The 72,089-nt window shown below is 42.9% G+C and overlaps 2 protein-coding genes across 16 annotated transcripts; one reads left to right on the forward strand and one right to left on the reverse strand.

The window, feature by feature from the left end:
• Positions 1-1,162: 1,162 nt before the first annotated feature.
• On the forward strand, positions 1,163-20,288 carry CNR1 (cannabinoid receptor 1). Of its 15 annotated transcripts, XM_042803415.1 has the most exons (6): positions 2,314-2,568; positions 2,665-2,791; positions 4,448-4,578; positions 5,135-5,178; positions 9,117-9,209; positions 14,744-20,288. In XM_042803415.1, exon 6 carries the CDS (start codon positions 14,805-14,807, stop codon positions 16,224-16,226), a length of 1,422 nt encoding a protein of 473 aa, XP_042659349.1. In that variant the 5' UTR covers positions 2,314-2,568; positions 2,665-2,791; positions 4,448-4,578; positions 5,135-5,178; positions 9,117-9,209; positions 14,744-14,804; the 3' UTR covers positions 16,227-20,288. The 15 variants fall into 15 exon arrangements, with proteins under 15 accessions (XP_042659353.1, XP_042659357.1, XP_042659355.1 ...); XM_042803416.1 differs by lacking the exon at positions 4,448-4,578; XM_042803420.1 differs by lacking the exons at positions 4,448-4,578; positions 5,135-5,178 and adding an exon at positions 9,651-9,706.
• A 25,139-nt stretch (positions 20,289-45,427) lies between these two features.
• On the reverse strand, positions 45,428-63,789 carry SPACA1 (sperm acrosome associated 1). Its single transcript, XM_042803437.1, is given in 8 exon segments — positions 45,428-45,521; positions 45,798-45,942; positions 53,022-53,157; positions 53,682-53,788; positions 54,168-54,245; positions 54,898-54,948; positions 58,216-58,272; positions 63,567-63,789. Coding segments are annotated over 8 exon segments (891 nt in total).
• Between the last annotated feature and the right edge of the window lie 8,300 nt (positions 63,790-72,089).

Raw genomic sequence — 72,089 nt, forward strand, 5'->3', positions numbered from 1 at the left:
AAAAATATAGGCAGTAATTATGATCTTGCAGATTCGCTGTGGAACTAGATGCAAGGAAAACACTGGATTGTGAGAATGGGTCTGTGCTCCTTGGCAGACACACTGCCCTGGATGGAGCCTTGAGATTTTGGGTGCTTCAGGCCTTGGGAGCCCAGCTCGAGAAACCTTCAAGATGACTCACTGCCAGACAGCAGGAACATCTCATGCTGGGCACCCCTAAAATATACAGCCACCCAAAATCAACACTCATTTGTCAAGAGTGGGTCTTTTTTCCTGAGAAATAAGAAATATGGCATATTGCTCCTCCACGAGCGGATGTGGTAGATGGACCAGTTAACATCTTTAGACAGTATGTCAAATATTTATGTTTCTGTATTAATATGTGTGGAGGAGAATGCATATTTATGACACCGCAGAGGCACACGGTGCAAAGCCAGCTGGTTATCACAGTCTTTAGGAACTGGCTGTCAAATAAAGCCCGGCTCTCCGTTTTTGCCCATTGCCCGTCAGCCTTTGGAGCTGTTTGGTCCTCAGAGACGAGGGATTCCCCAGCACTTCCGAGAGCCGCCGCGACGGCTGTCCTGCAAGCCCCGAAATACCCAAGGCAGGACTCAAGGATAGTGAGGAAAAGGGAAATAAACGATGGTAAAACTCCGTCGTTTCACAGGAAATCCCGCCGGGGGGGGGGGGGGGGATCAGGCTCGGCCTTGAGGGACGCGCCGCGAGGGCAGCCACGGCCTAAGGCCCAACGGCCGCCAACGCCCCCAGCCCCCCGGGTGCACCAACCCCGAGGCCCCGGGGCGACTGCGGGGGCCTGTCCCCGCTCCCCCCCCCCCCCCCAGCCCCGCGCCGCGCCACGCCACGCCACGCCGCGCCGCGCCACGCCGGCGGGAGGCTGTGGGCGCCAGCCTCGGCCCCGCGGCGTGGCGGAGAGGGTGGGAGGCCGGGCCGGGTCCCCCGGCGGGGAGGCGCCGTCCGCCCCCGCGGGCCGGGGGAGGCGCCGCCTGCCACCCTTGGCCGGGGGGCCCCCGCGCACCGCCTCCCCCCGGCCCGGCTCCCCCGCCGCCGCCGCCGCCGCCGCCACGACGGGGCTCATGGCGATTCCCTCGCGCGGCGCCTCACCGCGGGGCGAACGGCCCCAGCCCGGACGGGGCGGTCGGCGCCCGCTCGTCGCCGCCGCGGTGTGTGTCCGTTCCACCCTTCCCCCCCCCCGCCCCGGCTCGTCCCTCCCCTCCGGGGCGAAGTTTGGCCGCCGCTGCCGCCCGTCTCCCCTGGCGCTGCCCGTGCGTGCGGGGCGCCTCCGCCGGTGCCAGGGCCGGGACAAAAGGCACACTGACACGTGATGGGAGCCGGGCTTCATAAATGGGACCGGAGAGGGGCGGAAGGCGCGGGGTGGGTGGGTGGGTGGGGGGGGGGACGCCGCCGTGTGCCGGAGCCGCGCCGGGCGCCCGGCGGCTCCCGCGCTGCCGAGGCGGCGGCGGGCGGAGGCGGTGGCGGTGGCGGTGGCGGAGGCGGAGGAGGGCCGGGGGCGGTGGCCTGGGGTGGGGTGGGGTGGCGGGGGGCGGCACACGGAGAGGTGGCGGGGCGGCGGTGCCCGGCGCGCCGCCTGAGCCCGGCGAGCGAGGGCGGCGGCGGTGGTCGGAGAGGAGGTGCCGAGGGGAGGGAAGGGAAGAAGGGGAGGCAGCCGGGAGGGGAGGGGGGGGGGGGGGGGGGGGGGGAAGAAGTCTCCCACCTCCTCCTTCCCCTCGCCGGCACCGCCTCCTCGGCGCTCCCCAGTGCCGGGGTGCCCGGGCGGGGCGGCGCTCCCGCTCCCTGCCGGGGGTCGGCGCGGCCGGAGCAGGCGGGGGACGCGGCCGGTGCCGTGCGGAGGGTAAGGACGGCGCGGGGCGGAGGGCGTGGGGGGGGGGGGGGGGGGGCGGCGCGGCGGTAGCCGTACGTCCCCCTCAAAGTTTGTTGGCGGCGTGGGTGGGTGGGTAGGGGGGGTATTCCGGAGGGGGTTGACACCGCATGCCCCGACGGCGGAGCGGCCGGCGGGGAGGCGGCTGCCGGCGGGAGCATCCCCTCCCCGGGAGGGGGGGCCGGGGGGGGGGGGGGGGGGAGCGCGGGTCTCGCCCCGGGCACGGCCCCGGGCGGCCGCCGAGAGTTGGAGGGTGCCCCGGGGGCCACCCGGGAACGGCGTGGGGTCCGAGGTGCGTGGTTGGCATTCGGGAACCCGGGCGGAGGACGAGGGGGGGGGGGGGGGGGAACCCCCGGCTGCCGAGGGGGACCCGGCAGCGGGCGGGGGGGTGCGGGGTGCTGCCGGCGTTACGGTCTATTCTTCTGTGCGCGGAGCTGGCTGCCTCCCCGGTTCCCGCAGGACCTTATCTGACATCGGAGACTTCTCCCCTCGTCCTAGCCCACGGGTGATTTACAGCGGGTGGCGTCCAGCCCCCTTTTCCTGTGCACTTTTCCGCCCCAAACTCAGCCGTTGAGGCTGCAACCGAAATAAAAGGCGGTTCGTGATTTTGTGCGCAGTGATGTTCCGTTAGAAGATGTCACTTAGGCATCCAGCATCTCCAGAATATCCCGGTAGGGTTTTTGGTTGGTTGGTTTGTTTTTGTCTGAAATTCGGAGCTCTGGGGGGAAAACAGCCGAAAAAGAGTGAGCTTTTTAAACTTCACGCAGTGTTTGTCATGTGAAATCTTCGTCTGTTGAGAAATAATTCTGAGTAACCAGATGGGCTTATATTAAATGGGCATCTTTTTGTCTCAAAGACGTCTGCAAATCTCCATTGAGAACACCCCTGGATGAGGTATGTACCAAGCCTTTGGTGGGAGAGAGCTCGTTACTGTGATTTCAGTTTGATTAAGTAAAATGGTGTCGGAAGATGAAGTCCATAGTTTTCCTTCTTTCTCTAAAATTACCATCGGTGTTGTTTTCTGTATCGCAACAAATGCTCATATTAACAGTTTCAGCACATGTTTTCTTCTTTCAGAAGATAAAGGGGCGTATATAACATAGAGTCAGATAGCAAAATACTCCTTCATGAGTATCTACAAGTTTGTTGTTTTGTTTTTTTTTTTTTTTTAAAAAGCGGTGTGGCTTTTTTGACCTGTTAAAGGTGTAGTAATGTTTCTTTCTTTTTTTTCCTCCCCCTTAGATGTATCGTCTTGTTTTCATTGTTATTGTTCACCTTTTCTTAAAGGAATATAGCATTCTCTGCTGGGGGTGGCATTGCTGTTCACATGTACCAAGATCATGCAAAAGATCAGAGTGATATTTAACATGATTTTTAATAACAAAATGTGCAACATTGCAAAAATTACTTGGGTGTGCTTAATTTTTTTCGGATTACTCCCCATATCAACTGCCAGCATAGGTTTTCCCTTCTCGAGAAAGGAGAAAAACCTTGTGACTATAGTAGGAACATTTATTATGCAGGCAGAGTTTATTAAATCAGACGTAAAAGAAATGAACGTAACAGCTTTAAACAGTTTAGAAGATGAATGTGTAATTCCCGATTTGCTTGAGGTTAAAATTAGTTTTGTAGCAACCAGGAACAGCTTTGCTTTATTATCTGTTGGTCTTTGGAATGAGAGGCAGAACCATTTGAATAAAAACATTTTAAAGCAGAATTGATAAAAGCAATAACTGACTGAGCCAGCAGGCATCTATTGCCAGGGGGGGAAATAAAGTTGGCTAGGTAGAGAAATCCACTATTTGCTGGGAATTTAGCTCGTCAACCATTCAGTAACACCTAAACCCACAGTAATCAAATCAAAATACATCTAAAACTCAGGATGAAGGTGGAAGCAGGTTATAGTGTCGTGAGGATGAGCCGGTGTGTGCCTTTGATCCTGGCTGTTGTTCTTTGGTGAATTATGTTAGCTCAGTTGCATAAAGGACCCCATTAAGGGCTTTCATGCTCTGCTGAAGGAATGGCAAGGTCTTAGCCAATGCAAGAGTTTCTTTCCCTTTCTCTATTCACAGGTTTCTGATTGGGCAACGGAAGTTTAGAAATGAAATAACTTTTTTTTTTCTTTTTTTAAGTAATTTCTGACTTCCAGCCTTTAATGTGGCTGTCCCAAAATGCTTGCGGACTGTCATCCCACTGGGAATTTTGGTGCTGAAAGTGTTACGCGCTAGAGAGGGAGAGCTGGGGTGGCTTTCCTTTCTATTGAGTAGAGGTAGGTGAGGAGATTAAGAGGCAAGGGAGAACCCAAACCCATATATTCACTTAGGTAGTACTGCCCAATAATTTTACAAATACATTGCCATTCCTGGTTCTTCAGGACTCGTGTATTTGTCTTTCACTCATCTAGTTTGTCTACTTCTGCACGTTTTAAGAGAAATTCATGTAGCTTCTCTGATGCAAACTTTGTGACCTCTCTCTGGTCATGCCGCTGGCTATGTTGGCACCCACAGAATTAATTTTTCTCAACAGTAATTTCTCTTCATTTCTTCGCAGATGTCTATATTGGCTTTATCCGAGTTTCCTCCTGAAACAGAACATGAGTTTAGATATGTTTTGCTGCAATTTCGCAAATAGGTTAGGCTGTGTAAAATAATGAATACTCTACAAAACTACTCATTGGCCATGTAAGTGAGAATTGGGAGATTTTTCTCTTTCCTAGCAGCAAATTCACACAGTTTGTTGCTGATTTAAAATATGTACTGCGGGCGACCCCAACACTGGGGTTTGGCCAAGTTCAAAGCAGCTGTGCAGATGGACACAGAAGACAGAAGGCAGAGGGAAATAGACCCTTTTAATCATAACAAGGCTGCTCTTGTTTTCCTGTCTATAGTGGAAATGCATGCCAGCCCCTCGTACTTAAAAGCAAGCTTGCAAATGTGCCAGAATAGACAGCAACAGCATTTGTTATTAATGCAAAGTTAAAAATGTGACAACCTGTCTTCTCAGTACTGCTCTTTATGTCTCCATTTCTAAACTGATGTGTACTGTTGCAAAAAGTGCACATCTGATTGCTGTTGGTGGGATAAGAATTTCCCCGCCAGAACTCAGGCTCTTTGAAAGTGCATGGCTTTGTTAATGATTGCTGAAACCAGCCACGACCTGTCCTTTTGAAATGGTTATAATGACTTATAAATCAATTTCTCGTTAGAAAGAACTTTTTTTTTTTTCTTTTTCCCGAAGGTGCCATTGTTGCCCATGAAAAATGATTGGGTTCGCAACATAAGGTTAGAGCACATTTTATTCTGCCGTTTGTGCCTCATGCAGGGGCATTATGGTGGTGCACACACCAAGCCTGGTTCTGCCTCTCTTCAGTAGGAACATCATTTTTTCATCAACGCTACTCACATCCAAATTACAGATAAAATTTCACTACTCCATGTGTTAGTATAGTGTCGCTCCTTATACTTTGGCTGGACTGTTGGTGAAACTGGATGTTTTACACGCTTCAGATATTGTCTTGTTTGTGTAGATCAAGGCTAGATGGACTCAAATAGTACATCATCCTGTATTAAGCTGCTTTATGGCAGTTGTATATTCTTAAGAAAGGTGTGCTTACTCACTACAAAGTACTGAGCAGGAACGGTTCTGTAGGGAACACTGTCAGTTCTCTTTCAGCCCTCACTGGACTAATTTTCATATTTATGCATTTTAGGAAACCTTTCAAAGCTTGTGCTTGGGGGCTTAGGGGGCTCTCACCTTCCCGTTGTGGTGAATATGTGAAACATGCTCTGGGAAACAACTGGTTTTAGTCAGTTCTGCCTCTCTTTTAAACAATGCAGTACTAGAGTCCAGACTATGCATGTGCCTGGAAAATTAGGTGTCACAGGTTTGTAGTGTGTATATAGGTACCTATCTGTGTATATACGTGCAAAATAATTTTTAAGGGATCTCAGTGACAGATATACATGGTTTAGATTCTTGCTTTTCCTCAGGAAGGCTGTGTACAGGGGAATTCAAAAAGATATTCAGCAGTCATCTTGCCTATATTTCTTGTACCTACACTTCTAGCTTGTCTGCTTGTCCTCTGGCACCAGGAATTTGAGTTTACACATGACAAACACTACTGCAGCGTTTGTGAGACTTTAGTTGTTCCTCTAGGCATGTATATGTGTTTGTGTATGTCTATCTGTAAGTTTATGCATAGTAATATATATATATAGATACACACACACAAATAAAAAGTCATAACTCATCCCTCAGTATCTTTTAACTATTTCTCCAAATCTGATATCATATTGGCTGGAGTATCTCCGCAATTTGTTGTTCTGGCTACTTGGATATCAGATTCTACTGTAACTCTTTCTCACTTCTCCTCTTCTCTCTCTCTCTCCTTTTTTTAAAAAAGAAAAGCATCTGCATATTTCGAAGACATGCACCATTGCCAAGCAATCTGGTGTAGTGGCTTAATATGCTGGCAAATAATTTCACAAGTTGTTTGTGTGTGTGAAGGCAGTATATTTGAATATCATTATATTCTGAATGTAGGAATGAAGAGAGTTATCTGAGCTTATTTAAATTTTGTGAAAGGCCAGACAGCTCCAGAAATGAAAGAATGTTTTACATTTTTTAATTGGAGTGCGTATTTTCATCCTTCGCTAATGCTGATGGAGTGGGACATCGCGTTTACGAAAAGTCTTTCTGCCCTAGCTTCTGAGGACTGCCAATAAAATTTTTGGGAGAAGTAGACTCCAGAGGACAGAGGTAGGAGGGATGTTGCTTTGCAATGTGTTGTTGACCTTCCGTGCACTAACTTTCTGTCATTACCGGTAAACACCTCTTCCCTTTCGGTGTTTATGTGCTGTACGGGGCACTCAGTGGCTCCATTTGAGCACTTTCTCTTCCTTTCCACCTCTGAGGTCCATATCCCGTGCTGCATTTTCCTTGAGCAGCTTGATTTTTATTAATGTCCCCAGGCAGATTTGCTCAGCTGATCTTTCCCGAGTGTCCCCAGCTCAGTCCCATGTGTCAGTGCATACAGTGCTGTCCTTTTCTGTGACCTTACCCAGGATGGCTTCTCAGAGCCCTCCGCATCTCCCTTTGCCATTTGAATACAGATCAGAAACGGACTTTCAAAAGAGCAAGTCATTGCCTGCAGAGCAGTGGGTCAGTTCTTTCTTTACAGTGAGATCTGAAAATCCCACTAGCCATATCCTTCAGCTTACAGAGGTGTCTCTGAAGTTCACGTAGCATGGAAGAGGAGGGAGGTTTTCTCTTGCGGGCTTTCTCCTTCACCTGCTCTGCTTTCCCCAAGCTGATCACAAGGGCAATTCATCTTTCCCCTAAAATCTGCATCCCTGACTCCCAGGAGGGGCTCCTTCCATTGGGTCTTCCTCTCTTACCTTTCCCTGGTTTGCTCCCGTCTCACCTGGAGACGTCCTATTCCCTGTGTGAGGACAGTAGTTCTCTCTCCTCCCAGTCCCCTTCTCACCAGTCACTTAACCCGCATTACCTTTGCTCTCAGCATCTCCTTGCTATCTTACAAAGTCTTTGATTAAAACTTCTTACGGGCACAGTTTGTTGCAGGGGGAGTAGGAGGCAGGCATGCACTCTGTGCAGTTTATGAGAGTTCTCCCTCGAGCCTGATGTTTTTGCTACCTTTCTGTCTCTAACTCTTTCAATAAAGTTCACTAATGTTTTCTGCTGCAACAAATTCTTGGCCTTTTCTGTTCTGCTTTGGCCATTACATGGAAGCTGTTTCCTTGGAGTGGTTATCTCTTTTCCTATTATTATTTTATTTTCCCTAATAAATGTGGTTTTCCCTCAGTTTCATCCTCTAGGCGTTACATTCCTCTGGGGACCTTTGGCGTTTAGCATCCAGCGGAGCCTGATTCTTTTATGTCCTGCTCTGCTCTTTCAAACGACTTCTCTCCCTTCAACTACACATTGTGTGCTAAGCTGCTGTCTCTTCTAGGTAATTCCAGGAGACTGAGTGTTCAGCCCCCACCTCTTTTGCACCTGGCTGGGCTTCTCTGTCTCCATTTAACATTTATGTCAGTTCTGCTCAGGAGTAATAAGTGCCTGCACCTTTTGGCATTAGAGAATGGCTGGAAATAAAGCAATTTCTGTTGGAATATTGAAATCAAAGATAAACCCTTTTGTGAAAAAGTTTGAGAGTTCAAAATTGACCAGCTTAATGAGTTCTCTTCCATTTTCTTTAAAATGTAAATACCATAGCATTGTGTCAAAGTTTTTGTATTACCTGTTCGTTCTGCTGTTTTGGGAAACGGGTCCCTAAACTGGAGCTGGTTTTAAGCAAATACCAGGTCACTCTTACTTCGCTGTTTCCCTTTCATCTGAGCTTTTCAACACTTCAGCAATCCTCTTCATCCTCTCCTGAAATTCTGTCTTTAGATGAAATTAAGACATATAAAGTAAACTGTGGAAGATCTTAAAATTCCATGTTGTTTTAAGGTAGCCACCTCTGCCTTCCTTCCTTTCTCCCAAAAGCCTGGCAGACCAGGTAGCTGTAGTTTCCCATTAACGTGACCCTGACTGTCCCCTTGCTGGTTTGCGACTACATTACTTCATCTTGTTTCCAAATTGGTAGGAGATGTGTGTGTAGGGGGTTGTATTTCACAAGCTGAGGGGTTTCTGGTGAACTCAGGAGCCCTGGGGGTTTTTCATGGGCAGATGGGGCAGCTGCCCTTGCTCTTCGCCCTGCGGCTGGGTGGGATGTGGGAGACACATCCTTGGTTTGCGTAATTCAGAGAAAGGATTTTCTAAGCCTCTTGCTTTCCAGGCGTGCAGGCTGCCTGCTGGAATGTCAGTTGGTGCCTTTATATCTGGATGTTAAACTCTTGATCCAATGTGGAACAGCTCAATCAGTTTAGAGACCGGCAGCAGAACGGAGAGGCTGCCAGCAGGCTCACGTGGCTCGCAGGAGAGCAACGTTCGGGTCCTTCACCTGCACCAAACAGAGCAGGACTTCAACCTCGCTCTGATCCTCTCTGATCTTAGACACACACATATGCCCTGGATGTTTGGAAGGTAAGGCACAGCCAGCCCCTTTCTCTCTGTGCCTGCAGGTCACCTGTGCTAAAGCTGATACACACATCTCAACAACAAAACTTTGGAGGGAGGAAACAATGTTATTTCTTTTTAAAACATTATTGTTCACTGATTAATGCTCTGTTTTCCCCCTTGGTTTGTTTTTGTCATTCAGATTGTCAGCTAATGGATGCTTGGGGGTGTCACACAGGGGCAGTTTGCCCCCAGATTAGAACAACCCAGCCGCTATCCTGCTAGTGTGCAAACGGTATGTTAATTAACATAAATAACCATGTGTCTGTGGTTTCTTGCTAATTAGGGTTCAACTTGCCAAGGATCTCACATTACATAAGAACAAAATTTGGTTCAGTACTCGCATGCCCTAGTTTACCCAACAGCTGATAGTGCCTCTCTGTAACTAGAAGATAGCATCCCTCGTTTGCTCCTCTCCTGCTGTCTGTGCTCCTTTCCCATCCCTCACACAGAGAAAATTCCCAGTGAAGTGAATGCAAGTTTTCCTGAATTAGGAGTGACAGCATATTTGCCATTTATAGCCTAGGAGTAGCACAGTGTTGAAGATGGAGTAGTAAAACAGTAAATAGGGTAGGGATAACATTGCTTTCACATTCTTGTCGACGTGTTTTTCCCTTGCTTGGTGTTACTGAGTCTTAGAGTGCCATTTCTCAGACTGCACATTTCTTTCTCCAAGGCTTAGAAACCTTGTTCTGCCCTCGAAGCAGTATTGTTCATCGCCATATGGATAAGGTAATTATTAGCCATATAAATTTTCATTTTATAGGACAGTTCTAATTCCTGGAGGCCAACAGTTACTATGGCAGATCTCATTTCTCTCACACTTTTTCAGCTGACTACACATGAGTATAAATTACTGCTGTTTCTCTTGTGGTAGTACTTTGTGGACCCAGTGTACTGGGCACTATGCAAACTTAGCAGAAGATAAAGCCCTTCTCTGAAGGACTTAAAAGCCTCATAATGTGTAAGCAAGGAGAATTCATTTGCATATTTTTGTGCATTCAAAAACTGTGTTTCAATTATACCTACTTGTCCTTTAGCCTGTTCTTAATTAGCTGTGGGTATCATTGAAGAAATGTATAGACATGGAAATCAAAATATTTTCTAAAATAGAAGCTAGAAAGGTTTGATTGTGGATTTCTCTTTCTTGCTTTAATTCCTTTTCTTGCTACGTCAACATTTTTGCAGTTATCAGTAGCATCATTGTATTGCTCATAATTGCTTTACGAGGAAGAACGCAAATATTCACTGTTTCTATTCAGGCTATTGAAATTGCTCTATCAATCATCCTGGTTTGAAAATTATAGTAAATTCAGCCCTTTTTTTAGACATTAAAAACTTCCCAGCCTTCCCTCTCCCCCAGAACAGCAGGAGAAGATAGGTCATAGCATTTCAATGAAGTCACGTTGTGGTTCCCTGAGTGAGCTGGTCCTGTGGACCAACAAGAAGTCCAGGGGAGGTATAGTTCTCCCTGTTGCCCAAGATGAATTGCCAGCCTTTTATGTATTACATACTTTATATTTTACATTTTACCTAAGGGGTCTTTATGTTCTGGTAGCATCCAAGCTTCCCTTAAGGCTATATGGAACCACACAGTGGAGGGCAGCAGTAAGACTTGCCCCCTGAACTCTTAACTCAGTTTTTAGCTTTGAGGGCAAAGCCTTACAAAGTTGTGTTTTTCAACCTTCAGCTGACGTTTAACACCTCATATGTTTGAGGTAAAGCGGGCTGGAAAAAAAGGCTAGAGGAAGTTGAATCCAGGCCTCTGCAGACAGCTACGCAGCGTGTTTGTAAAAGCCACTCCATCTAGTGGCAGTCACTTTGCACAGCTGGTCTGGCAGTGCCCATCAACAGCCCCCAGTCGATGGGAGTAAAGTCTAAAATGGTGTTCAGCTATGGGTTTTCTGGTTTTCATCTTCAAGGTAAAAGATGCTTGAAATTCTTATCTATTGCTTAATCCCTATCCGTAATCATAATTCATTACTTACTGTGAATCGCTGCATGCAGTCATGGAAATACATCAAAAATTTTGAGTGCTGGCATCAGCACAGGCTCTTCTTCATTGTTAATCAATGTTTCAGTTCTTTTTCAAAGCTGTTTTGAAGTGAGTGAGGTAGCAGAGCTGGTTTAAGGAAGGGGTGAAGCTGGGAGCTCCGGAGGCTCTGTTGGAACGCTGGGTTCGGCAGGGCAGGGAGCCTGTCCCTCAGCAGGGCATGGAAGCTCCCCCTCACTGCCACCCTGCCCCCGAGGGGACCTTGCTGCATCACCCGGCCGTCACCCCAGCCCCATCCTGAGAGGAGGGATCTGTGCGGAGGACCCTTGTCCTGTAGGAAGGCTGTGAGAAGCCACAGAGGCTCCCAGGGTATTTCGTGCAGAGATGGTGGCAGGTCTTGGGCACTGTGGGTTTGGGCTGTGTTGAAGCCAGCTGCAAAGAGCAGTGTGGCCGGGCGGAGTGGGGTGACCCGTTTTTGTGGGCAGCGCCGGCTCGCCATTCCAGGTTTGGACAGAAGAGCTCGGAGCCAAAATTTGTGCGGCACTGGCGCGTGCACCTGACCGAACGAAAGATCGGGAAGCAGAGCACTGCTGCTGCCATTGGCTTTTCAGTCTGTGTGAAACCATGCAACACCTCAGACTGGGACTGGGACTCTTGTGATAACCGCAGTGCTAAAGGTCCAGTCTCATTTTCACTAGACAGCCATGGAAAAACCTCGCTGATCTCTTCAGTGTGTTTCTTATACTGGGACAAGCTAGTATCTAAATGGAAATAAACGAAATTCCACTAAAGCGCTATTCCCGATCAAGCGAATAGCTGTTCTACTGCAACTTTAATAAAAATCAACTGCTACTTGAATAGGTGCATGCACACAAACTGCTAGAAATTTCCAATTATAATATTCCCAGCAGCAAACAAAAACAAGATTAATGTCAGCTGCATCCCCCAAAGCCTAAACTACACCGCTAATGAACTCCCAAGTACTCTCAGAGAAAACTCTCTTTGCAGAGACAATAAGGTGGAAATTACTGTAATAATCTCAATGTAAAAATACAGAGGGAAAAAAATCATTGAAATTCAGAGTAAGACTTGCCTCTCCTGATCCCATTAACCATGTTGTTAACATAGCATATGCATGCATAGTGATATTGTCACATAACTCACTGCCACCTTCAAAAGAGCACGCAGGAATTCGTGTTCTTTCATTTGTATTTCAAACAAAGGTAGGGGTTGCACGGCGGCTTGCACCTTATGCTGAGGAAGTCTGTACTTAACATGACTCCAGCAGGGACCAGCTACCTCATAACAATTTGTTTGTCTGTCTAGCAGAAGTGAGCAGTTGCATACAATTTTTGAAGCTTTACTCAAACATAATCTTCTCGACATGGGGCTGTGGCTTTAATCACTAGAATGGTTGTCTTTTTTCTGTCAGAAATAAGCTGGAATAACAGAGAATACCACAGCCATCTTTACATGTTGATAGGACTACTCGATTTATTTAATACTTTTGGGGTAGTTTTTAAATGAATAACAGATTCTTCACTTCTGGTTTTAAGCTGCTGTTATAATGCCAAATTTAAAGTTGCCAGATTTCACCCAAAGCAGGTTTGTCAGTTGTCAGCAGGGTCATCTTTGCAACATGTAACATCTGCAAGTTCTGCTAGGAACAGCTGTAAAGCACCTTCTGGAAGAAGAGTATCTTACATATTAGATTATTGCTGTTCATGTTTATCGTGTGCTTCAGTGACATTTCCTTCCCTCACTGCTCGCACCCTCAAAGTTTAATTCCTTAATATTGTCTAATAATTATGTTATTTGCTGAGCAAATGATGTCTGCAAAAGTGGACTCAGCCAGTATGTGTTGTGTGTTAGACTAACCCAGTAAGGGTTGTTTATACTCATCCTTGTTTGCAACACTGAAATTGCAGTGTCTTCTGGAGGTCCAGGTTCATATATTCCCTTTAACACTCAGTGTCCAGGCCTGCTGAATCAAATGCAGAACTTTAAAGAACTATGGAAAAGTCTCAAGTGTTCAGATGCTATATGTAAGTGCAGTATAAATACCTCATCAGCCAGATGATCTCTGCTTCTTTTGGAAATGCTCATGATTTCTTCTGGTTTTAAGTACTGGTATTGTTGTAGAGAGGAAACCTCTTCTTCTTTCTTTAAGTTTTCATGGGAAGACTGAGCTGTAGTACCTACTGTGCAGGTCTCCTCTTTAGGAGTTGAGGTGATCAGCACTCTGGGTTTTGGCAGTTAGTTTCTCGTGGCCTTTCTGGCTGTTCATTGTCAGCTGTGTAAAGTGAACAGGTTAAGTCAGTACAAGCCTATATATGGCATCTGGGACATCTGTCACAAATAATTTCCTCCGTTCTAAAAGCGTGAAGAAGCTTGGTTTTGCTCCTGTTGCCGATGTAATCATTGAGATGTCCCACAGCAGATGCAGAATAGCTGTAGCACACCGAAGCAATCATTCTGGCTCTTATTTACATTCACACCACTCTCAGCCACTCTGGCAATGGAAAGGGGCCCTAAAGCAGATGTTCAGTGCATATTCAAGGCAGGTTATATGGGCAAAGTTATATAAAGGAGCACAGCATAAGAAGAGCGGTAAGACCTGTCTTAGCTATTGATGCATATAAGATGCTCAGATGCTGATGAGGGTGCTCTCCCAAGGGTACCCTGGCCAGGAGTTACATCCTGCAATTAATCACCATCCACGAGCAAAGGCTGAGCGTGATGGGACTCAGAGACCACCAGCTACCCAGGGACCTTCAGGTAGGCTCCCCATTTCTGAGGGAACAGAATGCTTTTGAGGGTGTCCCAGTGGGACGAGTTACTTTTCCATGCTTTGCGCAGGAGCAGTGGCTCCTGGTCCCTTTTGCCTGGAGTTTTGGCCAGAGCTGCACTCTGACCCAAACTTGATGCCATGTTTTTCTAGGCAAGGGTGAACTGCCCTGGTTGAGGCTTCTGATCTACACAGAATGGATCACTGATGCACTCACTGACCTAGCAGTGATGGTCAACTTTCCTGAAACTTTGGACAGGGCTGGGTAACAATCCACCTTCCCCCATATAGCCCAAACATCCCAGTTACCTTGGTTTGCATAGCAGAAGGAAGGGATAGAATAATGAAGCTATATCCAGATCCCTATATTTGTAGATTAAATACCTTGCTAATAAATTTGCAATAACAAATTCATGATGTTAGTAGACCTCAGAGTGCTGTAACAGGGTAATGTGAATATATAGGCATACAGGGTGAACTCTGGAACTTAGAGTGCTCTTTACCCGTTCCCTCTCTGTTGTCAGATTTTCAAAATGCTCAGTTCCTTTTAAAAGAAAAGCAGTGAAAGTGATGATTCAGTTTAATGCTGCTCCTGCAGTGGCACATGGTATTATCTAAATGAAGCAAGTCCAAGGAATATTGGTCTGCAAGGTACTTTGCAATCAGAAGCCAAGTTGAGGTCTAGAGAAAAATATCTGTCTGGTGGAGTGACTCGGAAGGTTTTGTTGAGAAATGAAAATTACTTTCCTGTGGAATACTCAATTCCCCATGCCTCCATTTTTTATGTCACTTCTTAGTGTAGTTCAGTTTTAGTGAAATCCAGGTGATTCCTTTCTAAGTGCTCAACTCACCCTGATTCCTGCACGTGGCAAAGACCTACACTGAATACAAGAGGAAGGTCGATTTTGTTTGACACAGTTCAACTAAGTTGTTTGTGGAGTTTGTCTCCCTGTTTATCTTAATGAAGTCTGATCTTTTCCCCTTCTAGGAGTTCCTTGGATGCACTTTTCCCTCCCCTGAGCCTCTCTGAAACCAACAAGACTGGGGTTATGAAGTCAATCCTAGATGGCCTCGCAGATACAACTTTCCGAACAATCACGACAGATCTCCTTTACGTGGGCTCCAACGATATCCAGTACGAAGACATGAAAGGCGACATGGCATCCAAGCTGGGTTACTACCCCCAGAAGTTCCCTCTCTCTTCCTTCAGGGGTGATCCTTTCCAAGAAAAAATGACTGCCGGAGATGATCCCCTGTTGAGCATTATTCCCTCAGATCAGGTCAACATCACAGAGTTTTACAATAAGTCCCTGTCTACATTTAAGGATAATGAAGAGAACATACAGTGTGGGGAGAACTTCATGGATATGGAGTGCTTTATGATCCTGAACCCCAGCCAGCAGCTGGCCATCGCCGTGCTGTCGCTCACCCTGGGCACCTTCACAGTCCTGGAGAACCTCCTCGTCCTGTGTGTCATCCTCCACTCCCGAAGCCTCCGGTGTAGACCCTCCTACCATTTCATCGGCAGCCTGGCTGTGGCTGACCTCCTGGGCAGCGTGATTTTTGTCTACAGTTTTGTGGATTTTCATGTTTTCCACCGGAAGGACAGCCCCAACGTCTTCTTGTTCAAACTGGGTGGAGTTACAGCCTCCTTCACCGCCTCTGTAGGTAGCCTTTTCCTCACGGCAATAGACCGATACATATCTATACACAGGCCACTGGCTTACAAAAGGATTGTTACCCGACCAAAGGCTGTCGTAGCTTTTTGTGTGATGTGGACCATTGCTATTGTAATAGCCGTTCTTCCTCTGCTCGGCTGGAACTGCAAAAAGCTCAATTCCGTTTGTTCGGACATATTCCCTCTCATCGACGAGACATACCTGATGTTCTGGATCGGGGTCACCAGCGTCCTCTTGCTGTTCATTGTCTATGCCTACATGTACATACTGTGGAAGGCTCACAGCCACGCTGTTCGCATGATTCAGCGGGGCACGCAGAAAAGCATCATCATTCAGTCTACTGAGGATGGTAAGGTACAGATCACTAGGCCTGATCAAACTCGTATGGACATCAGGTTAGCCAAAACCTTGGTCCTTATCCTAGTCGTTTTAATCATATGCTGGGGCCCTCTCCTCGCCATCATGGTGTACGATGTCTTTGGGAAAATGAACAAGCTCATCAAGACTGTCTTTGCCTTCTGTAGCATGCTCTGTTTGCTGAATTCAACAGTGAATCCCATCATCTACGCTCTGAGGAGCAAGGACTTGCGACACGCCTTCCGCAGCATGTTCCCCACCTGCGAAGGGACCGCGCAGCCCCTCGATAACAGCATGGAGTCTGACTGCCAGCACAAACACGCCAACAACGCGGGGAACGTGCACAGGGCTGCCGAGAGCTGCATTAAGAGCACAGTTAAGATTGCCAAAGTTACAATGTCTGTCTCCACAGACACGACTGCTGAAGCGTTGTAAGTCAGAGACTTCTCAGCGTTGTGAGAAAAGGAGTTAGTTTAACAAAAAAAAAAAAAAAAAATCAACAACAGAGAAAACCAAACCCGTGGCTTAACGTGTTTGTACCCTCCTGTAATATTTTTTTGGTTTGTCATTGTAAGCTGAGCAATGATTGTGTTAAGAGCATTACCATCAGCCAGTTCTTCAGGTTTTACAATTAGGGATTCAAGCTAAATTTTCAAAAGGTTTTTTTTTCTCAAAAAGTGTTTACTGAATAATGGTAAGTTTCCAGAAAGAGCACAGAGAAAATAACAGGTTAGCAATGGTTCCTTTAGGGGGTGTGAAGAAAAATTGTGAAACCTAATTGAAAACTAATTCATCCTAAACCAATACCATCAAATATGAAAAAAAGCCTTGTAATCATGCTGTTCATTTCAATGTGAAGTGTATTTCATGTCTGTAAGTAATAAGAGTTTTTGATTTTTTTTCCAAAAGCGGCAGTGCTAAGTTTTAGAGGTTTCGTAAAACGTGTCGTGTCCTGTGAATTGTATGCTGTTTTATTATGTGTTATTGATATTTGTCTGATTAAACAAAGTGATAAGGTAGACTTCCGTGGAAATAATGTGAAACGTGATATGTAAACCCCATTGAAAACACTTAACTGTATTTGAAGAATTCCTATGAGCTATTTTGGAAATTTTACACTTTTAGTGGTCTTCTGTGGACTTAGAGGAGAGGCTTTGTGTTCTTCTACTAAAATTATTTCCCCACTACCTTTTATTTTCACATGCATACGAGAGTAACAGCAACAAAGGAATAGAGGAGGAATGTAAGAGAGGAATGCACTGGTTCTGACTTTTAAATACCACTGCGTTTATACAGAAGGATGTTTATGGTTGTACAGACTATTGCCCTGCTCTTGGGCATTGTGTGAATACGAACACTGAAAAGCGAAGGTCCCGGATATTGGCTCCTTTAATGGGCAACTGGTTTTAAGCCACGTGCTGGTGCTGGACCACTGAAGACAGCATGTGTCAGACTCAATGTGCGATGTTATCACTGTGCAGTCAATGTATACTTGAAGTGTGTCGCATTCCTGTATCCCAGGTTTAAGCAGATTCAGAGCCTGAGATGCCAAACTCCCGTCTTCACTAAAAGAGGAGGAAATATTGTCAGACTTAGACATTTTCTTATTGTGTGAGCGTGTATATAAATAAATATCTATGTGTGTGTACGTGTGCGTGTGCGTGTGTGTGTGTAAGTATACTAATCAGTGTGAGTCATGGTAGCATAACTAAGATAGGACACTATGACCAAATGTAAACTGTATTTCTTGTTGCACGCTTTGCACATGAATTCTGTTTCTAAAATTGCGTTCTTCCAACTGATTACTGATGAAAGTACCGTATTAAGAACATCCCGATCTACTCTGAGAGGTGTATCCACGTGCTAGAGAAAGCAACCTTTCAGTTGTACTTGAGAATAAGGGGAAACAAGAGGCTGAGCATGGCATGAGCCCGCACTGACAACTGCAGTGGCTGTTGATGGTGTTCCTGAAAACTGAGAAAGCCAGAAATAAATGATAATTTGCTTTAAGGCCGCCAGTATTCAAATCTGATTCCTTGCAGTGAGGTGAGTCTCACTGTGAAACCAGGATACAGATGACAAGGTTTGACACTATCAGCTTCGAGGAAGAAGTTTTTGAAGGAAAATGGTGACTGTTCCATGGTGGAATTGGTTCTGAAGCCTGGGACTTTCACAAGGAGCATGTTACTGGATAGTCTTTGAGGCATAGATATTGTGTAATTCTGTTCTGATTCAGAAGGTCTGGGGTCCTCTTCTCTGCTCCCTTGCTTTTTTTTTTTTTATTTCAGCCTTCTGGCTGATTTCTGCCAAAATAGCTGCAAAGGCAGCTTAGCCCGTTAGCTGCCTGACGCTTGCCACAAGCGGGGTGACTCCCTCTGTGCCACCGGGCGAGTGGAGCCAAATCCGCGCTGCCCCGCTGCCTGTCCTCGGGGTTTCGGAGGGAGGGAGAGGGGGGTGGCAGCCCTCGGCCTCTGGCCACCGTGGTGTCCCCATGGCATTTCTGATACCTCAGTGCAGTCCAGAGCAGCCGGTAGCACAGAGGGCCCAGCCGATTTCAGCCAGTGGCTCTGCGGAGGCGTAAGTGGCTGCAAGTTCAGGTTTGGTGAGGGGGGGGCACATTTAAAGATTTCATCAGGCAAGGTGCTGAGCAGCAGCTGGAAGACACAGGGGTATTTTCTTCCTCCCCTCCGCTGCAGCTTACCTGGGTGGTAGGACAGGGCACCCTGTTCTCGAGGGGGGTTGCAGCAGTCAGCCGAAACTGGCAGATTACAGATGATCCCTGGGGGAAGTGCGAGTCCTCCTGAAAGATCTTTCTCATATCTAGGTCTAGTCCATCATAAAGCAGTCCTCTTGGAGGAGGCAGGGAAAGCCTGTTTGAAATGTAAAGGTATTTTAAGAGCCATTTTTGAAACACACTTCTTGTGAATTAAATGCAAACTTCGTGGACTTTTGTTGTGCATTCAAGTTCTAAATTTTACATGATAAATCATGGGACAATGGGGCTGTCTTGGCACTTAACTTGGTGCTTACTGATATAATAAGAAATAGCATCCTGTGAAATGTTACTGTCTATTATCAGTATCTTCATTTGCATAATGAGTTTTCCTAAAGCTCTGGGAACTGTGTTGGTTCACTTAGAACCATTTATTAAAGAGGCGGCAACAATTTCCCTACACGTTGTGCACTAAGTAGAATTTATCTTTCATTAGAAAAATCTGCTGCCGTTCCAAGATAAACTGTACTTAAACTTCAGCTTTAGGTATTCCTAATTTTCAGTTGCCTACCTTCACTTAGTGATAGCACAGCCAAACAAACAATACTGTGTTCCACAGCCATCCACACCGTCATCATCAACCAACCAACGATAGTTGCAGTTACGTATGCGTACCGACTCCAAGTGTTGTGTATCTACTGAGAAAACCATCTATGTCACATGCGTGCAGAGTTAGATTCTCAACAGTCTAATTGTATATTTGTATAATATAATCTCCTTGATGCTGTGCAATCACTATCCACATCTTCTTGCACTGGCCTTTCGATGAAAATTTTAGTGTGTCTGTTGTGAGATAGACAGCGCATTTTACCTGCTGTTACTGGGTTGAATGTATGTAAATAAGTGAAAAATAAAAAAGTCATCTGTACAAGCAGTGGCCTAAAAAGCCTGTAATTGTAGACTAGGACAATTGTTGAAGTTGCTGTGACATCTCAAATACTACCTTTGAATAAATTGTTTACAGGGTCTCTTGGGATGCTGTTTCATAGTGAAAGGAAAATCTTTCCTTGTGATAATATGAGGTAAAGAAATTGGATTACCTGAGCTTTTTATTTCCAGTGTTTCAAAGTGGAGAACATAACTCTTTATTGTCTGTAAATCTAACATTATTACTTCCTCTTAGAAGAATATTGTATCATTAGATGTTTGTTTGAGCTGGTAACATCCTTGCAACTGCTGCAATATTTTTCATTAGCAACCTGTATAATAGTTTGTACACAAGTACTGTTCAGATTGTCATGAAAAGTAGCTTTGACCATTTACCTACCAGTAGCAGAATAGTATTTCTGTAAGATTTCCAGTGTATTCCTACCATATCATATTTTATTTCTATAATGTAATTAAACTGTTATTTATTCAAGGAGAAAAAGTATTCCTCTACTTTTTTGTTTTCCAAATTTTGAGTTAACTGAGGAAGCCACGTGATGATGCTGCCTCATCCCACAATCTGGTGCTCTACGTTTTGTTTATAAGTTTGTCTGTCAGATTCTGAAACAACTGCTTAAACAACTTGACAACAGGTTGTCAAGCTTTGTGGGTTTTAATTGTACGTTGATATGTTTGAAGGAGGAGGTAGATTATATGTTTTATATTTGTGTATTCAGTACTATGGAGACAAGAGAGAAATTACATAGTTAAAACTGAATCTCCTGTTTCATTATGTAGGCAATTTCCCCTTTCCTCTGTATTAGCCAAAATGCAATAAATCTCTTTTGCCTTCCTCAGATGCATATGTTTGCACAAAGATGTCACATTAAGACAAACCCATATACTTCAGAAAAACAAAAAGAGCAGAAGAAAGGAATACAAACTAAAATAGTGCTTCCAGGAGCAGCGGTGGCCTAAATAGTTATTGGGGGCTTGTAAACATAATCAAAGACTTGAGATGAACAAAAAGTTAGTCTAATTTTGGGCAATACCAGTGGGGGCAGGGGGTGCTGTTGAAGTGGTCCAATGGGGATGCACAAAAGCTGTGCAGTTCAGCCATGCCACTGCCTACGGGGCACACTAAAGTGCTTCCACCACTGCTCATCCATAACTGAAAGGAAGGGTTGTAATATCTTTGCAGTCCCACACGCCCAATCCAAAGCCCACTAAATGCTGTAGAAAGGTCCCTGCCTGTTTCAGAGGATCAGTTTTCCATATGACTTAATCTCAAATCCATGTTACTTGGGCAATATTCCTTCTCCTCTGAAAACCGTGGAAGTCCTTAGGGAATGAAGTGAGCATGTCCTAGGCATGGTTTTGCCATAGTATTTGTATATTTTAAAATTAGGTCACTGATGAATTGAGAAAGTCTTGGCAAAACAAAAGCAACTAGAAATGAAAGACCAGCTCTTAATCTTTAACTGCATACTACATTTAAATGAAAAAGTCTGAATATTTCTGCTGAAAGCTGTCACTTCCAAGGCAGCTGTGAGACAATTCCTACTGTATTCACATGCTCACTAGAAAGTAAGGGCTATACTGCCACAAACCGACAGTTCCTCTTGATGGTAATGCCTGACTGCATTTGTAAGTCTATTCTAAACAACACAAGGGGAAATAATGACAACTTTCCAAGCAACTGCTTTCCCACACTCTACCAGCTCAGGAAGCGTGCGGGCAAATATACTGTCATCATTTCAGCCTTTCACATTAACATCCATTATTATTTCCACTCTTCTGACAGTTGTTTTAAGAAGTCACAATTTCACAATATCATCATGCACACACATTATCAATAAAACATCTGCATTTTGTTGTTTTGTTTTTAATATGTTTTGTCTTCAGTGAAAGTCCAGCTTTGACTTGATTTAAAACTTAAATCATAATATCTGGGAGCAGATTACAAAGGAAGAGAAATAAATCATTTTGCCTGTGTTTAAGAAAGCATAGGGTAGGAGTTTTTATTTGACAATTTAGAATACATGTCTTCCTCCATTCTGCCTTTGTCCATTGGTCTTTTTAGGATATAAAGAGTTTTCTTTAAATAGCAGCACAATGTATAAAGCACATGATTGCCTTTAACAGTGCTCCTTAATATGAATGGTCACCTAATACTAATCTTTAAAGTCAGTTCAGAGGAAAAATTATAATAAGCCCAAGGTAATCTTAATGACTAGGTATGACATGCCACAGTATTGCTTTCCAATAAATCATCTTTGGTATTCAGAGCAGCACTCAGTTTAATGTTAAAGCATATTAAAGTATGGAATCCTGTCCTCAATAAAGTCACTAAGAATTTTTTATTGACTTCAGCAGAAATGATATCTTACCCCAGATTTTCAAACTATGAGTCTGCATTTGGAAAGTGCAATTTTATATTCCATCGTATTTGCATTTTCGCTGACATTAAAACAAAGTTGAGACAGAATAAATAACAGCCTCTGTATTCACTGGGGGTTTTTTACCTCCGAGATAATCTATTTCAAATTCTGGTGGGTCAATGCAGAATCATAAAGTCTGGCAGTAGTTCAATGAACTTGTCATGGGAGTGAAGCAATTTATTTATCCATATGTGTGCAGATGGGGTAGAGAACATCATGAACAAAACTGCCCTCAGTAATGCTGACAGAGTCACTTCCTGACCACTTGTACTGATGCTGTTTTGACGCTGCTTTCTTTCCTTCTCTCCATATATATTCATATATGTGTGTGCATGGTGAAAACAGGCCACATACATATTCAAAATACTTCCCCAAAACAAAGAAGTATCTCTAAATGTAGTACCAGTAGTAGTAGTAGTAGGAGTAATAGTAATAATGATAATAATAATAAATAATAATAGGAAACAACTTCATAGCCACCGATTTCACAAAGGGGAAACCACTTCTGCCATTTATAGCCATAACTGGGTGGATCAAGCCCTGCCATTCCTAATTTTTTTCCCCATGGATTTTACTGAAAGTCCCTCCAGGGCGCAGCACCGCAGGGATACCCCACTTTCCACTGAGGAGAAGAGAGGGAGAAGGGGAGGGAGCTGGAAATGCCCCACTTCTTGTTTGCAGCAGGCTGATCCCAGAGCCACTGTGTGTGTAATGCCGTGGGGATCTCTGGGGACTCCTCCACGGTGTCCCTGTCCTACCAGACCTGGTGGTTGCTGTAACATGGCTGAGAGTAGAAACCTCATCAAGAGGGTTGAAGAATAATCATCGCTGGTTGAGACTTCGAAAAGAAAGGATTTAAGATGTAGCAGGGTAATGATGCAGAGGTGAGGACCTGCTATGCGTCATTTCTTAGTTACAGAACAAGGATTAGGGGTATCATTTTAATAGAAGGAACACGGGGGATTATACAGGCTATGGATCCATCCAGTAAACACTCCTCCCAAACCTTCACAAGGGTAGTAACAAATCCTGTGAGGCCTTTCAGCAGCAGCCTGGGAAAAAAATATAATTGTCTCTGCGATGCTTAACTTGTAACCTAATTCAAAGTCATTTTTTAAATTATACACCTACCTACTACCAGTGCAGTCTGAGTAGGCAAAATTAGTAACAGGCATGCTCAGTAAATCCAAGGTTTAAAGCTTTAGCGAGAATGTTACTAAGTTGAGTAATACTACCAGTCATGAGAATTACAGTTATCTGCCTCCTTATCTTTTCCTATTTATTTGATGGGGTTTATTTATTCTTACAGCACTAGCAAAATGGGACAGGTCTGGCAGAGGGAGGGACTATCTATATGCATGTGGCTGGTGGTGTTGTTGAGTTGCCTGCAGCAGCGGTGCCAGGGCACCCGGGCGCTGTGAAACACTGGTCTGGACAAGGAGGTGAAGAGAGAGGATTTACCACTTCATAGCAAGCCTGTTAAGAGATGAGAAAAGAGCAAAGCCTTCCAGGGCACAGCTCCCTCCCCAGGCATGTTATACATCCCCTTACAACTTGGAAGGCGCTGGGTGGATGATGCTGCAGTGGGGAGGAAAGCTTCAGGTTCAACTCCCCCACTCCTACATCGGCAGCTGATGATGGGCTCATTGGCAGGGACACTGCCAAAATTGTGGCACCCAAGGGTTAGTGCCCATGGCAAGGCAGTTGCAAAGGGAGATGGCTTGTGCCTGCCTGTGCTTCATCACCCACGAGCATGGATTGTGCACAGCCTGAACATCTGCTTTTTTACCCCAAATCCTTCTTTAAGAAAAGCTTCTGCTTTCAGCTTTGATGCTCTTCACTCAGGATCCTGGAGCTGACCAAAATGTGGCTATGCGCAGATGATACAAAACCCCACACGTCTACAGTCCTTATAGATAGATTACAGAAAGACTATCTTCCCAGCAAAATGTCAAAAAAGACTCAAAGAGGACCACATTATCCACCTACAAATTGGGCATTTAGCCCAAACGGTTTTCTATGCAAGTGCTATATGCAGGTAAACCATTTAACCTCATTTTCCCTGGGAAAGCTGAGGATCTAATTTAGCTTACTTAAAGGACTGAGATGTCTCACTCAGCGGCAATGCAGACAGCGGTTGCACATGGTGCAGGAAAGAACCACTCCTACAGTGACTTGCAGCTGATCTCCTAAAGAGACATCTATCTGAGACCTTTTGGGTGCTCTCATTCAAGAAATTCAGCCCTGACTTGAAGTAACAGTGTCCATCATGTAGTTTCTTTTTAATCCCATTCAAAATACTGCTGGCCCTGCACATGCTTTATTTTATTTCTGCAGACATGATGAAGCTACTGGCTATCATAAGAAAGGACAGAGGGGGCCTTCAAACCCAGTGCCGCTCTATACTTACGCTTTTGCTCTTTGCCCTTTCTTGCTGATTACACCAGGTTTTTAAATAGCTGCTTGGGATCTAATCTTAGCTGCTGTGTCAGCTGGCCCCTGCTGAGGCTTAAATCCTTCTGCTGACTATGAAAGTGTAGACTGAAGTCTCAAAAAGGAACAAGGCATTTTCCTTCTAGAGAGCAGAGTGTAGAGTGGGAATGAATAGGAAAGTGTTTCTTGTAGGAAAGTGAACAATGGCAAAGCACGAGAATATGGGCTGATGTACATTTTCTGTGGTCTCTTGCCCTCTGGCAGTTTGTTCCTTCTCTCTATGCTGGCTCCTCCATAGTGCCAACACAAGCACTTGCATGGCTGATGCATTGCAGTTCAGATCCAGCTGAACTGATCCATCTAAAAAATAACATTTTTTTTTTTTCTTTTTTGGACATGTTATGCCTACCAGATCATTTCCAGACTGTGTGACCTGGGTTTCAGAGCTGGGAACTGGAGCAAGATTTGTCACACAGGCAACTCAACAGCTCCATTAAACAAGGTTCCTGCTATGCCAAGCGTGTAATGGGACTTTCAGGGTCTTGTTCATTACCAGAACAGTATAAAAGTGTTCTGCGCTTCCAAACAGGAGGGCTGAGGGAAACGAGTTTCAGAGCCCACTGAAGCACCAAAACTGCAGGGGCTGTATCTGTGTCCTTCAAAGGCAAAGTCCTCACCAGAGCTAAGAAAACTCTCCCCATTCTCAATGCCAGCAACTTTGCTAGCATGAATACACTTTTTTTTTTTTTTTTTTCAACAACAAAAGTTACCATTGGGTTGGGAAATTCTCTTTGTTTTTTCCTTCTCTTCAAAGATGCCTCTGCTCATGATGAATCATTGGAAATGCCCATGCTCAGCTGGATGGGCAGAACGTGCAAGTCATCCTTCCAGCTACAAGCCACATGGCGGGCACACTTTCCTCCAGGCATGCCATGGTGAACGCCTCTCCGCACCGGTACACAAAGTCCCAGGGCAGGCAGGGCGAGCTTGGTGCTGCAGCAGCCCCCAGGTCGCAGTGTGAGCTTCCCTTGGCTCAGGTGCCCATCACCTCTGGGGCAAACTCCTCTCTCTGCCTGCTTCGTGTTGCCCCTCTGTACTGCTGTATCTGTTTCTGTGTTGTTACTGCTAGGAATCAAAGGGGTAAGTTTCTGGGAAGTGAAGCAGTTAGGCTCTCATCACTGCAGAGAGGCATGGAGATGCTTTGCAGAAGGAGCTGCTGACCCGTTGGTGGGCAGTTGTGGGAGCAAACTACATCTCAGGTACATCTGCAGCATTCAGGCAGCACAACTGCTACAACCTCCTCAGCAGCATGAGAACTCAGTGCCTTTTTGCTTCTCAAATTTTATTTGAATCCCTACCAATGACAACATGAACACTTGGGAAATGTTCACTCTTAGAAAAAGCAACTCAAACTTTGATTTTACAGGCCTGTATTGTTAAAAAAAAATAAACTGTCTAGCTCTGTATCAAAAAAAAATCAATCTCTAGAGGCTAGGTTGGTAAATAAATCAGGAGGAGAAGCTGCTGTAAATGAGAAGAGCTCTACCACATTTGCAAGCAGAGCGATAGAGGCCAGTCATACATCAGTCAGTCACACTACTGAGCTGTGGATGTGTTTACTCCACAAAAGTAATTGCAACCATATTCTTTCACAGTAAGGCAAAGTGCCCCATATTTTCCCCGGGATGCAAAGATGTGCATGGGAAGCTGGTAGTCATCATCATCCCCAGCAGTCCCAACTGTACCTTTCCTCACACTAACATATGTGTGTACCTCGTGCACCCTTAAGCCATCCTAAACTAAACTAGGGACCAAATGAGCCAGGCATTACCAGTAATGTGTAAGCTCTCTGGCCAAAAAGGAGTAGCCTCATAATATTCTCCTTTGCAAGTTGCTGAGTTCATGGCCTGTTTTTACATATATTGCTGTTACACCTGGCAACTCATGTTAATAGAGGTATTAGGAACAGCACAAAAAAAAAAAAAAACAGACTTTATCAAACCGTTCCTATGAGGGAAAAAAAACAGCACTGCATATGTCAAAGGCTACATTATTAGAGTGGTATTTAGTCTGCAGCTAAAAGACCACACAAGACTTTATTTCTAACTGCTAACTCAGGTCTCCTCTAGAGACTTGACTGGGATTTAAAGGCTAAGTATCGTGGAGCCGTCTGCAGAGCAGAGAGCAGTCCCCTTAATGCTGTCTTTTCAGGACATTAGTCTTTCCATTTGTACAGAGACAATTGCTCCAGCTAACCTGCCCATCCTGTACCCTAGGCAACCTGACAAATTAAAACTAACTGCCTAATCCATCAAAAAAATGGTTTGCCCTGGCTCCATCAAAAGTAAATAAATAGCTATCCCCCCTCCCTGAAATATAAAATGTTTCAACATCAAAGAAAGCTTCTTCCCTGCTTCATCCTTCCCTCTCCACACGCCCAAAGGGAGGACCTTACAGCACGGCCATGAGGTCTGCAGAAGACTAAGATCTAAGGCCTATCCATTAGCACAGATATTTTCTCTCTAAAACATCCATGAGCTCAGAGTTCCAGGGGAAACTTGTGAGTGGCACAGAAAACCACATCAACGCCTCTGGTGGGGCTCCAAAATAAAAAACACAGCTTGAGGCTGATGGCTTGTCAGCCAGGGGCAGGTCTTGCAGAGCACTCAGCATTGCCTCTTCCTTCCCTGCTGCCTCCAGCAGCCTGCACACACAGTCTTTCCCAATGCCCCTCACAGTATCTAACTTTGCTTTGAAAGTCTGAATGTATTTACTGCCTTTGATTTCCTGGCTGGGGATGTGTGCTTGGAGCCTGTTAATGAAGCTCAGAGAGCAGAGTCGAAGCACTTTCTCAGTGTTGCCTGGCACAGGTGGAAGGAAACTGCCTGGCACCAGTCGCCTTCCTTGCATGCATGCTAGAAGACAACACCATGAAACACTGCACGGCAAGGACAGGCACAGGGCCGGGGCTGTGCATCCCTGCACAGGCAGCTCCGCCTGATGCCTTCCCTGGCATGCACTGCCACGAGCCATAAGCAGATCTAAATCCCACCATATGCCAACTTCAGGAGCCCTAAGCCTCATTAATTCGGCGTGGATTAGCAGCATCTAATATCTAAACGCACTTAAAGTCTTTAGCAACCACTGTTAGCACCTCTTCTGGAGCATAAACGTTTATATGCACCTAAATAGGAGCACTGGGGCAGCACTCTGGTCCTGGTCTGAATAGGTGGGCAAGGGATGGCTGCCTCAGTCATCACAAGACCCTTCGCCTTAGACTCCAGTCACATCTAACCTCTTGCAGCAGCAGCGCCGGGTTTGGCAGCAGGCACAGCGATGGGTATCGCTAGCTGGCCAGGATTTAATTCAACACAGATGGAACTGAGGCAGCCTGAGCCTGATGCAAAGTGCTTCCAGTCCTCGCTTCTCCTTGGGGTCTGCAAGCCACAAAAACAACAGTGCTTCCCAGTTTGGTCATAAAACATCCCTAAAGCTATTTGTTGTTTGTTTTTTGAAAGTGAAGCTTTGATTATCTAGAAGAGACATTCAGAGACACTCACAGCTACTTATCGCTAATAAAAATAAACATTAGGCCTGGACAGGCTAGGTACATCAGCGCACTTGTTCAATAGCTGTTCCTTCTTTGCCCGAGTACCAGACAGGAATGGCCACTCAAGAACCTCTTCTCTGGAAGTACCATTATTTACAGAGAAGTTGCCAGTTCTTGGGGGAGCAAAACACAATACAGAAGTCCAAAAGACATTCTCCACGGTGGATCCCCGATGGACCATGCCCAGGAAGCCCATCTACCACACCACAGTGTGGTTGCTCATCCATCACTCCATGCCTTGTGCCCCATTACAGGAGGTTTGTTTCAGAAGGAGAGTGGCAGAGACCAGGAGAGTCCGCCGATGTGTACCTGGCTCCTGGAGAGACACACTGCCAGCGCAGCAGGTGTTTTAGCCAGCTCGGCCAAGGGAACACAGGGCAGCATGGCCCTTCTTGCCAACCTTACCGTGAGCTGGGAGGACAGGAGGGAAGATACACATCTGGCTAAAGACTGTGTTACTGTCCTGAGCCTCTTGTCCCGGGAAGGACAAGTCTTAGTTTTCAGGTTGTGCTGAACTGATCGAGAAAGCTCATCACCTCCCACTACTGCACCCGAGCGTTGTGTTTATTGAGTGACCATGTCTTGATGGCACCTGGAGTATATTTTAAATGGACAGAGGAGAAGGCAGCGAAGACAACAGCACTTCCTCCTGCAGATCACAACCGGACACATGAATGTAATTTCTTGTGAAGGAAAATCAGGAAAGACAACAGAAAAAACAGAAATGATTTAATAGCTTGAGAATCCATTTTTCTGTGAGAGACGTAGCTGGTAACATTTGTTTTTTTATCAAAGAGAAGACCGAAAGATGACTCTCTTGTAGCATGTGAAATATTTCCATAGGTGGAAATACCAGCTACTAAAAGGCTCTTTAACCAGTAGAAAAATGCATAACAAGAGCCAGTGTCTGGAAGCTGAATCCAGACAAATTAAAATAGGAAATAAGGCATATATTTTTAAGAGCGGCGGTAATTAACCACTGGAACAAATCCTCAAGGGAGACTGTGGATTCTTATCTCTGGAGGGTTTCAAATCATGGCTGGATGCCTTTCTAGAAGATGTACTTTAGCCAAAGAAGCTATTAGGTTCAATACATGGGTAACTGTGTGAAATGTAATGGCCTGTGATATACAGGAAGTAAGAACAGATGATCTAATGTTTCTTTCTGGCCTTAAACGAAAGAAACTCTTCATCTAGATGGGAGCCCTGTGCCTATAGCTGAGAATTTGAAGTAAGGCCTCTACTGCAACATTTATAAACCTGTGAAAAATGAATGTATACATGAGCCAAAGAGAATAGAATCAAACGATTAGTGAGGAGCTAAAGACAAAGAAACACACATATAAAATAATTAATTTCTATTTTTTTATGACTTATGCTGGAATGTAATGAGCACCTATAGAAACCAGGCAGTAATTTACACTGGAGAATTTAAAATGAAATGGGAAGATACGAGACTATGTTTGGAGACTGTCAGTTTTCTGTGATAAAATTGCGTCAGTAATTAATAATCTCCCAGAAAAGAGAGAGCGAGAGATCATCTGCTACCATGTGTCTATTAGCAGATAAATCCAAAGTGAAAGATATCCCCTCTGGGACTACTTGATGGATTATATTAAATTTAATGGTAATGGAAGGAATACTGTAATTGGAAGATGCTGGAGGGAAAAGATATGGTGGGAGCAAGAGAGGGAGGTGCAGTGATGATATATAAGACCCCATGGTATAGGCATGGGCTCAGCTCCTGACAAACTGCACCAAAAGAGTAGAAGGTGCTCCATTCCCCATAGGCAAGGACCAGAAATTGTACAGGATGATCTTAGCTAATATGGAAGCTATATTATCACCAAGGGAGGTATGTTTGGCAACTGCAGTGTGGAAAATAAATATTAGAAATGCCAGAATTTTTTGAATCTATGAGTACATTTCAGAGGAATAAAATGACAAGTTCAATTAGGTTCCTCGAAGCAGAGGAGAGAAACTGATTAATCAGGCATGGAAGTTCCTAAGTAACCAAAACAACTGTGTGGGCTTTCTCCTCTTGACTCATGTTACAGGAGGAGGGTGTATCTATTTGAAAATGGAATATATTTCCACATGCTCTATAAAGGAATGTCCAAACATATCTAGATAGAAAATGGTCCCTGTTATCTAGGTCTCTCCAGAGCCTCTTGTATGTTGTGTGAAGATCTGGAACATGTACAAGAATTTTAGGGTGTTTTCTTTGAAGATAAAGTGGCTTTTAAAAGAATATGTGGACTCAGTCTTAACATCTCAAAGGAGCAATATAAACTTCATAAGTAAACTTGTATTGAGCAGAAAGATAACTACACCAAATGGCAACCTAGATTAAAATAAAACAGCAGCACACTTATAATGTCTGAAGTCCAAAGGCTTCTTGGAAAAATAGCCGTGTCTGTCAGAAAAGCATGATGTGGAGAACCATATCCCTGTAAATTGCCAACAGAATAGCAAGAGTTACCATCCTCAGCCAGTGAAACATCAAATTATTATTGCATCTGAGCTGGCTCTTTCCCAGAGCATTGGATACTGTCTCAACCAGCCTCGGAAAGCTGCTTTCTGCAGATGGGCTTTTTCAGAGGTGTCATACACCTCACCACTCAGGGGAAGAGACAAACAAAAGCCAGCACATGTGACACAAAACTGAACAGTGCAAATAATTCCATGCAAAAGGATGCGTCCTGATCATAAAACTAAATGATGTCATGCAGAGAAATTCAGTTTTCCAGTAGTGTTCCATTTGCTCACTTTGGCTGAAGGCTGAGGGAGGGGGAAGAGAGCCCCCAGTAGTCTCAGAACCCTGATGTTTTGAAAGGGATATGAGGGGTCGCTTTTTATGTCATTTTTGGTGACAGCTGATCACGACAGTGAGTAGGATGGTGACCAAGGTCGGGCTGTACTCTTTGGTCGTGAGCACGGCAGAGCAGAAAGCCGCTGACACGGCTGCCACGCTCATCTTGGTTTGGGTTTTTCTCCAGCGCCCAGCACCCAGCCCTCCTCTGCGCCGTGCCCCCCGATGCCCCTGCACCCCGGTGCCCCTGACCACCGCTGGAATGGGTGGGTGTGTGGCCTCCTGGCGTCACAACACATTCGTGGGTGTTTGCGGCACGAGCAACTCAAGCAGCATCGCTCATCTGTGTAGCGTTGCCCCTCCTCGATAGCACCAGCCATTCCAACCCAGGGATCGCTAGTTTATTTTTATGGAATATTTTGTTCATGTGGACTCATAGCTGCTTCCCACAGGAGAATGTCTTGGAGTAGGAAATGTTCCAAATAACATATGAGCTGCTACGTACATCCACCGCAGAGAAGTGAGAGCTAATAGATGAAGCACAAAGCTCGGCATCGAACCCTCACAGTGCTTAACCCTGACTCTGCCAGTGACTTGCTGCAAGAAAAGGCATGAGCTATTTAGCTAATGCCTCTCCCTCCTGCCTCTGGCAGTTATTATAAGGATGAATTATTTAATGTGTGTACACAGCCTTGAAGTTGTATGCACCATTTCATATGTATATAAGTGCTAAAGATTATTGGGTGGTTCTGTCATTGCTAGAACACTAAACATGCATTTCTGAGCTTAATTAGGTGTGTAAGAACATCTGTACACAGCCACACTGGAAAATGTGAGTCCTGATGTATAAATAATTGTGAGGCCATGGCAAAATAGATCTCAGCAAGAGAAAGCCCATCTGGATTTAACTTTGGCCAAAGCCTGCTAAAGGGTCTCTAATGGCCTCTAAGATCTTAAGGCATCCAGAGAGGATTGCCCCCTCAGTCCTTTCCTGGTTTGAATGATGTGAGTTTGAGCAGAACAGGATGATTATTTCATTAAAAAGGAATCAAACAAAAACCTGGACAGAAGTCATGAAAGCTTTGCTATAAGCCCAGATCTTGGGCACAGGCTTATCAGAAGTTTTGCAGAGGCTTCTATGTACTCTGGGAGGGAAGGTGGTGGGCCATGAGTTACCCAGCCCAAGTGTGCAACAAGACATCCCAAAGCACATCTTGTGGCTTGCCTGTCCTCTCTACTGCTCTGCTTTATGTGTGATAGGTCGCATCCAAATATGTGCTAGACACAAGCCTTTAGCAGCCCTGGGGAAATGCTCCACTTGCAGACCCAACATATTAATACTGGCAAAACCCTTTATGCAAGTCATAGAATCACAGAATGGTTTGGGTTGGAAGGGACCTTAAAGATCATCTAGTCCATTCCCCCCTGTCGTGGGCAGGGACATAAGTCAGCAAGGCGCAGCAAGCTATGATTTGCATTTGTGCAATTTACTCCTGTTTGGGGACCAGCTAATCTCCACCAGTGCAAATAGCAGCTTTGCCTGTATGCACTTGGGGACAACGCTGACAAAGCACCATCAGCGGCTGTCACCAGTGGATATAATATGGCAAAATCCCCAAACCAAACAAGACCTTAATTTCTCATTGAGTGTTGAATTTCCTGAAATCTCAACTTGAAAGGGGTTTCATCCCTTGCTCAAGGGGTAAAATCCTCTGGCGAGAAAAGGTAAATAAAAGTTCACAGTACACGCTTTCTGCAAATAAACGCCCGAGTATCTCACCAATGGGATCAGTGTGATGTAACTGCAACAGCATCTCAGCCTCATCTGTGTTACAGGACCTTGGGAGAAGTTCAGCTTCTCATCATCCTGTGTTATCACAGGAGTGTTTTCAGAGTACATTCTTCACATGTTAATAGTTTTGCACATTATTAAACTGGATCTAATTATGCTTGGTTTTCTAGGAGTAGCAAATCATATTCACAATTGTGTTTTCATTTAAAAAATTATACTATATAAAGATTTCATTAAGATGTTAATTGCTACTGGAATTATATGCACATAAATAATAAACAAGAATATCTACCCATTATTAGAAAATAATTTCCACATATACCAAGCCATTTACTTTAATATGTTTTAGATTTTAAGTGGGAAGTAGTGTGCCTGGCTGGAATTAGCAAAAGATCCGCTGTTATGAAAACGTGACTTTATCTACTTCGCTGCAGAGTGCTGCTTGCCAGCTCACACTAAAAGAATAGGTGATGCCCTTTTAGCATCGATAAAAAGAATGGCTCATATAAAAAAATCTAATGATGGGAAATATTGTGCAGGTTTAAATCACTGAAGGAGTCAGAACAAAAAAGCATGGACTATGAGACAGTGTGAGGACAGCAGACACTTTTCTCTCTGTGGACCCTCTATTTTAACCAGGCGAGGGTAAACTCCGAACCTTCAAAGATGCCTGGATGGGGAGACCATGTTTCTTGCCAGAATCCCTCTGAATTTGCTGGTCCTTCTTTGCAGACAATCCACTGTGAGATATGAAGTGAGCTCCCTGGCCTGTGGGTGACCACCAGCCCCTGGATAGCAAGGGCAGCAAGGACACAACTGTGGCAGCAGCTGGAAATGACACTGGTGAGATCAGTCACACCACAGGAAAGCATCTGTGCTTGTGCTTATTGGTCTCAAGGTGTAATGACAAGATGGAGTTTATTTTTGGCCACTATAAAGAGGATTTCTTGCTCTTGCAGAGCATATTGGACACTGAGATCAAACACACCCTACATAAGGTCCACTGACATGCTCTGTTGGGCAACGGTCATCTATCGGTGACACGGAGAGAAGAATGAAAATGAAAATACAAAGGATCTGGCAGTATCAATAAATTCTCCTTTCTGTGCCTTCCCTCTAGCACCAGAAGCTGACTCCATGTGTGGGAACAGAGAGCTTTCGCTTGGGAGAAAAGTGGAAAGAAACAAGAGGAATGTAAATGTGAGAATCAGAAAACACAGAATTATAAAAAGTCTCTACTACAAGAGGAACCACAATAGAAACCTGAAATCCTGAGCAATAGGAACTAGGAAATAGAAAAAGGAAATTAAATTTTTAAGACCCTGTATGCTTAGATGGTGTTATCTTCAAGACAACAAACAGCAAGGGGCCAGGAAATTCAAAATTAAATCCAACACTCTCCTTATTTCCTAATTTTCTCTTGTTAAGCATAAAAAGCACAGCCAAGATCAAGTTAACTTTATATTTCCTGCCATGTGATTCTATTGGCATAATTCTTGTTGCTATGTATATGTGGACTGACCCACTCTGAAATTTAAAAAAAAATACATTCATTGCCTTGACATGCAGAGAGAGGTAAGCCAAGAATTTCAGAGCTGTAGTTCACAAGAAATGTAACAAGCCTGACTGCTGGTCCCACAAGGTTTTTTGTAAATCCAAGGTGAATGTCTCATGGATGGAGTTCATGTCTGATGGCAGATTCTGTTGTTATTAGATGACATTTATTGATTAGTGTGAGCTATCTGACAAGTGTTTATCCTACCAGAATTTAAATCGTGTAGCTCTTTGGTGCTGCTCTGACACAGCTGCCGTCTTCTACAGTGCATTAATTCTTATGAGTTGAGTATGAAAGGCAGGAGGAAAACTTCTTCGTGAACTCACCCCGCAGTCCTTTGCACCCACCAGCTCACCGGGGCTGCTGGCTACCTGCAGCTCTTGTCATGCCCTGCTGCAGGGAGAGATCATCGAAGGCACAAGACAATGATCTGAGAAACAGGACGTTTCCAACCCTGTGGAGGGAGGTTCATCGGGGGGAACACACCCAGTGGGGCAGTGGGAAGCGTGGGGTGGTGAAATGAGGCCCAGCCAGCTCCCCTCCAGCCAGAAACCATTAGTCCCCCGTGGCTGCCCGTGTCGAAAGCCCTCGGAGCACACCTACCTCTCAGAAACAGAACGCCAAAGCAGAAGACATACCTTGCACAAACACACAGGACAGAGTTCATCGCACGCAGGTGATACCTGTCCCCAGCCCTCAGCAGGGTGTGCAGGGCAGCACGGTTTCTCCCTGCAACCCCAAGAAAGGGCAGAGACAGGTAACTCCGCAGACACTGCCAGCGATGCCCCTGGAGCGGCAGCAAGAACTCCCGTGGTGAGGAGGTGACAGCCACGACCCCAAACAGTGGTGCAGGGAAACCCGGGCGTTCCCCAGGCTTATCCCCAGCGTGGGGTGGAGAGCCCGAGGAGGGAGGACACCTGGTCTGTCGCCGTGGCCTGGGAAGCTCAGCTGTAAGAGCAGTATGTGGGGGACAACTGGGTGTGACTTAGTGCCAATGCAGCTTATTGCCCAGGCAAAAGGGGATTTCAAAACTACCTGTGTGGATTACAGACCCCAGCTGGCCAGACGCTGGTCGGCACAGGCTTGGCACAGGCACCAAAATGTGTCCAGCCATAGGCTGGCACTAGTCCCACCCTATTCCTCTATCTGCAGCTGGGGTCCTCCCAGCCACCAAGGCTCTTATCAGGAGATGGTTTGGATTCAAATCTTATTAACAACAAGGTTTTCCCCCATGAGCTCTGGGGGCTCAGCGGCTTCAAGCCCGAGGGCTTACTTTCTTCAAATTCTTCCCCCTGCATTACTACGGACTCTGATACAATCCCCTTCTTCCTTATTTTTTTGAGTGAAGTCCATCTCTGGCTGGGGGGCAAACAGCAGCCAGGAGGTGTTGCAGACCCCACAGGAGCAGCAGATGCTGGCTGTGTCCTGCGCCCTCCGCCCCTGCTCCGCCAGCGGCACGCAGCTCCCAAAACACAGCCCAGGAGCTCAGCTGCAGTTTTCAAAGCAGAGAGTTAGACTTTGATTATTACTTTGAGATTATTACTACGGAGCAGTTTTAGTCATCATGATCTGACTTTTCACTGATACCTATGAGTTGACCCAAACTTCTGAGCTAATTCTGTGCTTTCAAAAACTATTTTTTGACAACCCTGGGATCTTCAGAACTGAGGCTGAGAGGTGGCAGGACATTGTATTTTTGCCTATGCCAGTTTTAATTCAAGAAACTGCCTCCTTTTACCCAGAGTCAATAGTTTTTGAAAGGAACAAGGGAGGGAGAGAGGGACAGAGGAGCTCAGGAAGGGAAGAAAGGGGTAATGGGGGAAGAAAAGAAAAAAGGAAGGAGGGAGGGCGGGAGGGCGGGAGGGAGGGAGGGAGGGAGGGAGGGAGGGAGGGAGGGAGGGAGGGAGGGAGGGAGGGAGGGAGGGAGGGAGGGAGGGAGGGAGGGAGGGAGGGAGGAAATCTATCTAGTCTCTCTGGTCTGCATCCAGCAAGGTTAGGTGAATTACACTTGGATTTACAAGTAACACTTGAAAAGAAGGATTCTACACTTTTCTGATCCTTCCATTTTTCTTCCTATTTAATTTGTTTTCATTCACATTGGAAAAGTCTAGCAATATGATGCACATTTCAAGCAACACTGGATCAGTCTGCCAGAGACAGATAGATACAGTTCTTTCTCTGCTAAGGTCTGGCATGTCACTGCTTGATGAACCAATCTTGCCAAACACAAGTTGAAATTTTAAGACATCACTGAAGGGTATGGTAAGTCCTTTCCAGGATTGGCAAGGAAGTTTTATCACAAGGGTTAAAAATTAGGAATAAATCCCACCAAAGTTGATGATGTGGAGCTGCTATAAGTGATGCCTGAATACAGGCCTGCCATGACATGCTTTATGGAAGCCATGAGCGAGAAGACCTATAAAAATGAGACAGTAAATTTGCCATTTTAACTTTTGAAACTTCAGACATCTCTGGGCTTTCTTTTGCCACTCTGTCTTTTCTCCAGTTAAAAATGCTTGAACAAAAAGAGAAGGAAAAAACAAGAAAGACTGTGGGGGGACCACAGTCATGGACCATTATTCATTTTATTTGTCCTGAAGGGAGAAATATTGAGAGATGGAGTTCCAATTTTGTAGGAAAAAGTTGGATTTTTCATTATTTAAAATGTTGAAACATAAATTTCACACTCTTTAGAATGAAATATAATATGAAAAATCTATCCCGTTTGGACCAGGACTAGCCCCAGGCAGAGGCAGAGGAGAGCTTCCCCAGATGCACACGTCGTGTGATATTCTCTATGAGTCAGGAGGCAAGGGAATAAGAGAGGTCTCCATCAAAGAGAAGAGGCAACACCCAAAAGCACTTCTGAGTGCAATTTAATGGACTATCTTCTTTATAAACTAATCTCCTGTTCTGCTCAGTTGCGCAGCAACCAAAGACCCCATGACAGATCCATTTTCTCAGGTGAGAAAAGGCAGACCTGTGTCTCCCAGGAAAGCACCTCAGCTACCAGGCTAGGGGCTAACATGCAGGATATCTCCCTGCATCCCACACTTCACCCTCTCTACTTAAGTTGTACCAGTGTGTAGTAACATGAGAAATTCCTGGGGTATGGTGTGAAGGGAATCAGGGACCTGCCCTTATGCAGCCTCACTGCTAAGAGGCTATGAGTGGTAAAACAGCAGTCTGTGCTTCTTCTCTTATTTTATCATACAACTGTTTAATGCAACATGCAGACACAGGCATCCCCTTCAAACTGAACAGGATTCAGGGTTGTGTTCTTACTATCGTCTTTGTACATCTAGGCCAATGAATCTTGAATCCTTCTCTGCATAGTGGCTGTGTTCCCACAGCCACTCCTGTTGAAGACAAAATGGGTGGAGGACATGAAGATGGATGAAGCAGTAAATGAAGCTGGGAGAAGCATATGGAACAATCAGGAACATATAGGAACAACTCTTATCCTCGTGTGATTTACCAGAGCCAAAAGAGAAGTTGGTTCAGGAACAAGAAATGTAGTTTGTATCTACTGAATGAGGAACCATGTTTTATCAAGACGGACTCTGCAAAGGATTTAGGGTGTAGGAATAGCAAGCAGCTGAACACAGACATCAGTGTCATAGGGCACATATGGTTCTTGGTTGAACAGATAATGATGAAAAATTAGAAAGTGTCAAAAAGAGTCAGAAAAAGTACCAAAACATGAGAGAAAAAAAGCTTTTGAGAAGACCTTTAAGAAGCCTGGTCATAAAAGAAGACTGAAAAATTATTGATTAGTGTGTGTTGGTGAAGAAAAATTTTTCCATGAAGAAAAAATATGAAGGACTAAAAGACTGCTAATTTTAGGAGAACCAAAAAGCAGTAGCTGAAAGATGAAGCCAAGATGTGTTCATATTTTGAATGAGGAGCAATTCTTCCTTAGTATGAAAGGCAATAAACCTCTGGAACAAATTGACAAGTGAAGCACTGGACTTCCAGTCTTTCAGTGTCTCCAAAGCAAGGCTGGGTGCTTTTCTAGCAGGTATTGTTTAAACACAAACTTCAGTTGAATTAACAGCCTCAGCACAAGAATAATAGACAGACAGGGAAGAGCCTCTTGCAGACACAAGATCAGCCCAGATGATCAGGTGGGTCCTTCTGGATGTGTGCTCTGTCAACATACAGACTACAGGTCTTTAAAGCTTCCTTGGAAAATCACAAATGTCTTCCCCTGAGATTAGAAAGTGCAGCACATGGGCAGCCTGGATAAAATCGTGCTTCAACGATAAAAATAAGAGATTCAATTATACATGACTTGCCTCTATGCTATTCAAAGGGAGCTGGCATTTTGACTTCCACTGGCTGAGAACCTGCTGTGAATACTACTTGGACCAGGAAGACTGATGATATTTTGAAAGAACTACATCATTCACCTGATGAACTTTTTATGAGACAAGGAATTTACCTTTATCCATTTATCTACGAAGGTAAAAGTCTGTAGTTTTTAAAAGGGAAAAACAGGTAAAAAAACTGACTGCCTTTTCAGGACCATTTACAATGAAGTAAACACACACACACACACACTCATCTACCAATTTATAAGGTTTGCCTTTCAGCATTCTGCCCCATTAAATTCCTCAGTGGCGTTCTCTTTTTCCTTTTTCAGTTGCTTGAATGAAGCCCTAGTCCCACATCAGTCTATCACCAAACTTAACAGGGAAGAAGGGAGGAAGTCTTTCAGGCTCTGTTTTGCCTTTAAAATGCCTTCCTGATAATCTGCTTGGGCTCCCCAAGTTTTCTTAACCAGCCCTGCCAATCCTGTCTGTTTTGACAAGTCCTCTGCTCTGCAGATCTTCTGCCCCTTCTGTAGGAGTATGTTGCAGGAGCAAGCCAGCATCCTGCTCTCTCTTCAAGAGCACACCAGAGACAGGGGCTGGACAAGTGCTGTGCAGCCCACATACACACTGACATTTCTTAACACTCCAACCTGTAAATCCTTTAAAGTTTTCTGTGATTTATTAAACTCCATAATAACAATTCAGGTGTTCTGCCAGGTGACACCATACTCATAACAACGTACACATGGACAGGGTTAGGACTTTCAGCTCCAGGACAGGTATCTGGATACTTCAGATAATGCAGTAAAATATTCACCCTTCAAGTTAACTGCAAACACAGGAGGCAAGAGACATATTTTGTTAATGGCTCTTATAGAAGTTTGCTAGCAGCAGAGGTACAAAGCAGCCCAGAAAAACTGCCTTATGATGGAAGAGTATTCAAGTGGACACAGGTGCCTCCAAAAATATCCTCTGTTCTGACCTCTTCTGTCTTCTTCCTTCAAAAAGTGTGCCTACTATAGTCCCACATCTCCCTTGATCATTCTTCCAGTCTCTTCATACCAGTGACTTCCAGTCTCCACTCTTCAGGTTCCTCATCCCAGTTTCTGCTTTCTTATCCATTCAGTCCTAGTCTTCCCCTACAGCCTTGTTCTTTGTCACTCCAGTCCCCCAGCCCTCCTGTCCCAGCATTCAGACCCAAGTTGTTTCCCCAGTTTAAATGTCTTCATTATGCCTTTCTTCTCTCCAGATCCATGTTCAGCATGCTTGGCTCCCTGTTTGATCTCTCTCTCTCCCTCCCAGGGTCTCACAACCCCAGGATCCTTCTGCCAGTTCTGCCCCTTGGTGAAGATCCTGATCACAGCCATCTCTCTTTTCACACTATCTGCTCCTTCTCCACACCCCCATCAGGTTTCTAAGCACAGCCACTTTGTCCCACTAATCTGAGGATACTGCTCAATTTCTTTTTTCTTCTCAGCCTTCCTTCCATGACTACTTCTCTAGCACTCTGAGTCCCTGCTCCCTTCCCAGTTTCCCCCCTCCCAGACTGCTCTCACCAGCCCCTCTCAAAATACTCATGCAGCCTGTCTTAACCTTCTTGCTCTTTCCTACTTCTTCTCCATCAGCTCCAAGTCACAGTGTCACTCCTTTCCTCTTCAGTCTTAATCTTACCACACTAAGGAAGGGCTTAGTCATAACACGCTAAGGAAGAGCGGCTGATGAGAGAGTAGGTGAGTCAGGGGGGAAACTGGGATGGGAGCAAAAACTAGGAATCTGAGAGAAATGGTCAGGACAGGATTAGCAGCTATTTTTCCACTGAATGGGTTCCCAGAAAAAATAAGACATTTGACTGCACTTTCTGCATACACAGAAAGGAAGATAGTAGCCTGAAGATCACATATTCATCATGGAATATTTCTGTTTTAAAGACTAAAATTTGGCACTTATAAGTAGCATAAAATTGGATCACTGCAAATATCAAGGAATCTTAATTAACAATTTGCCATTATTCTAGGTGTAATGCAACATAATGTTATCCCAAAATAGTAGCTGCTTCATCTGCATGACAACTTCATACTATTATTTAATTCTTAAGTTGTGATAACATGTGATACCCTCAATAAGAAACAGGACATTTTGTTGTAAGACTTCATAGGCACATAAACTACAAACCCATCTCTTTGAGAAAGGGCTTACCATCCAAAATGAAGATTTAATCAGCTCAAGTCTTCCCATTTTGCCCAGTAACTTTCTGATTACAAAACCATGAGGATAGAGTGCAAAACACATGTAGGTTAAGTAATTTTAAATAACTAATTATCCATATCCAGCCATGCTGGATTTGGGGTTTAATTGCTTCAGACACACAAGCTTTTTCTCCAGTTACCTTTTCACAGCCCACAAACACAATTTTCTGTTAAAGTAGCATTGTCCTGAAAATTCACTATAATGAATTTTCTAGTCTGAGCACACTGACCCAGTTCTAAGTCAAAAGTTTTTTTATACAGCTAAGTAAAACTTAGTAAATCATAAGTGAACAATATTGGCCTAGTATAACAAGATTCTCATAAAGAAGTAGAAGTTGAATGCTCAGCTCCTGAAAAACCCATCTCTACACTTTACAGATAAACAACTGGAAACTGCAGACCTCTATTTCCAAAATCCATATAAAATTCTGTACATTTGACTTAACATTTAGCTGTAGCTTTCTGATTCATAAAATCATAAATAAAATTATTTGCTTATTTTCCCCTTGAAGTAGCTGCAAAGTGCTGAAAATTTACCACCAATCATGGAGCACTGAATCAGTTTTCAACTAACATTTCTTTATTTTATTTTATAGAGCATCAGGTTAAAAAATGACCCATGTTTCTGCGGCAGTCTCTCTCCTGTATGCATAGCAGCAAAGAAATAAAAAACATGAGTACTTATTATTTTGTTAAATATGTGTGACTAAATGAAGTTACAAAAAAAAAAAAAAAAAGAAAATCTCTGCAATTCACCATAAAAATTTCATTTCCAAAAAGAGCCAGTAAAGCTGTCAAAGAAAAAAAAATAATTTCTATGGTATATACTATTAGACCATACATAAATGAAACTGCACATACATCAAGACTCAAATAACTATATAAATACATCCTAAATTTCCTGAGACAGTGGATCATATACAGACAAGATATGCATTCCAAAAAGATTTTTCTTTAAGAAGAATACGAAAGGGAAGATGAAAGAATAGTGGGGAAATGTTTAAAATATTATTAAATTGAAACAAAACCCACAGGATTATGCTGAAATATTAGACAATACAAAGCAAATGAAAGCAAGGGATGACACAGTCATTTTGGCCCTGATTCAGGAAATCACTTAAACACATGTATAAGAACGTCTTAGTTCGGGAAAAAATGTAAACACAATCTTAAAGTTCAGTATGATGAGATTTTCACCTTCACTCTGGCCCCTGCATCCTGGATCCAGCAGCTGGAGTAGTGGGAGGAGATGCTAGAAGTCCTCTGTGCAGCAAGGGCAGGTGAAAAGGTCTCCTGGCAGATGAACTGAGCTTGATGGCCCTCCAAGGTGGGGTGTGGGAGGGTGTCTGAATGAGGGCACACCTACGCGCTCCCAGAGCGCTGGGATTTCCGTACAGATCACACTTCATAGAGTGCACGAGGGAGGCTGCCTGATCTGCATTGGCCAAAAGCTCTTGTAGGCAGCACAAACTCCCGAGAGCATAAAGATATTTTTATGTGACCTTTGTCCCTTCTTCTAGTTCTTCTGTGCTTCTCCCCTTAGAAATGCAGTAGATTCTCACTTCAAGAGCTTAAGTGCCACTGGCTTAAACTGGAGTTGGGCGCATGTCTAAGGTCAGAGAATAAGAGTACTTTTGCACCTTGGGGTGAGCAATAAAGATAATGTTTCCACTGTTTTCAGCAAGCAGAAAGAGATAGAAATGCTGTACTTAAATGTGTGGAAAAGGACAAACTTTTGCTGTTTCTCTTAATTAACCCACTACGAAAAAATAACAATGAAAACATTCTTTGCATTTCTCAGGCACTGCAGATAAAAGGAGTTACATCAAGTACAGTTATACATCCTAGATGGTGAGTACTTCTTGCCAGAAGCATTCAAGCAGATTGTAACCTGTTCTTTATCTCTTTAAAAATACTTAAGTTAAAACACTTATTTCTGAATGTCCTTTATCTGTCATGTCTGTCCATACTGTTATCAAACTAGTAAGTATATTATTCAGATTTTGGGATCAAAATCCAGGGAAGGTTGTTATGGATTGTGCTAAGATAATAATTTTGTACTTCCCATATGTTTTATGCTACATCTAGTACAAAAAGAAATTCATTCAAGTTTATATTTAGGGTGAGAGAATGATAATATAGTGGTTGTGTGATGGCTGCTTATACAGAGTAATCTTAACTTCAGGAATTTCCTCACTTCTTGGAGTTTCTGATTGCAGCTTCAACAACAGAACAGCCTGTTTACCCTATCTGTTGAGCAGCAAGGCACTCTTCTGTATTTTATGCTACAGTTTCTGCATCAAACTTTCTAGCTACTTTTTTTCCTATTTTGTAGGTAGCTTTAAGGAGTTATATGAGAACAAAAAAAGCAGAAGATAATCATGTTTTACAAAATGTAAGCCACTAAAGAACAAAAACTCCTTGATCTACCCTAAGGACCCCCACACTCACCAGTACGGATTAGTTCAGCTGTTTCTGAACTTCTGTTTCTGAACCACTCTTCTTATGTATCTATTACTTTTCGCTGGATTTGCCAGTAGACCATAGAAATTTAAAACCCTTAAAATACCAACCCAAATAAGACTGGAGGATCTTTGCAAATGTTATTAAAACACAAAATGGTTGTGTAATAGTACACCTTTGCATCATTATGGAAAATAATATTCTAGTTCCCTCTCAGTTATGCTACATCCTATTCACAACATGAAAGCAAGAGTTCAAAAGTCAATTGCAGAGCTGATGGCAGGGATTCATATTTACCACACTTTCAGTGGAAACATTTTCCTGAGTAATAACAACTGGGTTTGGTCTCTTTTTAAAACTAGCATTCCAGACCTAATCCCAGACTCACTGCAATACGCAGTCTTTGATTGTATGGGATTAGAAACTCACCTTGAATGTGTAAGCTAGTTCTGCAAACTGCAGAATTGTTATTGTCTGCTTTTTCCTTCTCTATGCATTTTCTTCTTAATGCTTCAAGACTTTTAAGTTTGTCCACCATATGATATAAAATGACATAGCTAATGATAGTGTTACCAAAAATATCATTTCCTTTTTAAAAAAGGATATTTTTATAGAATTAAGTGAACATCATTTTTGACTATGATGTTTTATTTGCAAAAATGTAAATGATCTTTTCACTAAACAGCAAACAAAATGATGTATCTCTGAAAAATATGATAATGCTTTTTTAAGGATGTGCAGATGGTGCAGTTAGAACATCTGCAGCAACAGAGGATCTGAGAACAGGAATTATTTGAGAGGATGAGTTACTACCTCAAATTTATTTTTTTGCTATTTTTTTTTGCAATGTTCTTTACTGAGAAGCATTCTCTACCCTGGAGTGCTCAATATTTGGCTTCTTTTCAGAGTTTCTACTATACTCAAGAGAAAATCTTAATCATAAAATCTATTAAACATTTTAATCAGTCCACAGTCCATTTTTCAACATGTCATCAGCTCAGGTTTTTTATTTGCATCAAACAATGTTTATTTACACAAACTGAAAGCACCTTCATAAACAAGACAGTCATGTAATGGAGGAGGGTTAGAGAAGGTCAGCAAGGATGGTTAGAGGTGTAGTAGAGTTTCAGGATGAAAAATGACTAAGTAATCTTGCACTTTTTAGTCCAGAAAGAAAATAAGCAGGGTCAAAAAGATGTTAGAGGTCTAAAAGACAGTCCCTTTCAGGAAGAGGATAGCATGGATTGACACAGCTCACTGCCTTTTCAAGAAGCAAGGTATGACAAATGAAGCTAGCAGGAAGCAGGTTCAAGCTGGACAAAAGACACGGTTTCATTGTGGATCTCCTTGCCCTGGGAAGTTTTATGTGACAGAAGCTTACACATGCACATTGAATAAAACCATGGAAAAGAAATCCATTCAGAATTGCTAACTTTTTAGAAATTGGATGTGGTTTAGAGAACCTGAAAATGCTGGGAAGCTGGAGGACTACACGTGGAAAACATCATACAGCCTTGTCTTGGTTTTGTACTCTTCCCTAAACATCTTTTTTTTGTCCATTGATTTGATTACAGAGGTAGATGAATCCTTGGTCTGACCCTATGGAGCTACTCTTCTATTCACATATTTTGGTCCCCTTGATGGCTGAAATGGTTATGTGTGTATGTGCAGGTAAAACTTTATTGAAACTTATGAGACAATTTTTAATGATCTTCTCTACCATCACACATCCTTCCATGTGTCAAGAAGAAACTGGATTATAGTGATTACATAGTAGGTGCTGTGCTTGAAGATTATCAAGGAAATAAGGAATACTTTACAAAAAATGGTTTCTGCTTAGACTATATGCCTAGTTTCATCTGGTCTAGATTAACATCTTCACAAAATTAAGACATAACATACAAATATATAATTTTCAACATCCTCACAAAAATCTGTCTTTGATTCTCTGGTTCAGAGGTGCTCAGACTATTAAACTACCTGGGGAATGATGCCCACCTTAAAATAGAAGCATTTTTACCCATTTTACCCATCCAGTAATCCAAAACAGTGAATGAACTGTAAAAACTACTTCTTAAAACCAGTATTTCAAACATATTTTAATTTTCTTTATATCATATTTCTATGTAATCCATTTTTTTTTTTTTTAATTCTGTTCATTATGAAAGTCCTGGAAGGACTTATGTACTTCATCCTCTGTGAGTGAGGGCTCTGCCATTTCTTGTATCTATGGCCCATGCAGATGGTGAGAACACTGTAGCTGCAGGTGAAGACTCCAATTCCTTGAAATGTCAGTGTGGACCCTGGGGGGGGGGGGGGAGGGGCTATTTATTCCACATTCCACAGTGATCTTTTGTTGGCCAGCTTCTTGTGTTGGTTGTCTTGCCCAGTTTTTGATTTCCAGACAGATTTTACAACAGCCCTGAAATGGAAAAAATAATTAAACGCAAACATACGTTTAAGCAGGTTTACATAAATTGCTCCAAATCATTCCCTTCCCATCCACAACAATCACTGTAACTGCTTTGTAAAGAACTTCTTTCCAATCTACAGAAGCTTGTTCCTTTTTTCTCTACTGGCAACACAAATATTAAACTACACAGAAATTTAAGTAGTTCACCCCAGGTCATGTTTTTCATCAGTAATACCATATTTTGATCAAAGGAAACATAAATCATGTTGTATGTTGTCCACCTGCCAGTGAAGAATCATAAAGATCATGACAAGGATCATACAAACAGTCAAAATGATTCCCATTACCAGGCAAAAGACCAGAATAGCATCTGTCATTGTTCTCCTTGATTGCCCTATTTCTATTCTCCTTGATTGTTTTGTTTGCATTTACAAATAAAAGAAATTCACCGTCATTATTATGTTCAGGTTTTCAAATGGACCAGACATTTAATCTGATGAAGAAGACTGAAAAAGAGCAGGTCTTAATTATTTACTATCTGACATCTTTCACAGCCTTCAGGCCTTTGCTGTGTCAGCAGAAGTTAGAATAGTAACATTTTATACCTTCTTTGCAAAGGCAGTTCTAACCAAGGAAGATGCAAAGAAATGGGGATCAGGGCATGTGAAGTGGGACACATCACTTAACAGCCATGAAACACAAAGAACTGCAATTCCTAAAGACAAGCTAAAAATTAAAGAGAGGGTAAAGTATCTATTTGACACCTGTTAAGAATGACTAATATAACAATATTTTTGCCTTAAGAAATGCTTTAATTTAAGATTTCAAGGCATGTCCATATAAGATATATGAATGATAAAGACAGAATAAATACCACAGGCTGTCTGCCACGCAAGGCAGGCTGACTTCTTTGTTCTGTGCCTGGTACCAGGTGCTCCATCACCCAGGGCTGAAGCACCAAGGTACCACCATGCTACAGAAGAATTCTAACAATGGTAATTGCTGCAATAATAATGATAATAATGAAGCCAAAAGAGAGTATGCTAACAAAAGACGGGATTCAAGGCCTTAAGTGCTGCTTTTCAGTTCCCTGACTCTATCTAGGTCTGCAAAGCAGACCTTTATTTAAAGGAAATAACCAGTGAGCATGGAAAGGCGTTGTTCTGCATGACCCAGAAATACATAGCGAGGAGCAGCTGCATGAAGCTGAGAACTGAAAAAAGTAGCAAGGATATCAAGAAAAAATGCATTTTCTAATGCTGCAGCCTGTTCACTCAAACTGAGGGCACTGCCATTACTTAGGCTGTTTCTCTAAGACCAGACGTACCAGTTTGGAGATGACTCTAACAAACAGCCCACAGAGTGGAAAGTGCTGAAGATGGTCAACCAACTTCCCCCACCTGTTTTTTGACACTGGATAAAGAAACACCTGGAAACCAAACCCAGTCACCTTGTCCTGAAATTTACTTGACCTTATTCATTCAGACACATTCAACCAAACCAATGAACTATCAAGTATCTTCCCAGATCACTCCAGCTTTGACAATTTTATACAAGCCAACCCTAATTTCTCTTTCATTTTCTCATACAGTTTCTAAAACTATAAGATGCTATCTTGTTACTGACTGGTATGCAAAATTCATGTTCACACTGGTAGGAATTCTGTGTAGCAGAACGACTGCAGGAAAACCATTTCTATTTCTATTTCATTTCTACTTCTATATAAGGTCCTGTGCCACTGTCATCACTGTAGTATCTAAGCAACTCTTCCATCGCATCATTTGAGTTTCGTTCTCCTGCATCACCAGATTTTCATTTTGATATTCTTAAACCACAGCTCATCTATAGGATTCTCCTGATCTTTCTGCAAGATACAGGATGGGTGAGAATGGTGAACTGGATGAGAATATCATACATAGTAAGTCTGAGTAGAGCTACCTGCTTTTAGGCTAATTCACTTCACTGACTGGACTGTCTTTTTAGACTTACATGCAGTGGTGGGGCATGGAGGTTAATGAAAATCATCTTTGATTTTGCAGTTTCATTAATATAATATATTTTCCCCTAGGCAAGATGTGAATTTAAAGCTTTAAGAATACCTCTGTTTACAAGCTGTAACAGGAGCCTGTTGAAGAGAAAAGCAAGTTTTATGTTAGCCACTGTTAATCTACTCAAGTTTTCTTCCTGGGAAAGAAAATCTTCCAATAGTCAAGAACCAGAACTGCCCAAGAGACACCCAATAATACAGAGGGGATGCCTTCCAAGTAAACACACATGTTTAAAATGCAAGTGGGAAGGAGACAGAAAAGTAGCTTCCCAATAAGAGGTTTACAATGAGCAAAGACTGATTCACATCAGGTACACTTTTAAGTCCCTGACTGCACTCCTAAAGTCCAGGCAACACTCCCAATTAGTGAGAATTTTGCCACAGTCAGAATATGTCTTAAAATCATCTTCAGCTTACAGTTAAGGTTATAAAGATGTATTTACACCAACTTTTTAAAAAATGTCCCCTTAGCTTAGTAAAAGTAGGAAGAACAATTCTTTTTTGAGCCATGCAAATGGCTCAATCACTTTCAATGTGAAGTCTACAGCCCACTGTGGGTCTGTGGACTACTTCACTATAAAGAATTATGAAGAAAATAATTGCTATGATATATATTCCACAATTACATTGTAAAAAAATTCCTACAGCTGTGTGCATCTCCACTGGAAATTTTCCAGGTTTCTATAAACAAAAAAAGAGATTGGTAACATACCTGATAGTTTCAAGCAGATTGTCTCCAACCCTACTAAAATCTTGGCATTCTCATTCTACCTGTTGATTATTTATATTCATCTTAACTAAAAAAGGAATGTACTTAAATGAAATGCAAGGGTGGGATACTGCACTTAGATTGTAGGCACTGTTGTATCTAAACTATGAATATTCATTTATTTGTGCAAGTCCAAACAAGGCAGGAAGGAAGAAAAAGAAGGAATGCTCAGATTTACTATTTAGCTTCCACAAGGACTTGCTGATTTGAGGCCAGCCTTGTGGCACAAACCCCAGAGTATGCTGGTAATGGCTCATGAAAACCTTTCCAATAGCTCAAATGGTACAAGCATCACACACTCCCTTCACCCCAGCCCCTATCTGCTATGCCAATGGAGGGACAACAGGCTGGATTAAAGGAAACAAAAGTGTCATCTGTATGGCCACTACCAGCTGCTAAGAAGCTTGACAGCTTTTTACTTTCTTTATGCCCTAAGAACAATAGGACCTTAGAAAGTTATTGCTTCCTTATTTGGGCTGAAAGAGATACATCACATTCCTCCCTCATGCCAAGCATCCGAGCAGGATGGCAGCACATACTCTGCTGTGGTGTGACCCAGCAACTATATTTGCATTGTATACCACAGTTTAACAAAGCTGCTTTGATTTCTATGCAGTGCGGTGCACCTCTGGGCTGTCCTCTGCCTTCATGGAACCCTCTCTTATTTAATTTGCTTAAATCCACATACATTCAGAAACGTCTGTTGCCACTGCTAGCATTTTCTTCCAGAAAATAACAGCCATACAAATATGGTCTCTGCATTCTCTTCAAGCATTTCTTCAATAAGAAACAGATTTGTGATAATGCAAATCATATACATCAAGAAAGTGGAGCACCTGCTTTTTCAGCACCATTTCTGTCCAAAGGAAACCCACTACTTCTGCCAGCAGCACTGTTCGTCTTCATCCTCCTCTTCCCCTGGGTTTTTCACTGAGCTGGAGTTCCTCCTAGACCATGATGTTGACTGTACAGCAGTGCTCTATCTACAAGCAGACGTTCAACCAATTGTTTATACAGTCCAGCAGCCAAGAGTAGTTCTTTCCACTAGTTTTCAGATCCAGAAAGTATGTATCAGTTTGACAGAGAGGAATGAGATTTTGCCTCTGTAGAGTTTGGTGGTTTGTTTTTTTTTTTTTTTAGCCCTTAATATAATGGTGATGCATAGCTTTTTTGTTTCCCTTCTAGATTATCTATAAGCCTTTTTTTATGTATTAAAAATTGGTGGGTATATACTAATAGGAGAGCAGGATTACATACACACAGAGGACACCCAGGCTGTTAATCTTGGGTACTGGGGTTCCCCATTTAATTTCTGTGAAAATGCAAGGACAACACGGTCATGCTGATTACATGTTTGTACAGTAGCTGGTTACAGAAATGTGACTCTCCTCTCTTGAGGGAGCTCTGGCACTGAAGTCATCAGCAGGAAATGAACTGAAGAGAGATGGGGGCTCAGATGGCCTCTGAGACACAGAAATGCTATTGCCTCCATCTTTTCCACTGAAGTGCCACTAGACACGCACCCCAACTTGCTCTCTCGCTCATGGGAGGTGTGGAGCTTGGAGAACAGCTGGGATCTCAGTAGGCTGACACCCTTCGTGTAGCATCCTAATGAGGATCATTCTCTGCTCTTGCATTCCTCCCTTGAAGAGTCCTCCCTCCTCACAGGATTATTATTAGTAAATATGAATAAATTGCCTTTCAGCTCCAAAGTCTTCACAAAACAGCAAACAACACAACAGGCGGGAGTGTGAAACAACACCCTCCAGTGTTTCAGGGTAGTGATTAAGTAAGAAGGACATATAGAAACGTCAGTTATTAAAAGGTGAGATTTTCCTTGCTGAGATCCCAATATTTCTTGATGAAGATAAAATACTTCTTTTTCCAATGTTATGTTTCTTTTGCTATAAAAGACAAAAAGAACTCATAGGTCTGAACAATTCTAACAACAAAAGGAAGAGACAAATTACTAAAGATCACTCGCTTATGCAAAAAGGTCATTACAACTGTTTATCAAAAGGTCACAAAGAAGTGGAGAAGCAGAATGATCACTGGTAAAGGACACACACAAGTTCTCCGTGGATAGATTTAAAATTAGCTCATATGAAATTTTGCCACTTGGCAAATACACACAAATTCCTGTGAGGTTTTACATGCCCCTTTGTAACATGTCTTCCCTTCCTCCCACCTCACACACTTCAAAATCTGAAGTGGAAAGTGTCACACAATGTATTCTCAAGTGGTGGCTTTGGGGCCAGGCTTGCAGACGGTGTTGCTGAACCTGGCCACTGTTGTTCGTGTGGGCAAAACATCAGAGAGATGGAAAGAGGAGGAAGGATGAGGTAAAAGCAAACACATTCACTCCTTATTGGCTGCACTGATAATTTTTAGCTCTGCTGATGACTTCAAGGGTTTCTCTCTATGAAAGTGTCAAGAAGAAAGGCCAGTCACAGAGCAAACACATTTCTACTTCCCCTGCCCCATCCTGGAGTGCTGGCATGAAGAAACGTATCTCTGTGGAATAGTGAAAGGAGTGAACTAGGTGATGAGAAAGACAAAATAAACAAACTTAAGCTTATTGACTTCAGTGAGACAGAGAGATGGTCAGAATCACCTAGGTTGGATTAAAAAAAAAAAAAAAAAAATTTAGGAGGTAATAGAGAGGACCCACTCTTTTCCGGATTAAAACTGATTTGTCGATTCAGCAGGTTCAGACAGTTCGGGTTGGTGTACTGGGCGGCGAGGGGCCGGAGGGTGGGCGCTGTGAGGGGGGGCCGGGGCTGCCCCGCGCCGGACACGGCTGGTCCCAGCCGGCTCCAAGGGGCCTGGCGGGGCAGAGGGGGCAGGCAGCATCAGGCATCTTGATTGACAAGGGTGATAAATTTGTCTCAAATTTCCCAACCCTCATTTCAAAAAGTCTTTTAATGAGGAACTGGGGAAGACAGCATTGTACCACGGGCAGGAATGTCACCCCTTTCCAGAGTCTGAACAACACTGCAGGCCATGCTCCCAGAGAACAGAGCAGTTCTGCAAAACAGAAGGCAGCAGCTAAGAAAATCTACATCCAAACACCAGGAGTCTTGCTGCATCCACTGGTGCTGTCAGAAGGATCTTTCTCATTTCCTCCTGATCCTGCTGGAAAAGTAAATGCAGTCTTCTGATCTTGCTAGAATTCTGACCACCCACAGAGAGCAAAACTAGATCTGTATGATGAAAGTCCTGGTACATTCTCGACCAAAACTTCAGCTGATAACTTCTCCTATGTACCTGATTAAGAGTTAATAATTTCTAAAGTCCAAAAAATGTCACTTCTGGGGAAGGAAAGCCCAGAAACTACTTTGGACACCTACACACCCCTGCACAAAGCCAAAGGTCACTGATCTGGCACTAAGCAGAACAACCTATTTCTTTTAAGCTACTTAATAAACTTCAGAGCTTGTCTTCCTCAGATTTCTGTATAGTTGTAAATACTTTCTGAAGCAGTAAACCTCAATTCTTGTAAGAAGTTCTCAGTGGGTATGTCTGTTGGGCGGGTTTCATCTGACCGCTTTTCACCAAGACTACTCAGTCAGAACTTAAACACAAGTGTGCGAGTTGTCCTATCGATGACTCACTGAGTGAAGTCAATGGGACCATTTGCATGCTTAAACCTAAAACAGATTATGTGCTCCGCTAATTCAGGTCTCAAAAAGGAAGCTTCCTCTGTACAAAAAGGAATGTAGAGACTGAATAGTGGGAGAAGGAAAAAAAAATAGAAAAAGCTTTGGGTGTTTTGTGACTGCCAGATGGATTTAGAAAATGAATAAACAAATTCCATGTTACTGTACAATGGCAGAAAGGAGCTCTCAATAGAGATACAGGAAATAGCCTTTCTTACTGAACAGAGAGGAAAAAAAGTAGAATTCCCAGACCAGACAGTTTTACCTGGGTAAACAACATGGAGGGGAGAAAAAGGGGGAAGAGACATCTCCCATCTCCAATAATTTCTTTCTTTCTAGTCTTTCATGATTTTGTATAAGACCTATATCTACATTATTTCAGGAAAAAACTTTAAACTTTTATGAACAAGGTACTTTCACCCTTTCTCTGATTAGGAAAGATAAGTTTCTGTGCGGCTGTTCTCATGGTTTAAGGAAATCATCAGACTGCTACCCTTCCTGATGAAGTCAGCAAAAATCCCATTAGCAGAGGAGTTGAGAAAGATAGTACTGAGCAACTGTTTTATGATGTATTTAGCTTTGCTAAATCCACTGTGTATAAGTAAATTTCAGATGGCCACTAAAAGAAAAACCCCAAAGTTGTCTCCCTGCTTCCATATTGAAGTGGAAAGGTGACTTAACTGCAGAATCTGTGCTGCTGGTGCTATGTCGCTTAGTGAGGCAAAGAGAAGTCTATGTTAACCAACCTGGGTGCAGTAAAAAATAAGCAGGTAAGAAGGAAACCTCCTTATTTTAGCTTGAATTTTTACAAATGTTGAAGAAAATGCCCATTCCTATCACAAGGAACTTCTTCATTCCCGTTCTGTCATTTCCTTTTATAAGTCTCTCTTATTAGTCTGCATTTCATGACAGTCATTACCACAGCACACAAACCTATATACCACTGGTGACATGCAATCTTACGAAGATTGAGTACTACATAAAAAACACAAGGCCATATCACTAGAAGACGGTAAGCATCTCTGTGAGCTTACCAGTTGTTGCGTAAACTGTGTATTTTACAGAGGCAATTATATTTCCATTTTCTTGAGTTTCACACTGGAAAGTAACTGAATAGGTATCTCTGAAAACTTTCATAACAGCTGAATCATTGGGAAGAACATGTGTGGTCTAACCATATATAAAAGAAAAGAAAAAAAAAAAAAAGAAAAGAAAAAGAGGGTTGTATTTTTTATAATAGATCTGCAAAGACGAGTTGCATTGTGTCAGGTGCACAGGAAAATGCTTATTCTACTCCAACAGCTTTCAACTTACCAAGACCTCTTGTCCCATGGAAAAATTTCTCCCATCTCTTCAGCACCTCCTACTTGAACAACTGGGAAGGGCAACATAGTTGTGACTTGCTGACATGTATGCACTCACCAGCCACCATGCCCCATTGTCCTGAAGTAGCAGTAAACATTACTCTCTAAAACTATTGTTTCCCTCACACAGACAGGAAATTGAAGCTGCACAAGGAGGCCAAGCCATGCTAATCCTCATGTTACCAACTTGCCAGTGAGAAATCAGGGCTTATTTGCTTTGTGACAACAAAGGAAATAATCTACCCAGAAGTCTCTATAATTCAGATGGAACACTTGGTAAATACATGCGGTATGCAATTTTTCTGCACAAAATGGAGTTTAATTACTCACTTTGTTTGGAATTAACATCTTCTAAACATATTTAAATCGATTTTCAGGAGGTATATAAATACACGGCATTTTCACGCGGGCAAGGCCCTCAGAAATTGCTATTCCCCCTATAAGAGGAATTTTTAGTAGGTACATCATCAACTATATGAAAATCTCTGTATAGGTCATAAAGTTCATAATTCTTCAAACCACAGCATGTTACGTGGAGATTATCCTTTCCCTTAAAATTACTTAAAATACCTTCTGCTTGGACTAATGTCTGGAAGGAAGCACATATCAGAAAAATGGTATTTTACAGGGACTTGAAATCAAGGGCACATCAGTACAGAAATGAGATCTGAAACATTACTGGATTTCTTAACAGGGTAGTTAGAAGGTGGAATGCAATCACTTCATTTTGCTTCCACCACACTAACAGAGAATAAGGATGCTTCCTTTGAATCAACTTATTTGCTCTAAATTACCGTATCACAGTATTCCACTTATATCCACAGTCTACTGGCCCCCAGTCCACACAGACAATACATTTTGCTTCAGTCTCAGGGCATCCACTGGTTAACAGAACTCAAATGTCTATCCCTTTGGGGGGAAAAAAAAATCTTTCACTCTGCATTTCTTCATTTCCTTCATACTCTGTTTTTGCTTTCTCCTTCTTTATCCTGGATGTTAATATGATGTATTTACCAATTACCAGGCAAACAGATCTTCTCAGAGAGCCTGCTAAGGCTATCCCATGTTGGTATCTAAGATTACAAGGCAACATCTTCTTCTCTCAGACTCTGCACCCTAGGGAGTCAGATTCTTAGAATCATGTGTCAGAAAAAGAATTGAAAATTAATTTAAAACTTTTCTTACATATAAAGAATTTGAAAATAAACAAATATATGTTCTTCAAAACAGTTTATTCACTTTAAATTTCAAAGCATTCAGACTCCTGGCCTTTAGATACTCAAATCAGATGGCACAGAGAATACTGTACAGACTGCCAACTCGATCTGCCTCCAGTCTTGTGACTGTCTGAGTGTCTTCAACTCCCACCAAGGTCAACAGAAACCGGAGGCACTGAAAACCTCCTGGCACTGGGACTGGGGAGTCTGAAGTTACCTAGCAGTGACTGACAGCAAGTGACACAGGTATACCACCAACAACCTCCAAAATGAAGCTTCTCAAAGAAAAGAGGGTGGTGGTCAGTAACACAGGACTTCTCATGACAAACAGGTGAAATCCAGTTTTGACCACCAGGACTTCACCTGCAACATGGAAGGTCCTGTTGAAGCAAAGAACAAGAGGTAAACTATCACAAAGGTGCAAAGTTAAGGAAAATTCCTACACAAAATTGAAGGAAGCTAAAAAGTGTTCACTCTTAATGTCAGGATTTCAATGGGAACATCTTAATTTTAACAATTACGAACAAATTCAAAACAAGTGCTATAATTGTTTTTGCCAAATAGTGTGTACACAGTTCATTGGAATGACATAGCTTGTGGGGGAGGCAGCAATAATACATTTAAGCCCAGTAAACACTGAAGGTTTTGCCATTTTTCCAGAAGCATTTTGTTTACTAATAGGCATGTAAAGAAGAGAGTTAACCCTCCCTTGCAGTGGAATAATAAATAGGAAATTGGTTTGAATATTACATTTACGATGCATCTGCCTTTATTAAATGTGTATTATATAAACCAATGGATTTCAGAATATTTCAGAGATGTCATGTAACTCATGAAACAGAACTTCAAGTGACAGAGGGAGACAACACCAATTGCTGAAAATGAAACAAAATAAGGATTGTTCTCCGCTCCAGAGAATGTCTCATCTCATGGATGCAGAAACAGAGGTGTAAAGGGCAGCGAACTGACACTTTTATTAAAGGCATTCCTCTTTCTTCAATGCCATGTATTTTTTTTTGCTAACAAAAGAGGCAGTAAACCTATGAAAAGCCAAAAGGCTGGCTTGATGAAATCTGGGTGCTGGGCTAACTGTGGTCACATTCATCAGGAAAAAATCTCACTGTCTTACCTATGGGAATATTAAAATTTGGGAAGTATATCATAATCAAAGGGTTGATGAAAAAAGCTCTTTTAGATCTGCAAGTTCTTTTGGTACTCCTCTGCCTCTTACTTTTGGACAGCTTTTTCTTTAGTTCCCATGTTTTCTTTTCTCACTTCTTAGCAGCTGCCAATGCTGACGAAATTAATCTACTGAGATGCTCTAACAAATGAAATCTTAACTTCAACAAGTCATAGAAGCTAAGCTAACAGAAAACTAGCCACGATGCAGTAAAGTAAATTACCTAAATGAAATTCACCCCAGAGAAATGTAAATTAATAGACTGGGGGAGGGATGGTGAAGAGGGATGACCCACAAAGAGCTGAACACTTAGCCATACAAAAACAGCAGTTATAAGAGTGGCCAAAACAATCAGAACACAAAGAGACTAAGGCAAACTTGAGGCAGGTATGACAAGACACCATTAACATATGCTTTAATATGCTTTAATGCCTCTGTAAACCTGGACTATGACTAGACAAGCAATGGATCTGAGCCACAGCATTTCTGGGAAAAAGTTAGGAAAACTGAGTCAGTTCAGAAAACAAGAAATATAAAGGGTTAGACAGATGAATCTAGGGAATAAGAAGGACTATGAGGGAGACAAAGAACTTACAGCTTTACTAGAAAAACCAAGAAGCTACCTTTCAGCCTTTCAACAGACAAACATGCCATGCATTGAACAGCCCAGACTAGAATGAAGGCTACAAGCATGATCTGAACTCCAGATATGAGATTATGAAGATATGAGATGATCTCTTTTTTCTTTTTTTTAGAGCTTCCCCTTCCTGATTCTTCAGTAAATTATATCATTTTCAGAATTAAAGGCATTAAATATTTCATATTGGGTCTAGCTGGGTTGGAATCAACTTTTCCCACAGCAGCCCTCATAGTACTGTGCATTGTATTTGTAGCTGGAACGGTGTTGATAATACAAGAATGTTTTGGCTACTTCTGAGCAGTGCTCCCACAGCATCAAGGCTGTCTCTTCACAGCCCTCTCAAAGACACAGGCTGGGGGTGGGCAAGAGGCTGGAAGGTGACACAACTGGGACAGCTGATCCAAACTTGCCAATGGGATATTCCATACCATATGATGACTTACTCAGCAATAGAAGCTAAGAAAAGGGGTGAGGGATGGGGGTGGAGGGGTGGGGTTGCGTGCATTTTTATTAAGGTGTTTTTCTTCTGAAGAAACCGCTATGCATACTGAGGTCCTATTTCCCAGAAAGTGTCTGGACATCACCAGCGGATGGGAAGTAGAGAATAATTTTGTTTGTTCTTTTGCTTCTGTTCACAGCTTTTGCTTTTCTTTGCTAAACTGCCTTTATCTCCACCCATAACTTTTTCATCTTATTTTCTCCCCTGTCCCACTGAGGAGGTGAGTGATAGAGCAGCTTGGTGGGCATCTGGCATCCAGCCAAGGTTAATTCACCACCATGTCAATTCTGAGGGATCGAAAATAAAAGTGAGACAAAATTTAGTGAAAAGCCCTGGAAATATGGAACATTTTAGACATCTGCTAGAGGGATGGGACATAAGGAGCAGTTTCTTAGTATACAAAAGATGTGTGCATCAGACCAAGTGAAGTTATTAAGAGTACGGGGATACATATATGGCATTGGTATATGGAACATATAAGAAGATTTGACATTACAAAGTGAAGGAAAAGAAATATTAAAGTATGTAGAAGCAAAAAAAGGATCTCCTAAACCCATTAATGTCCTAAGGTGTGAAAAAGGAGGGAATCAAGGAAGTTCTATCACTGGAAATATGAAAAGCTGACTGGAAAAAATAAAAAGGCATTCTCCAGAAAACATAAGATTGATGGGGGGAAAACCTCACCTTTCTTTTTTCTGTGATCTTATGAGAAGCTGAATTTGTTCAGAAAAAAAAAATAATAGCATTTCTGATTCAAGACTGCTTCCTAAGCAATACAATTACCACCTCATAGCAGCTTCTATCATCACACCAAATGCAGAGATGTCTTCTTAAGGCTCATCTCATTTTTCCCCTCTCCTTGCCTACTCCAGAATGATACCTCTCCTCTTCACTGCACAATTTATAAATTGTATAAATGTGGAATACAGAACAGGCTACTGCAGGCAAGCAATTTTTTGGCAATATTGTATGTGGGAAGACATCTGTGAGAAGCATCAGAAGATCTTTCATCTTCTGAAGATCTCACAGATGTTCACAAATAGCGAAAATTGTTACTTTGGGGAAGGCAGCTCATGTGCCAATAAACGTAGGGAACTGGTTTAAAATAGGAGCTTGCAGGCTGTGAAATTAATAAAACAACAGATCTGACCTAAACTCCTAATGACAATCAGCTTGATTGTTTTTGTTAATTATAGTTATTGGCAATTGAAATCAATGAGGTGAATGAGGGCAAGCAAATTACAACTGCTAAATTGCTACAGTTAGCACTTTTTTTTTTTCCCCCAAACAAATGACAATATGTTTTATTCATCTGCTTTGCTACTTACCACATGTGACAGTGCATACTCCGAATTCTACTTCCATGGACACAGTGGCATTCAGACCTGAACACAAAGTCTAAAGTTACATCTCAAATACAATGACAGGGGTGGAAATGCCCAAATAACAGGAAACTCACTCCTTGAAATCTTTACTACTTTTTAGTTGAAATGTGAGATTTGCCAATATTTCTGCTTTCACTAACTAGACCAGAAAACCAAGATATTTATGAAAAAAATATAAAATCCAGTGTGAATAATGTTCATATTTAAACCTTAAGATGATTCTTTAAAAAGGAAAAATGTATTTTTCTTATAAACCAGCCTATGATGTTAAATTAGGCTACTGAATGCTCTGGGAAGTGCAGTGTCTAGGTTCTATGTAATTTATAGGTCTTCCCTGAAAAGAGTTAAGAAAATTTTTCATTAAACAATATTCAGTTAACTAAATTCCTTGTTCTTTCTGGCTAACATATGCCTTTCCACATGATTTGTTTCCCCATCACACTTCAAGGTCAGGTTTAGACAGTCAGCACAAAGATGAGTCAACCAGGTACAGTATTTTAATTAGGTACTGGGGTTTTAATCACTGTGATTGCATTCCTGCCATTTTTTTTAATAGTACTTTGAGGTTACAGAATGGGTTTCACAGAGTGTACAAAAGCAAAAGGTTCTCATCTCCATCTGGGATTCAAATCTGGATTATATCTTTTATTCCTAATAGCATGCGATTTGAATGTTTGTTTATAAGAATACTGAGATACAGTAACTGTTCCACAGAGAAACTAACTTAGTGAAGCTCCTTTGGAAATTATTAACTAAATAAGCAATAGGTCTTTTCAATTCTTCCAAATGCAAAGAGAAAATTACTATGGCTGTTTTTACAAGTCTACACTGCCAGTCCCGCCTATGCAGATTATTTTTTTTCTGATAACAAATACTTACCAATGTAAAGTTTGCTTTCACTGTCTCTCAGTTTTTTATATTCAAGATATATGTTTACAAAATGTTATTTCTGTGCAGCAATGCAAGTTTATATATCACTTCTTGCTACTAAATCTCTGAGTAACATTTACATTTTTCACACACTAGCCAAAACTTTAAATTTCTCAGGTTGAAAGGAACAGATCCATTTCTCTTGCAGTCAGTGATATATAAATATAAAACCTTTATTCCTCCATTGTAAAGGATTTACACTACAGCAGCACGGCGCATTCTCCACAATGATACACTGATACTGAACTTTTCTTTGCAGCATTATAAATGAGCCATCAAAATCTTACTCTTCTGTTATCTCTAACTGTCTCTGTGGTTTTGACATTTACTTCAGCATATAAACTGTGCTCGTCAGAACAGTCTTCTAGCGTGTGTACCGCAATACTTAAACAATAATTTAACTATCCAGTTGAACGATAAAAAGATCCAACTTTAGCCAAAACATAAGGAAAAAAATGGTAAGATTAAAATCCTATGAAAACAGATACAACCTTTAAAAGAGCTAGTGTATCCTCAAACTCTATCTCTAATGAGCGTTAAAAAATAACAACTTCTTTAGAAGATGGTCCCCACCGCAGACAACCTATCATGTTTCCCTTAGCTTCTTTTAAGTTAATGGGGCAGTCATTCAATGCTCTTGTCTAATGACAACTATCACAGCACAAGAGAGCAAGAGGAGATAAGGATCCTGTCTACAGTCTAAATACAGTCCTGTTTAAAAAGATGTGTTTTCAGCTTGGTACAACATGAGTTGCGCTTGTTCACTTAAGCAGAATAAATGAAAACATGCAGAAATGAATGGGAGGAAGGGCTAGGACAGCTTTAGATGATGTAACTCCTCAATTCAATAGATTTCTGGCAATTCATATCAGCTTACAGTAAGCCCCAAACCTCTGCCCTGAAAGTAGGCATTACTGTAATTCAATTTTGAGGTGACAAACTGAGTGTAGCCACAGCAGGGTGTTGTTACATCTGAAAGGAGAAGCTGCCATTTTCCATCCAGACACAAATTTAAAAAAAAAAAAAAAAAAAAAAAAAAAAAGCTTTACAAAGAAGGAACAAGAGAGACACAAAACTCCAGATATTACTAATAGAAGGTTGAGGATCTTTTCTAACCAGTGAAAACAAACTTCTAATCATAGGTGAAGGTATCAACCATGTTACCCTTTCAGGATGATCCTGGCTGCAAGAGCATCACAACATGCAACATCTCTCTTTTGTCAGAGATTTATAATGATGAACTGAATATAGCCCTAAATAAAAAAGATACTGTATTTTCTAAGTAGTAATACTCTAAATAAAACCCTAAAAACATATAAACATTAAAATCTGGTTGGTTCTAAATTAATGAGGAAGCACCAATCCTGATTTCTGATTTAATGAAGTTTAAAAAAAAAAAAGGCAACAGAAAGAAACTTTAAGGGAAACAGGGTCAGATTCATTCATAATCATCCAAATAATGTAACACTTTTTATGTGAATGTTATGAACCTTCCATACCGGTATCGCAATACAAAGTTTTGTACTGTTTCCTTTACTTGCATTTCCTCCATACATTTTAAATGAACCAAAATGTTAAGAAAGCTTCTGGTAAGAAACTACAGATCTTTCTACTTATATAAGATGGCTGTTTCCAGTTGCATCAGGTTCAGATAAAAATATATTGTCGGTCCTATGCAAAAAGAATTATGTATATAGCTCCCATTAGCATTAATAGGAGTTATATATGTAAATCCCACACATGCTGAGATAAGAATGTGCTAAGGAACTGCATTTACATTCCTGTCAGGGGGCTGCAATTAGTACCAGCACAGCAAAAGCAGCCTGTATTCCTCTCTACATTTGGAAGCCTTGTAAAACCTATGTAGAACAGAATTATTTGCCATTATACACCATTTTAATTACAAGCCACATTACAGCACACACACAGAATATTCTGATAAACACTTTAAAAACCCACAGAAGTCATACTAAGGATGTCAACAGAGTGCACCCAAAGCCATGGTTGTGAGCTCTAGGGGAACTAGCTCACTCCTGAGTCGGGCATCTCATTCTTGCCAAATATCATGGCTTTAGTACTTATGGGGTCCTGAAGGTCAAAGTGTGGGGGGGACAGCACCACTCTGTTCCCAAAGTGAGAGCGCACGGGGTAGCTAAGGGGACGCAGGTTTCCTGGGATGGAAACATTTCCAAGGGCAATTGGCTTTGCACTTGACAACACATCATCTGCCAACCTGTGCAGTTCGTCTCTTGACGACAGACGGAGGGGGTTTGCACGTATCCGGCTCTCGGGAGCCCACACTTTTGGCTACCAGAGTGACGAGCAGATCTGGAGCTTTGCCCGTCTCCCCGGCCTCCCCCTCCGGGAGGGCCCCTGTGATGCCGCACAGCTTAATAAAGTACCAAATACGCTCCGACACCCTCCCACTGCCTGCATATGACATTGAGGAGAGATCGTTCCATCCTGGCGGTGATTAAGCCTTGCTCAGAAAGCGCGACCCCAGCCAGCCCGGCACATAGCTGCTCTTCCACACGAAAAACTGGTCTCCCGGCACCGTGGCCACGCTGCCCCTTGCCTCCAGAGAGGGAAGCTGGAGGGGCTCCCTGCCCAGCCCCGGGGGAGCTCCCACCTCCGGGCAGCCGTGCCCACAGGCCCGGGGGCCCCGAGGTCGTAGGTTGAAGCCGGCAACCGGAGGGAGAGCAGTTTGCGGCCGCTTCGTTTGCTGGAGCGCCAGCCTGACTTCCTCATAAAACGGGGGGCAACCTCTGTGGCACCCAAAGGGTCTGACTGCCTGTTAAAGACGGTCCTGAACAGTAACAGTAACAACTGAAGCATCTAGTTCTTCTCCAAACTCCACAAAAGGCTGATTTAGATGTTTAGATTCAAGTCTTTGTAGCTGACTCCACTTTCTTCAAATACTAGCCTAGGTTTTCCGCAGAACCTTTCAACCCCCAAAATGCCAGAGCCCTGCGCGAAGGGGGTCTGCAAACTGAGGAAACACACACGCGTTCAGGAGACCGGCAATCATGTGCATGATGGGCACATAAGACAGCAGTGCTGATGGCGAGCGGGACGCTAGGCCAGCAGGTAGAGAATGTAAGATCCTGCTGTCAATAAGCATCCGCACTACCCAAAACCAGTGTTTGGAAGAGATGCTCCCACATTTTATACAGAATCCGTGTTGTAGTCTCTGCTTTCATGTTCAGAAAGCCTCTGCAGATGTCCCAAGCTACCTCGGTGAGAACTTCCTCCTCAGTGAGCATGACTTCCATCAGCAATTGTATTTCCACAGGATAAAGAAGCACAGCCAACAGAGGTTGCTTGTGAGTGCAGGGCTGGACCTGGGCTGTGTGAAATTTGCTTTCATGGGAGTTGAAAATGAACAGAGCTTTCCCTGCATTTGAGACTATCCGTGTATGTTATCTGTTTGACTTGGCCTTTCCTTAATAATTTCTTCCCAAGACACCTGCTCTCACATGTGCAACAGCAAACATGGAAGAAAATTCTTGGAACTGATCAGGCTACTTCCCTAAAGGCTATAAGAGAGATTATTACTCCTATAAAATACTTGGGAGGCTCTCAGATGTTGAAGCCAGAAAAAGCTGGAGATGTGTGAAAATACTATTTGATGGGTAATGAACCATCATTAGTTCATAAAGTTCACAAAGCTGTCAGAGTTGATGTTGCCAAAATAATAATTATATCCTTAATAATGGCTTCTATTTCTATATCTTCAGGACCCAGAGTTATCTGGAACTAGAAAAAAAGTCAGTATTGAGTAAAACCAGCTATCTCTAAGGAAGGGAAAAAGATTGACCAAGTAGGTTAAATCCAAGTGTGTATTCTAGTTTTTCTTTAATTGAGACATTTTCAACACACTTTCCTATCTGTGTATGCACATGTAAAATACACCTATATATGCACACAGATGCACATATATTCTATGCCACTGTGGCTGCTTGTGATGGGATGCAGGAGACCGTTACCACGAAGGAAAGATTAATAATTTCCAGGAACAGCAGGGCTACAGACTTCTCTAGAGGAGAAGTTCCCCTTTTTAGGCTGGGACCTAGTAAATGGGTGGATGGCATTTTGTATATTTTCTCAAAATTATGTTAGTAGCAATGTCTTTTCCATTCCTTCCTTGTACTTCACATCCTTGGTGTTAGTCTTGATCTCTTTCTACAGTTTATCTTCTGCCTAGGTGCGCTCTCATTTTTTCCGGCCCTTCTTATTTTTCTGTTTTTATAGGAAAAGGTCATAACAATACTAATGGAAATGGGCAATATCCACTTGTCTCATGCTGTTAAGTGGCTCTGTGAAGCAGTAGTGAGCTCCCAAGTGGGCAGAGCTGTTCCACCTACTTGCGTTGCTCTCGCAGCTGGCTGTACCGCAGGCTGCCCAGAGAGAAGGCTGGCAAACAAACAGCTTGGAAAGAGCTTGCAGCTGCTTGTTCTTCTCCCCAGCCTCAGGACAGCCATAAAGTGTTTCTGCAGTGGGAGTGTGTATTTGGAAGCTTTCTTCCAGGCTGCTCCTTTTCTCTCCTCGCTTGGCACCATCTCCCACACAATCATTTTCCTCAGCCATTTACAGGAAGAGCAGTCTGCCTGGACTTGTAGCCAGTATCACTCCCCTCCCCAGGGTTAGGAGCAGTGGGCAGAGTCACAGTACTCCTTAAAATTGGCCATATGTGAAGCTAGGGATGAGAGATGCAGCTAGGAGCAGCAGGCAGAGCTTCAGTGTTACAAACACCTGGAATATGATTAGCTCTCTATTCTGCCTTCAGGCTGTATCGGATGTGGACTTTCAATTTAGCCATATAATGCAAAATGGTTTATTGCTGACTTTATTAGCCTAGTTGCTAATTAATAGACCAAATAACACCATTACCACAATGCCAACAGATTTATACTTCAGCCTGAACTTGTTCTCAATAAGAACACGGCCAGATTAGATGCTCAGTAGTTTTCTGAGTTAATAACTGTACTTGCAAAAGGTTCAAGTGGTGTGCAGCCAAATGACATAGACAACATTTAGAGTGAAACAGAGCAGCTTCATCTCCTTTATTCACACCAATAACCCAGGCTGTTAACAAGGTAAGGAAGATGTTTGATACTCATAGAAAACAGGAGTTCCATGCAGTGTTGTTTTCTGTGACAGGACTCTGTTGGTCAGTAGCATTTCTTTATTCTCTGTTCATGGGCCAATAAATAATTCTGTAAGTCATATCTCACTGAAAGCTGCTGCAGCAGGAGCTCATGCCAGAAGGTCAGCACATCTGTAGTGGTCAAGGGGAGGTGGTCAACAGTTCTGAAAAATGCCTCCTCTTGTTTTGTTCCTATGCACAGATAATGGCATGCTTCTTCCACTGGGTAAGAATTGTTGCCATAGTAATGTTTCCAGCACTCCTTTGGATCAATAGCAGAACAGAGAGTTTTCAGGTATTTCTGTTGTTTGCAAGCCTGCAGTCATACCCCATATATATTTCTATTCCCTTCTATAAAATAAGGTTGTTCAAAGATCTTTCAGCACTGTACAATTATTCAAAGAAAGCAACAAAATATGGTGTACAAAGATCTTGGGTCAGAATCAGACCTCTGATGGGCAAGTGCACTTCTGTCAAGAGAGTAAAGTTGTATTTGCTTAATCAAAGTCCTGAAATTGTCCCTAGTAATAATGCTATCAACACCTCGCCAAATGCAGGAAGGAACTGAAGCTGCAGAACTAGTTGCATTTTTTGCTGAGGGTCCAGATGTAGTTCCATGCATAAATCAGTGGTATTTTTCAGTTGATTTAAAGTACATTCCCTGGTTCATGGATACTCTGTAGGTACTTGACTTACTACCACAGCATAGGTTCAAGCTGATTAGATGGTACTAATTCTAAGATGGGAGTGAAATGGGAGCTTTCAATAAATTGTTAAGGGCTGAATCTACAGAAGTGTGGACTTAGTCACTGTACCACGGCTTTCAGCAACCAACTTCAACATACAAATCATCAGAGTCTGCCCATCTGCACTACACATGTCAAAAGACTGTGTATGTGTTGAATAGAGGCCCCTATATTTCCCCTACATAACCTAGAAGTTAGGGCACACCTCAGCATTTACAATGAGATAATTTAGATGTTTACTTGGAACAGTCCCATTCCCAGTAAACAATTTACAACAATCATGCTGTGTAAGAGTTTTAAGAGTCAATATGAGCTGTCCATGCTACTTGACCTCAATGTTGGAGAGTGGCTGCAAGCACAGTTAATGTATGAAGACAGGCTTTGGTTGAAGATGAAGCATTGCCATGTCTAAATGTTTTTGTGAATTTAACACGAAGAGCTGAGGACAAAATTTTCCGGGGTAGAAAGTGTTCTGCTTGCCATATTGATATACAGGCAATAAAGGGGAGGGCGATTTGATAGCAATGTATTTTGCATCTTTTTAGGAAAAAACTTATCAAACTCTACTTCAATTTCTCCATGGGATAGTGATTCTTTCACTTCAGTAGTTTACACCTAAACTTTACCATTCACAATCTTATTATGCATTTTTCTATTAATAGATTCCTTTACAAAGAGTGGTATTTACCTGCAGATGCTGCACAAGGCTCCTTCAGGTATTACAGTTACTCGCTTCTAATTGGAATAGGAACATGCTATCTTCTGTAATTATGTAGTACATTTTTTAAATAGCAACCAATATTTCATTGCCTGTGGAAAACATCTCCAAATCACAAATACAAGTGGCTTCTGTGGGAACACCTGTAATCAGCACCATAGACACAACTTGGAGAGATTCATTAGAGTTCCCCCACAATTCCTAGACTCCTGTCTGCATGCATATATCACTGCTGAGCAGAAAAAAAATAGGCACTACTTCTTTTCCTCTTATCTGATATTTCTCAGGAGATCTGGTATTTCATATCTACTTATTCTCCCTCTTCCTTGCTTCCACCAAAATTGGAGGAGCTTTCCTTTATCTTCTACAATTTCCTTCTGTCTGGCATCAAGGCCCTCTTGCCTACATCTACACATCTGGCCTTCCAGAAAGGAAGACGAGAAAGGAGTAGGGAAGGAGAAGAAGACACATGCCTGGGTTTTGTGATGAGGAATCAAACTGCATCTAGGCTGCTGGACACTGGAGAACATTCCTGAGTCCTGTGGCTTGTATGTAATTCTTTGTCTTCATGGCCTTGTGAAGAGAAAGATGAGGGAATTCAACTGAGATTTCTGTTCATGGACAACAATGTGCTCTGATGATATGATTTTGACCATGTTATTTAGGAGATACAGATGTCTTGCTGACAGCCAGCTTTTTCAACAACAGTACTTATGAAATACTTTATGCCAGAAATTTCATAGAATTCACATATATTCTTGGACTTTCTGATATAGTCCCATCCATTTTCCTGTTACTCTGAACAGACTTTAATGAGAAAGGTTAGAGGTACAGTAAATCTGTGTGAGAGAGATTGAGAACTGGGAGAATCACTGCTGAAACAGTACAAACCAGAGGTCACATTTTGCTCCCACTGTTACAACCCTTTTTGGTCAGAGTGGTTGTTTAGATGTAAATAGGGACTGAATACCAATCAAATTAGTTAAAAGCCTGCTCACATGAAGGACAATAGAAGTTTTCTTAATAACATCACGAGGATCAAGACCTGAGCCCTGAACATCAACAGTCGTGAGAAGGTACAGTTTTATCTGTTTCTGGCTTGCACTCAGCACCAGCAAAAATAAAGTCTGTACCATAAAAGAGATTCCAAGTTTTGCAAGTCAATGGGTAAATTCGTGGGCTGGCATTTCAGGACCAAAAATGTAGCCCTAAAATACAGCAACTGCAGGCATGCACATCACCTGGTCAACCAGGTCTTTCTGTTAAAAGTCCAGCTGATACCTTAGATCAACTCAAGAAGCTAATTGCTGTAGTGAGGCCTTACTTTCTAGCTCAGTTGCTGTTTGTTCCCTAAGGGAATGCCCCTGAGGCTACCCCTGGCACTTCAGCCTTTCTGTTTACCCACTCTCTCATCCAGAATTCACCCGCCTCCACATGGTGTTCCTTGGCATCCTTGCTAGCACAGAGCTTGCAGTAACTCTAGCTTTGCTCTTCTCTGCACACAAGCGAGAAAAACGCCTGCGTATAAGCCAACACACGAATGCCCTGCCACCTGGCCAGAGGCAGACTGCAAGGCACTGCTAAATAGATGCCAGAGCTTCCACGCTGTCCTACTAGCTTTCCCCATCAGGCAGCTCATCGCATTCAGGAATCATGCTGTTTTCGTCTGCTGTCCCCTGCAGTTTGGCAGAAGCATCCTCTGAAGAGACCCAGCAAGAGATAATGCTTATTAACTCCCCCTCAAATATCCATGGGTCTGGATGCACTGAGATACCATGGTAATGAAAGCAGTAAGAGCGTCTAGACAGACAGACAGACAGTAGTCCCACAGTTAGTGGAGAAATTTTGCCAGCAGATATTTAATCGAATTAATTGTTATGTATTCTGAACAGAAGATCATGTGAATGTGCAACCCATGTGTACGGTGAACCTAGTGATTGCCTGCTCTGAAAGTTTTTATAAGATATCACAGAGCCTCCGGCAAATACGCAATTAACAAAATACTTTAAAAATTAAAATGACATCTAAGATTTGACAAGCTGTGTAATTAAAAGGGCTTCTTCAATAGTATAGGGTTTTCCTGGTTGTGATGGGGAGCCAAACCAATCTTCCAGATTACAGTTCTTAAAAGGAAGGAATTGAATCACTTTTAAAGACTGTCTCTTACATAGCCTACACTTAAAAGTCACCACAACCATTTCTGATAAGGATTTCAAAGTGCAAGATCCATTTCTGTCTTAGATGTTGATCAGCTGTGCACCATTCCCTTATGTGCATTTGCCTTGATAAAAATAAATCTTGATTGACTCAGGTGCAGAAATTAGGAGTTGCCTTGAATATGTTTGTTTGTTTGTTCTCAAGCATAAATTATGTTTGAACAATAAGGGCATGCCTCTCCGAAGGGCTGAGCACCTGCAGCTCACATTCCACTCAGCTGGAACTATAAATGCCAAGCAGCTCTGAAAAGCCAAGGTTGTAACTATTTCATTGGATGGGATTTATCCAAACAGTATCAATCAATAACTAAATCTCAGTATAGGGCTGCCTTTCCCTTTCCAACTTACTATGTTTACTTAGAGGCCTAGATTCCGTGTAAAACATTCAGAATAATTTTGTTTAATTAAAAGACTGCAGTGAAAGGAAAGAAAGGCAAAGATGCGCCTTGTTCTGCAGTACAATAAAAGATAAGTAAATACAATTCCAGTTAATTATCCATCACTCCATACAGAGACTTCTACTTAATCTAATCACTGGTTAATTAGATTGTATGTTTTATTTGATCAAATCTACTGTAACCAAATAATCTGTATTTGCATTGTGCTTTGTTTATTTTGATGATTTTCTATGATTAAAAAGGTCACTGTCAGGTCAATTTAGGCCTGTATTTGTTGTTAAATAAAACAGGATTTCACATTACTGGAAGATATTTCTACAGAGCCCAATTAGAGGCTCAGACTTTTAGAGCTTTGCAAGTACCGAAGGATCTAAAACCTAAACTTTTCAGAGGAATTAGATGTCCCACTGATTAAAAAGCAGAATTTTTGACAATCTGGGCTACATTAAATGAGGTATTTCCCAGAATCAACAAGGTATTTCAATAAGGATTGAGAATGGAAAATATGTGCGAGAAAGGGTTTAGGCTCGCCATTTCTAATTTAGAGTCCATTCCATTTCCCCGCAGTGATCTCAGCTCAGGCCAGGGTAGTGCAGTGCAGCTGTGCCTGCAGTTGAGCTGCTCAGCTGATGGATGGTAATGTGTTAAGCGGCGGTGATTTGGTTGTGTGTCTGAGTCCCTAGATAGTAAGCCCTATTTTGGCTTTCAGTAAGACTTGGAGCATTTTTAGAGATGTTTTACCTTCCTGCAAGCTAACAGGTATGCTTACCTGATGTAGCTCTCTATCCCAGCTGCCAATAGTGATGTGGTGCACAGGCTAAAGCTGGCCTAAGAAGCAGGCTATTCCTGGGTGTTTTAGAAGAATCAGAGGGGAGATACTTTTTCTTTTAACAAATGGAAAAGATTATGGGCTACAGTTGCAGAGATTATGATGCCTTGGTCCCATATTGACATTAGCCTGGTGCAGAGAGGACACCCTCAAGCTACTCAAGCTGGGATAAATGATAAGCAAGCAGACCAGAACTGGGACATTGAAGGGTTCAGAGGACCTGAAAACAAGAATAGCAACGACTCCCTAAATTTTCCCATGTAAATGTGAATACAGTGGCGTTCACTGCTTCTCTGTGAAGTGCTGTTCAAGACCATGGTAAGTACATGAGGGAAATTTCCTTATCTTGAATTTGTGAGAGCTGGGGTTGGTGATAAGAGCAGGGATAGTATAATAAAGGGTGCTAATCTCATCATAACAATCCTGCTGTGTATATTGCTCAGGGCCAGCTCTAGGTATAGGCAAAATAGGCAGTTGCCTATGGCAACTGACTGCTGGTGAAACCAGAGTGAGTTCAGGCTCCTGCAGCCGCCTTTGTCAGTGTGAGCGCCCTGGAGAGCCAGCCTGGCGGCTGTTGCTGGAGGAATCAGGACATGTGGGGCCATGGCTTTTGATGGCAGTAGTGGGGACCTAAGGGATTCCCTGCAGCTGTTGTCATCCACCCTTTGCCCCCCTGAAACCTCTGCCATAGCAGAGGTGGAAAGTGTGACTCTGCAGGACCCTCCCCTGGCTCTGCTGCTGTTCTTTTGCAGCAAAATTCAATCTTGCCAGCACTTCTGTGATGTCTGAAGCTGACTTGCATCATGGGAGTCCTGCAGGTTTACAGTTGCTCAGGACAGCTTGAGCTTACCCAGACTTACATCTTTATCGGCTCCTCAGAGCAATGGCAACACCAGCACTGACAGAAAGAAGTCAGGAAGGTGTCATGCTGTGGCAGGAGAAACAAGCCAGGCCTTGCAGAAATGTGCAGGCGAAGATCAAACAATCTTTTATGAAATCATGCCAAAGAACTAGGGATGTCTCTGTGCCAAAATAATGCAGACATGGTAAATGAAGAAGAATTGTTGCTAGGTCATTCTGGGAGCTGAGTCAAAGCCAAGACCTACCAGCTAGCAGCCTCACATTTCTAGCCTTTCTTGTTGAATCTTTGACCCAAGTAGGGCCTGAACATCATTTGTGTTGGAAAGTCATAACTAGCACTTTTTCATTGTAAAGCAATTTCTGAAGTGTCATGATTTCTCACTGGCAGGTACTCCATCACTGGGAAGCATCTGAAGAAGTGCTTTTTCAAAGAATTTTATTCCAAGGCTCATGTATTGGTCTGTGTGCATTTGTGTTTACAGAGCACTGAACTGTATTTGCTTTCTTGCTTCATTACTAGAAATATTATCTGCTTGCAAAACAATACATGTTTGGGAAGGGATTTGGTGGGAGTGTGAGGTTGCTCAAAGTTTATTTTTTGTTCTCATTGCCAATTACTGCTGATGCCTGCTGCTTAAGTAAGTAGGCTGGTTGAAAAAGGCAGCTCCTTTTTTCTGTGTCCATAAATGATCCACTGTCTTTTGGCAGTGGTCTGTGAAGGTATAGCAAGAGCATAAAGTTAACAGACAGGCACGTACTGATTCCCACCTCTACTCCACAGGGAATCTCCTTCTGAGCTCAAGCAAGGTGAGGTTCAGCTCTGCCTCAAAGACCTGCTGCTGGGTGTGTGGGGATATTGCGTATTCTTTGCCTCACTTAGCAAGCTTTCCATACCTGTGCAGCCTGGGATTCCTAGTCCTTGTCTTGCCTGGACCGCACCTGTGAATAATGTTGTGATTTTTTTTTTCCTTTAGGTGTAGCTTATTTTGAGTTTGTCATGGTTTGAGCTCACACAGCAACTGAGCACCACACAGCCTCTCAATCCTCCCTTCCCTCCCAGCAATGAGAAGGGACAAATGAGACAGGCTTGGGATTCAAGGTAGGACCTGGAGGGGCAAATCAACCATTAGGGTCATGGGCAAAAGGCAGACTCGTTAGGGGAAGACAAAAAGAACACATATTGATTGCAGACACTAACAACAACACTTAACAGAGTAGGACAGTGAGAAGCTTTGCCACATCTTGAGAACACCTTCCCTCCACCCCTCCCTTCTTCCCAGGCTCAGCTCTACTCCTGATATCTCTGCCTCCTCCCTCCAGTGGCGCAGGGGCAGGGAATGCGGGGTGCAGTCAGTGCTGCTGCTTCTTCCATCTTTGGTGGGGGGAGCTTCTGGAACTTGTTCCCCCTGATCCAGAGTGGTCCTCCTCTCACAGGAGACAGTCCTCCACAAACTTTCTCCAATGTGAGTCCCTCCCATGGGCCACAGTGTTCCCCACACTGCTCCGGCGTGGATCACCAATTTTCTGCAAATGGATTCCCTCCCCCAGGCTGCAGCCCTTCCTGAACTTCTCCGGCGTGGGACACCCCTGCATGCTGCAGTCCTCCCAGAGCTGAACTACAACAGTGCGGTCTACCTTTTCCTGCAAGACCCCAGCCCTCTTTGGGCTCAATCACCTTGGTCATTCATGCGAAACACAGGCCATAAAATCAGTGTCTGCTCCACCGTAGGTCTCCATGGGTGGCAGGGGGGGCCGCCCTGCCGTCTCACCACAGGATACAGGGGGGTCTCTGCTCCGGCACACCTCCCCCCTCCTTTCATCCTCCGTTCCCCCACTGACCTTGGTGTTCATGCAGCTGCAGCAACTCCTCCTCACAAGTTCGACTCCTCACCACGTCCCTTGTTAAATACATTATCGCAGAGGCGCAGCTGATTGGCTCGGTTTTGGTGCAGAGGTGGAGCTGACTTGGAGCC

Source organism: Tyto alba, unplaced genomic scaffold, assembly GCF_018691265.1.
Source record: "Tyto alba isolate M040663 unplaced genomic scaffold, T.alba_DEE_v4.0 Super-Scaffold_40, whole genome shotgun sequence".
NCBI lineage: Eukaryota > Metazoa > Chordata > Aves > Strigiformes > Tytonidae > Tyto > Tyto alba.